We start from the raw sequence: 72,089 nt of genomic DNA on the forward strand, positions 1-72,089 counted from the left end.
TCTTAACGAAATCAAAGACAACCCCACTTCAGGGTGGGGCCTCTCCCTTGAGGTTCTTGGCACTGGAGCTCTCTGCTGCCATTTTTGGCACTTCCAAGCTCTTGCTTCTCAGATCACATCTCTCTACAGAATAAAAGCTATTTCAAGGAGAAACAGAGGCTTTATCCTATAATCAGTGGCTAATTTCCTTTTTTTTTTTTCACATTCTTGTAAGCCAGCCTACCAAGACAAGTCTATTCTGCAGCTTCTTGTGGTCTTAAGTCTATTGTTTTTTTCTATTCTCACATCTCATTTGAACCATGAATCCTGGCCAATTAGTGATTAATATACTCATAACCAGAGTATATTAATCAACTCATGTTGTCATAGTGCCCTAATAAAATGTCAAAGGCTGTATGGCTTTATATAACAGAAATTTGTTTTCTCACAGTTCTGGAGGATGGACAGTTCAATATCAAGGTGCTGGCCACTTTGATTCCTAGTGAGGGCCCTCTTTCTGGCTTGCATATAGCTACTTTTTCACTCTCCTGACATGGGGGAGAGAGAGAGACAGTGGTCTTTGTCTCCTTATAAGACCAAAAATCCTATTGGATTAGATTCACACCCTTATGACCTCATTTAACCTTAATTACCTCCTAAAACCTCTGTCTCCAAATACAGTCACACTGGCTTCAAAACATGAATTTGGGGGGCAGACAATTTAGTCTATAATGCAGGAAATAACTTCTAAACCTCAGTGTCATCATGATGAACATCAGGATAATGGTAACTTTTTCAAATGGTTGTTGTCCAGGACAAATGGAATAGTACATTGAACATCACAACTGCTGCACACAAGTCTGAACTTCCCCCTAATCAAACTGGCTTAGATGTCTCTTCTACCCTTGAACTTGTACTTTGGTCACAGTCTTGCTTCTGTCTTCATGACCTCACATCCTTGACCAGAATGTCCAAGCCCATAACTGCCAGAATCGGACCTCTGAATACCTATCCAAGTCCCTTGTGACTAGAATGTGTTACCTTTTACTGATATTGTAAATATGCCCTCAAAAACCCTAATGTAGATGAAATATGTAGGTATAGATATGAGCTATATAGCTATAATTACATGTATAAAATCACTGATCTTACCTATATAGAGTTTGTATATTCAATGGCCAATTCGAACAAGTCTTGGAGTTAGAAGAGCCAACCAAAAAATATTTTTAAAGAAAGATATAAATATACTTAATATCAGCATTATTTCTATCTACCTGGCCTTATCTTTCTTTTTATTTTCATCCTATTACCTACTACTTTCACCAGACCTCTATATCAGCTATTTTTAATCTGGGTACCTCAGGAATTTTTAAAACATACAATACCTGACTATTTAATCAGGGGCACTGAACTCTTTTCCCTTAGATTCTGAAAAAAAAAAAAAAATGACAACAGCCAACACAATAATAGCTGCTTGTCTGATGTGAATGCCCTGTCTTGAACCATAAATATATATGTCATATGATAAAGTTGCATCTTATTGGTTATCTCAGATAATAAAGTTGCATCTGATTGGTTAATTATTAGTACCAGATATCCTTATATACAAATATCAACACTTGATTTTTTGGAAAAGTCACTTTGGAGCAAAAAGAGTAGGTAATTACTATTATTTTTATAAATCAATAAAAATTATACCTATTTTTAGATCTGCCAAAAATATATTTTAGTTGTGCTGCAGAATATTAGTAAGTAGTTTGTGCAAGCCATAAGATGAAAAAAATGAAAATCACTGCTCTAGATCAACAGTTCTTTCCTGACAACATGAAGAGAAATGGCATTAAGTGTTGTAAGGGTGCTTTTATGCTGTTTCAAATACAACGCTTTATTTGTGAGTGAATTCAACTCCCATTTCCAATAATTGCTATACACTAGGCACTGTTGATCTTTCCACCTTTCCTACCGAGACACTTGTGAAGCCTGACGCAGCAATTGCTTTTCAGTTCATAAGACATACATGGCCTCATCTCAAAAACCTACATAAGCACAAAGCACAGAGAGACAGGTGAGCTGCCTGAGATCATGCAGCTCGACAATGAGAAATCCAGAACTTGGACTCAAGTCATCTGTGTCCAGAAACCACACTTAACCACTGTAGAGTATCACTTGAGTCAGAGTGAAACATGGAGTCATGAAGCCAGTATTTATGGAATTCTCTCTAATCCTTGCTGTCTCTCCCTGGGATGGCATGCTACCTTTCACGTGTCATGTCAGCCCCTGAAGAATGAGTGGCCGATGCTGCTCTTGTATATTCTTGACGGAAAGATTGCATCTGCTAGAAAAGGATGCTAAGATCGTGGCCACCGTCAGTCAGCTGTTTGCTTCATGGATTAAATCTGACCAAAAGCAGCAGATTAGAAAAATCCTCTCCTCAAAGTCTGCACCTTCCTGTCCATTTAAGACATATTTTTTACAGAAATAAGTTTTGTGAAGATGCCTCCAAGCTGACATATTTAGAAAAGAATTTAATGTCTGCATTTGGGCTTTAAACTTACATGATATAAACAAAATGGAGAATTAGCCTGTTGTTTTTCATTCACACAGGAAAACAAAATGTTCTTTTTCTCTTAAGTCTTGGACAGATGGGCCGCTAGAACAATCCTAGATTCGCTAGTGATTAGGCAGATCTGCTTGGAAATTAAGCCCTAGGATGCTCAGAATGAGAGCATGCTTTTTTGCAGAACTGTGGGCAGACTGGGAAAAAGGAAAATAAGAGAAGAGACACACGTGGCATCTTGATTCAGCTTTTTCAGAGTCTATCTTATTCACACAGCATTCCTCAGAGGACTGATATTTGTCTCCTCCTTGAAAGAAATGCACACAATTGCAAAAGGAAAAGACTGCCTTTAAGTATTATTTAGGGGAAAATACAACATAGAGATCTGAAATTGGCTTTAAATATTTAGGTGGCATTTTAAGTCATTACTATAATATAAATGCTTACCATTACATGAAAAATGAAGAAAAGCAGTATAATATGGTAGAAATATATGGGTGCTGAAATATTGCAGTCTTGGTCAGATTTTGAACTCCCAGTGTCTCTTATTTTGGGAATAGGCATTTGTGGAAAAACCTCTGCCAATTGGCATGCTCAAGAAGAGGTAGTGTAGCCCTGGCTGGTGTAGCTCAGTGGATTGAGTGTGGGCCTGCGAACCAAACAAGTGTGGTTCGGTCAGGGCACATGCCTGGGTTGCAGGCCAGTTCCCAGCAGGGGATGCACAAGAGGCAACCATACATTGATATTTCTCTCCCTCTCTCCTTCCATTCCCCTCTTAAGATAAATAAATAAAATATTTTAAAAAATTTTAAAAAGAAGAGGTAGTATAGTATATTGGGAACAGGGACTTGGGATCTAGACCAGGTTCAAATCTCTCCTGGCTCTCAGCTGTACGAGTTCAGGAAAGTTACACCATCACCTCGGACCTATATAATACAGTTGATGAAGACTGCCTGCCATATAGGATTATTAGGAGGATCTAATGAGTACCTAATTGAAACTGGTTGAAACAGTGCCCAGAACAGAGTAAGTTCTATGTAAAATTTTGAAAAGTAAAGAGGATGCTGGCTCTTAACAGCCTGACATTTAGTTCTTTCCTCCTCTTCCAGCAACAGCATTCCATTTTTGCTTTTGGAAATGTCACCACCTGCCTTCGAAGCAGTCAATCCAGGTGCTTCAACCAATTCTGGCTGAGAGGTGGGAATGAGACCCGCGCTAAGCTAATCAGATCTGCTCTCCCCGGAATTTGACGCCTCAAGCAGATACCACAGACGGTATTGAAATTTATTCATCTTGACTAGTGCACACAAAAGATACCCTCCATGAATTCCTCACTTCAAAATTTCCAGGGTTGCCTTAGTCTGCCCACTCTGGGACATATTTCTTCAGCTTATTCCTTAATTCAATGAGCCAAGCTCTATTCTTTCAATAAGTCAGCTCCTATTTCCTTTGTTTTTGTAAATCTCTTTCTGTAACTTTTAATCAAATCCTCCCACATGTGTGCAATAGGTACATAATACATTTTATTCTTTATTAAAATTGGAGTAATTGTCCCAAATTGTTCTTCTATACTGAGATTAATTAATTAGTTTTGTAAATTTAGTTATAAGAGAGTGACCCACCCAAATCATTGCATGTTTGTGATTGCTTCAACTTTGGTAATTATTTTGTTCTAAATCACCTTGATTCCCATCCATGGCAAGCAATAATCTATATAATTATAATCTGATGATGGTTGGAAGTATGTATGAATGGAGAGGGAAGTCTCTTCAGTGACAAGTCCTAGTGATGGGATGTAAGAAATGAGCTTGGCCCATTAAAGACCCTGGGTTGGCTTTTCAGGGGTGCATTAAAATAACTAAAAATTTAAAGATGGAAAAGAGTGAAGTCATTGATATCACATGTGTACTCAGTTTTAACACTATGTCCCTTCTCTCACTGCTGAAAGATAAAAGGAAACACAACAGAGAAAAAAATGCAAGATTTCTGAAAATTTTGATATTGGCAATTGGACTGAAAAATATACATATACAGCAAAATAAATGCCTAATTGTAAAATTCCAGATCCTAATAGAAAGTAAATAACTTCATACTGAGAAGTTAGGGATCATGCAGTGAGCAATCTGGAGAAAAGAGTCTTTTCTGTACTGTTTAAATCATTTATCAAAAATTATAAGCAAATCTATAGAGATAGAAAGTACATTAGCAGTTGCCAAGGGCTGGAAGATGGTGGTGTGGAAAATGATGGCTAATGGATAGAAGGTTGCTCTTGGGTGTGATGAAAATGTTCTAAAATTAGATTATGATAATGGTTAAACAACTCTACAAATATACTAACAATCATTGAATTCTACACTCTAAACAAGTAAACTTTATGATATGTAAATTACTCCTCAATAAGCTGTTTTTAAAAATTGCTGTCTAAATATCCATCTTTTCAGTAATTGGAAATCTTCAGCAAGCTTGAATGAAAGCTAGCAGGCTTGGATTAGGGGCGTCCAGAACAGAGTGTAAGACATAAAGATCAGTAAAAGGCACCCAATTCAAACCCATATTCAGATCCTTTGGGTGAGCACCAGATAGCTAACAGAAATGAGCAGCTGGATTACAAAAGAGAAATGAGGCTGTGTTCTGAAGGAGATTCACATGGGACCAAGGAGGAATGAGCTTAACTTGTTACCCTTATCAACTGGGTGTCACGGTCTAACAAACATGTTTCAGTGAGACATACTCCCCTATACTATCTGCCTCATATAAAGTCTAACAGCATGTTTCAGTCAAAAAGTACCCGGGATTCTTACCAGCATCCTTCAAAGTTTTCCTACTTCCTATGTCTTGGTGAGTGCTCTCAGGCTCTCACCAACAGTGGGCACATTGTCGAAATGTGGCTTCATAGGCCATACAGAATCATATGTTTGGCTATCCAATGGGTATCTGAAGTTAATGATAAGGTTCTTCTTTCCTTTATGTTACAAGGTGTGCATGGCTAGCAGCTATTCTTGTGAAAGACAAAATTTTGCTGATGATTTACAAATTGTGTACTTGTCACATACTAAAAGAAAGCTTGGAGAGAAAACAAATGAGAATTTAAACAAACTGATATTCATAAAGAAAAGAGTTGCAATTAGAATGTGTGATTTTCCTACATGATTTTGTAAGTTCTTGTTCTACTCACTAAATTTTTTTCAGAGCTTATGGAGGATTCAAACACAGTGCACTCCAACATGTTCTTAGCTATTTCTTTTGTGCTGGTGCACTTGTGATTTTTTTCTGCTAGCAGCTTATACAGCTCACAGTTTATGGGACACACACTTCCTATTATAGGCACTTCCTATTTCTTTACCTTTCAAGGAAGTGTGCCAGGTTGTGGAAGAATGAGAGCAATATCATAGAAGTACTCTAAACAAACCTATAATGAGCTACAAATCATTAACAAAAATTAACTCCTATCAATGAAAATGAGTTAAAAATATGTTACGATTGATTCTTACACATACAAATCAATGTGGTGAAAACATAGAGAACTTCCAAAATAGTTCCCTCTCACATAATCATGGAGGAAGGAAAAGGAGATTCAGGGATGTTAGGCTTTTTGCTCAAATATCACCAATCTGAATTAAAGTTGACTGTTCCCTAGATGAAAGATGTCTCCCATCACGCTCTCCCTGCCCAGTGCCTCTCCAAACTGAATGTGCAAATGAATCTTGGGCATCTCATGGAATCCAGAATCTTCATTCCAGTTATACTTGAAAGCACTTCTGTAATTTGAATCATTTTACATAGGGTAATGATATTCTGTTACCCTGACATCTATATAAAAGTAAATTAAAAATGTAACTTTATAAATGGGAATGTAATATAACTTTGTTATACACTAAATGGTAGATCAAGAATTCGGTCTAAGCCCTGGCTGATTGAATTGGTGTAGCTCGGTGGATTGAGCATGGCCCTGTGAAGCAAAGGGTCACTGGTTCGGTTCCCAGTCAGGGCACATGCCTGGGTTGCAGGCCAGGTCCCCAGTAGGGGGACACATGAGAGGCAACCACACATTGATGTTTCTCTCCCACTCTTTCTCCTTCCCTTCCCCTCTCTCTAAAAAATAAATAAATAAAATATTTTTTAAAAAGAATTCAATCTAGGAATCTGTGACTAAATCTTAGGTCCTTTACCCTGGACCATTTTTTTCTTGGTAGAAACACATGTTCTATGAACATTTCCTTCTTGAATCTAAGAGGGTACCACATCCACAACTTTTGGAAATGCCATCTTATTTTGTTTTTTTTTTTTTCATTCTCTCTCTGAAATTTTTCTTGACATATATTTTCACTATGACTCCACTGTAATGTTTGCTACCCATCTCCACCATGAACCCCTTCAAAGTAAAGTTGCCTTATTTTCTTCAGGTTATTTACATAGGTCTTCCACTGGTTTCAAATATCTTCCATAGTCAGTCCTTCAGCCATGGTACATTAAACCCATTACATCCTTACATTTTATTTTACCCTATTAATTTGCCTTTTAATCATAGTTACTGGTTCCCTAGAACTTTCCTGAATTTTCCAGCACCATCTGTGTATCAGAGTAATTGAAAGGCACATGAGTTTTTCAAGTCACATGTTTCTTGCATCAGGATCAATGTAGCAAAATATTTCTTTGCTCTTTTCAAGGACTTTAAAAATAATAGATATTGAAGGGCTCCAAACTAAATGTTTTGGTTACTTTTTAAATTTTGAGATCAAGAAAGAACAGAGGGAAAGAGAGAGGAAACATATTTGGAAGGATGACTTACTAGAGTTACCACAAGGTATTTAGTTACATATTATTTTATTAGGACCTTGGAAAATATAAAAGATACACCACAGCTGATTTTTCCATGTGGCATTCTTAAAATTTTATAGCATCTGTATTAGTTAACAAAGACTTTCCTATGATTTGTAGTAAAAATATTTAGTCACCCTATTAATGATAAAACATGGCATTTTCTTTATTTTAAGAGTGAAAGACCACTGGATGGAAAAAAAATCATTCAAGAAAACCCAGGAATGTAAAACAACATTTCTACATTTGGGAACCATGTTTTCTTTCTAAATTTCCTAAGCTGATATGAAGCATAATTTGCACTATCCATTCTAATCATGCCTTGCTAGCTGATTCAGACCTATACCTTTGAATTTTTCACTTACAGTAGGAGGAAAGAAAACCTGAGACAGAAGAAATGTAAATACTCCAGAGCAATGATCGGTTTTGTAGGTATCCAATAAGATATTTCACCATATATTGTTTTTAAGTATTTGCCATGTCAGAAGCCGGCTCTAACTGAATGACAAACATGCAGGGCTCACAGGCAAGAGGTCAGACAAGTGTGCTGTAGAGATGTTCGAAGCAGTCTTAGAGCAGGTATGTCTTCCTTTCGCATGTCCCTTTTCAGAACCAGGATATGATGGTAAGGTCATTTACTACTGCTGAGGATTTCTCCTGGGACTGGCAGGGCAAGGGGTGTGTTTTAAGAGAATTAACATTCCTTCCAGTTTTTCATAATTCCTTTACTTTTTTGGAGAGGTAAGAAGGACCCCAAATTTTGCAACATGGGAACACATCCCTTCAAGAAGGGAGAATCTAGGTCCCAAGACAGAGATTCTCAACCTAGGCTGCATGTGAAAATAGATGAGCAAATGTTGAAAAACTGCAAATGCCCAGGTCCCCCAGCCCTGACCAGTTCAATAGGGTCCTCTGGGGATGAAGTTCTGAAGCTTCAAATCTTCTCAAACGATTTTAATGTGCACCAGTTTCAGAGGCTACTTTGGAGACCATCTAAGGCTATCGTTAAGAGAAATCCAAATTAAATTTGTAACAGAGTTAGGAAGACTCCTTTCTAATCAGGGGCTCTTTTTGCTGCAAAGAGAATTACTGCAAATAAATTTTAAAGAGGATACACATTAAAGGACTATTTAGCCAACTGCAACTGAGGAAGGCGGTAGTAGAGTTTCCGTAAGGTATGGCAATAGAAATCAAGTTTAAAACCCCAGGGGGAGGAAATCACCAGGGTCAGTGAGAGTTTGTAGCCAGGGGAGATTATGTCACATATTTACATTATTATTTAATTGTATGTTAAACAGGATTTGTAAAATGAACTACAAATCCAAATACCCCCATGGAGGTAGAGTGCTAAAAACTTTCATCTCGGGTTGACACGGATTAGAGATTTGAAAGCCCACTTCTCCCTTTACCATGTCAAATTATAAAAGAAAAAAATAAAATGCTGATCCGGGTCTCTAATGAAAGGTAACTGTGCAGTTATTGGAAACATACTTTCACTGCAATAGCGGATCTGATTACAGCACAGAGCCAGGCTTGCGTCTTTCTACCTTAAGGTTTCGATGGTGAGATTGCTGTTTACTTTCATCTGGTTTTCATTTGAAAAATCCCATCTGTGCTGAGCCTGAAAGAATTGTAAAACTACTAAAGTTACAAGCATTTAAGTAAGGTGAACAGAATTTCCTGGGTTTACTTTGCTCAAATGATGTTTAAAGAAGATTTGGGTGATGTAGGCTGTGAGACCACTATAATATACCTGCTACAACTAATTATGTGTCTGAGATGGGATGCAAAGCAGAACTTCAACCCGAGCGGGGGAGGGGGGAAATATCCTGGCAGCTTTATGCATTTATAGTAAGTATGGACATTTTCAAAAGTGGATATATTCTACTTAAACTAATTATGTAAAACTTTGGATGATAGCATATTTATCTGCCATTTTATATTATATTCCAAACACTTTTTTGCTGCACACATAAAAGATGGAAATATGGAGTGGAAGAGAATGTTTCCATATTTCAAAAGAACTAAAAATCAAGTCAAATCAAATAAACCAGTGAGTTCCCCTTCTATACATTGCTTATAAAGGATCAGGTTTGCTACGAGAAAACAATGTGTGGCTTGGTTACCCTGGCATCAGCAGGCGAAGTGTGTCTCACAGGAAAGAGGACATAACAGAGAAGTAGAAATGTCAGTGCTAGGTGTGCATACTTTAAAAGACATCTTGAGACTAGGCCTTAGAGAAGCAAAGAAGTGTTTGGGTCACACAGGACATCTGGGCAAGGAAACCACGGTATTATCCACCTGCTCCCACCCCAAGTCCACCAATTCCATTAATGGGAAAAAATGCAGTCCAGATATTTGGAAAGATTACTTACCTATTTCTAAAGTGCTTTTTCCAGCGTTCAAAGGAGGCACTAAGCAACCTCCTGGCCTCTCTCCAATTTTGCATGATTACTCATTGAGTGTACAGATGAAGTTCAGATCGGACATTGGTTCAAGAAGCGGTATCTCTGTCTTGGTGATTTTAATAAAGCCATTGTAAGTCCTCTGTAAGCTCTGTGACCATGAGTGGTTGCCTCCACACTCCTTTGTGAGTTCTAGTCCAGTCCAACTAGAACTTCTGAAAAAGACCAAATGCAACCTCTCGTTCTTGCTTTGTTGTACGGCATAAAATTTACGGAAGCACCTCACTTCATTTCTCATTTCTCCCTTAGTCATTCCTTTTGCAAAGAAGCATTCCAGAAGTGGAAACCAAAACACCGAAACTACATGGAGAGCAGGGCCAGATCTGGGGACTCTACCAGCTAACAGTCCTTCCACCTGCAATGAGGTTACCTTTGACATGTTCCTCCTCTGGCTGCTGCTTCTTACATAGCAAAACTCAGCTGTGGCACAGCCTCTAGGTTAAACTTTCTTGACCTTCCAGTCCTGATAGATTCTGATGTGCATTTCCCCTCCATGTTCTCATAATGATATGTGCATTGAAAATAAATCCTGTGATACTCTTTTGTGCTTACTTAATGGTTTGTTTCTCCCCACTCACTGTAAGTTCCTAGAGGACAGACATGATACCTTGATCCATCACAAGTAGGCATCCACAAATGTTTTGTAAATAAATCAAGATGTGAATGAATACTTAAATTATATAGATAATGCAGATGTCTAATTTATTATATCTATATGTTTGCCAAAAAGTTAATTTGGCTTTTAAGTAAAAATAAAGATATATGTTTTCATTTTCACAGCTAATTTTATTGAACAACATATCATGTTTTGTTCCACTACCTTCTGTCATCCTTCAAGCAGCTTGATAATTCCATCTTCCCAAAACATTTTATCTTTTTGAGCAAAGAACTGATCCAGGGACCTTTTGCAGTCTTCCAGGGAATTGAAATTTTTTTCCCATTAAGAGAATTTTGTTAACACCAAAATAAATGAAAATCCCAAGTTACAATGTCTGGTGAATACAGTGAATGAATCAGAACTTCCCAGCCAAGCTGTTAATAGTTTTTGCTTGGTTATCAAAGTAACATGCGGTTCAATGTTATCCTGATGGAAACTTATGTGTTTTCTGTTGACTAATTCCAGATGCTATTCATTGAGGGCTGCTTTCATTTGGTCTAATTGGGAGCAATACATGTTGGAATTAATTGTTTGGCTCTCCGGAAAGAGCTCATAATAGAGGACTCCCTCCCAACCTCACCATATACACATCACCTTCTTTGGATGAAGATTGCGTTTGGTATAGTTGGTGGTGGTTTGTTTCATTTGCCCCTTGATATCTTCAGCTCCACATTATTGAAAAGTATCCACTTTTCATGACCTATTACAATTTGTTTTAAAAATGGAACTTTTTTGTTACATTTAGGTAGAGAATCATGGGTGGAAATATGGTCAAGAAAGTGTTTCTTGTTGTTGTTATTGTGCTTTTGCTTAACTTATTTGGAACCTAGACATCAAAGTGATCGACATAACTAGGCTGGTGAAAATGATTCTCAGTGCTTGATTTGGATATTTTGAACACGTCAGCTGTTTCCCACTTGGTATAATGTTGATTGTTCTCAATTAATGTCTCCATTCAGTCGCTATCAACTTTTACTGGTCTACCTGACTGTGGAGCACCATCCAGCGGGAAATCCCCCGCACCAAATTGTGCAAACCACTGTCATCACATTCAGTCAGTCACAGCACCTTCTCCACACACTGCACAATTTTTCTTTTGCACTTCAGTAGTGTTTTTACCTTCCTTGACATGATAAAGCATAATATATTGAAAATATTGCATATTTTCTTCCATCTTCAATATTAAAATGGCTGCATAAAAATTCACCAATTTCGATAATTCGTTAAACATATGCTGATATGACAATGATCCCAATACAATCTAACAAAATTGTTTTGAACAAAGTTGAGAACTAAACGTTACTAGAGTCATCTTATGGAAAAAAATGGAACAAACCTTTTGCCCAACCCAGTATTTGCAAGAGCTTTAGGAATTTCAAATACCCAGTGGAATGTTTAGAATTACCATTCTTTCTATAGTCTTATATAAGTTATTTTAGACTGAGCCTTAATATTTTTTATAATAGACCATTTTTGAGGAGTTCTAAGTCCTAGAAAAGATTGAGTGGAAGGTACAGAAATTTCCTCTTATATCCTTTTCCCCATACATGGACAGCCTCTTCCATTAAGATTATTTCATACAAAAATATTACACTGTTCCAATTGATGAACCTACAATGACACATCATAATCACCCAAAGTCCAAAGTTTACCTTAGGTTTCATTCTTGGTGATGTACATATTATGGGTTTCAAAAAGTGTGTAACAGCACACATCCATCATTACAGCACCATACAGATGAGTTTCAGTGCCTTAAAAATCCTGCCTGCTCTGCTTATTCATTCCTCCCTCCTCCCCCAGCTCCTGGCAACTGATCTGTTTACTGTCTCCATGGTTCTACCTTTTCCAGATGTCATGTAGTTGGAATCATATTGTATGCTGCCTTTTCTGATTGGATTCTTTCACTAAGTAATATGCATTTAAGAGCCTTCCATGTATTTTTATGGCTTAAGAGCTCACTATTTTTTAGCACTGAGTAGTATTTCATTATCTGGACATGCCACGGTTTATTTCTTCATTCACTTACTGAAGGGCATCTTGGCTGCTGCCAAGTTTTGGCAGTTATGAATAAAACTGACATAAACATCTGTTTATAGCACATTTTTGTGGAGACGTAAGTTTTTGACTCATTTGGTTAAATACAAAGGAACGTGATTGCTGGATTGTATGTTAAGAGTATGTTTATTTAGTTTTATAAGAAATAGGCACACTTTCTTCCGAAGTGGCTACATCAGCTTGCATTGCCACCAGCAATGAATGAGAGTTTTGGGTGCTCCACCTGCTCATGGGCACTTAATGTTGCCAGTATTTTGAATTTTAGCCATTCTAACAGGTGTGTACCTGTATCTCATTGTTGTTTTCATTTGCAATTCCCTAATAACATATGTTATGTACACTTTCATATGCTGATTTGACAACTTGCATTTCTTGTTTATTGCAGTGTCTGATTAGGTCTTGCCCATTTTTTTAATCCAGTTAATCATTTGTTTTATTTTTGAATTAAATTGTTAAATTTGTAAGTTTTATCAGAACAAATTATCTAAATGTTAATCAATAAACTGCCTAACAATAGTTCTCAGACATACTTACCGATCAATGGTTTGTAAGTTTAATTTTCAGTTTAAATATTTACAGTCTGTACCTATAATTTTGTCCGGACCCACATTGTTATTGCCAATCATTTAAATAGAAGTCAAACTGAATACAGATGCTAATGATGGGCATTCTGCAATCTCATATGCTGGGGAAAGCAAGATTTCGTGAAAAATGAATAAATAGACCAATAGAAAGTACTGTAAAGCATTATTTAACTTGCTTTTAAAAATATTAAATGTATACCAGTATAGACTTCATACTAATATTCAGACAAAAATGTGTAATAAAATTGAGTGCCACAAAAGCCTACCTCTTCCAGCTTTACAAGTATTTCCAGCATTATATTCACTCAAGAAATATCCAAAAGAGAAAAAGATGACATTTGATACTTGCATTTAGTTTCACTTTAAGATTCTTAAGTGCTATTTCAGGTCATTTTTAAAAAGTAAAAAAAAAAACAAACCCATAAAAGGGCAACTTTCCTCACAATTGGCCACTTCCCATTCTTAAGTCTAAGACTTTTAGATTCCCCAATAACGTTACCACTGGGTAAGCAAGACCTCCTTGCTGTGATGCATGTTCTGGTACAACAGTGTGCTGCAGAACAAAAATGGGATTGCAGTTAGAAGTATGTGTGTAACGTTTAAGCGATACCCCTCTCTGCAAGTGGAAGGGACAAAGCACCAAATGTATTCCATTTATATGAAACAAACAGTTTTCCCTCTGGACGAGGTATCTATTAAAGTAGGTCTCTACTCAACCATTTTCATGAGCTTCATGGACATTCAAAAAAGCCAAGCATCAGAGATTTATAAAACCCAGTCTTCCTGGCTTCTGTAAAATGGAATTTAATTTTTTAAAGAAGAAAAATTTAAACTCCAGTTCCAATATTTTTAATTTTAATAATATATCTTGTTTAATTTGATATATCAAAGATATTATTTCAACATCTAAACAGCATTTAAAAATACTAATGCAATGTTATATATATATATATATATTTTTTGGCACACAAAGTCTTCAAAATCCATGTGTGTTTTATACCTGCAACAAGTGTCAAATTGGACTAGCCCTATGTCTTTTAATTTCTTTTTATTAAACTTATTGTGGTGGCACTGATTAAGAAAATTACACAAGTTTCAGGTGCACAATTCCATAAAGCATCATCTGTACACTGTATTGTGTGTTCACCACCCAAGTCAAGTCTCCTTCCATCAGCACTTACCACTATAACCTCCACCATCCAGCCTCCCCCTGACAATCACCCCATTGTTGTTCTTTTCCATGAAATTTTTTTAATTTTCCTTTTTCTCAATATTCCATCCCCCTACCTAACTCCCCCCCCCAAACAACTGTCACCCTGCTCTTTATCTATGAGTCTATCACTATTTTGCTTGTTAGATCATTTTGTTCATTGGATTCCACATACAAGTGAAATCATTATGCTATTTGTCTTTCTCTGACCTGCTGACTTCACTTAGCTTAATGCTCTCTGGGTCCATCCATGCTGTCACAAAGGGTAAAGTTTTCTTTTTCATAGCTGAGTAGTATTTCATTGTGTAAATGTACCATAGCTTTTTTTATTTACTTATCTACTGATGTGCACTTGGGCTGCTTCTCTGGGCTATTATAAATAACAATAGCCTTTGCTATTGCAATGACCATACAGGTGCTTACATTCTTTCAAATGAGTGTTTCAGGTTTCTTTGGATAAATTACTACAAGTGGAATCATGTTTTCCTACTACCCAAAGCTTAGAAAGTTTTCTTAAAATATTAAATCAAGCTTTTTAGTTAGTACTAAGAAATTTAAGACTTTTCAAGGTATTGCTCATTCTATCACAATTTTTTATTGTTGCAAATTTATAGACATCATTTTTGTCTTTCCAGATCATCTAGGATACTGTAATATTGATACTGATGAAAGAAAATGATTTCATCATGTGAATAAGCCTGAAACCCAGTAGCTCAACTCCTCCTTGCTGACATTGCTCGGATAAGCTCTGAGCTTCATGAACTATCTATGCATCCAGTTGATTTCTTCTGTAATATTTTTAGAAGCAGATGTTTTGCTTCCAAATCAATGCCTGCCAGCAGATGTCTGCCAATCATACTTATTTTATTAAGTGCTCATTATGTTTGGTGGAATACGTACGACTTGTCCTCAAGGGGCTTATCACACGTGACTGAAAGTCTTAATGCAAACAGTCCCTAAACTAAGTAGCTCCCTCTATATTTCAATGTAGTAGCTGTTTTATTGCCATTTTACAGATGGGGATATAAAGACTCAGAGGTCAAGGTTTCTTAGTTAGTAATGCTGGAATTCAAGCCCAAAATGCCATTCTGCCAAAATCAGAGCAACAAATTCACATACTTCTAAAGTCAGCTGCCTTTAAACTTCCAAAAGAACCTTCCTCTTCACCCTTTATTTTCTTACTGCACAAAACAGCTTTTTTCCTTTAGAATTTTTTACATCGGTGACAGCAATCTCAATATAAGTTTTAGATCACAAGATAGTGAGTAGAAATCAGAAAAAAATAAAGTGAATTATCAAATAGTTAACAATGCTCAGTATGTAGACAAGATAAATTTTTTTGCTGAATATCTTGGGAACCTCAAACTTTTACAAAGGAGATACACTCTAGGGTGAATAAGTAACGTGGACCCTGGCTCATGGGGTCTGCGACATTATAGATCAGACAGATCAAATTTACACAGACTACCGAGTCCTGTGAAGGAAAAGGGACAGCATGGACACTCTCTCAAGGGGAGAGCACCTTGACCCTTGCCTTGACATGCTTTTATTGCTTTTCTAGGCACATTGCATGATGGTCCTCATTTACTATGCACAGGTTCACTTTAGGTGGTTACCTTTTACAGAAAACAAAGGAGAGGAATCCACTAATCACATCACAGAAGAAAGATACTTGCAAATTCAAAGGGAAAAGTGGTTGAACTGGTTACCCTCATCCTTAGAAGGTTTAGCACAGACTTTAGGAAGTTACAGTAAACACTTGCTGCCTCAACTCAGGGTGAGGGAATTTTAACAAAAAGCAAGTCTCAAAGTGGCCTAGGTACAGTGCAGGCCTAGGTACAATAGATTCCCCACGGGAGAACCTATCCGTGGGCGTGGGTCCTGTGCATCTCTGAGTGGGAGCTGTGCCCACACCACGCAGAGTAGTCTCTTATATTTCCCCCCTTGTTTTTAGTTAGGGCCGCTATAGATCCCACAAAGCTTGCTACTTGCTAGCCTCTCACACAACCCTGGGAAAATGATTTGCAAATGCATCAAAGCACACAAGGCATTATTATAATCAGTAAGCAGCCAGTGGTTCCGAAGACCCACATTCTCAGATTAAACCCATCAATCACTGCTAGGCAGTAATGGTCAAATAGGTAACATTCAAATAATTCTGAGGGCCTATTTTGAGTCAGGGTCAGATAGCTAAAGGGCCATAAAACTTTGAGGAACAAACTCATTTCTTGTTTGGACCCTTATCATTTAAATTGAAGGTATTAATTAGCAAGGCAGGTTTCACAGGATTTTATGCATTCTTTCTCAGGCCTGGGCACCCTGGGGAAACGCATCTGTGGGCATGGATCCTGTGCATCTCCAAGTAGGAGCTGGGCCCACACCACGCAGAACAGTCTCCTACATATAAGTGACCATAACAATAACAACAGCAGTACCTGAAGTATTTTTTATTGTTGCCACTTTACTCTACAAACAGTGTATCCAAAGAATGAATGTATTTGGATAATGTTTTGGAGTGAGACAATTAAATACAATTTATCGATTGAATTAACGGTACTGTACTTTGGTGTATTAGGTTTAATCAAATCACTGAGTATATAAAGGACAAGACACTGAGGAGAAACATGTCACAGAAATAAAGGTACTAGGCAAGCACTCCATGGTAGCTGTCCCTGTAGGCTCCAGAAGGACACCCTCCCAGCCAGACACAGCTCGGGGACTAGTGCCTACCCGGCAGTCAGGTCAGCCATGAGAGTGCTGGTAAAATGCACCAGCTACACATTCTACGGAGTGTTCCCACTTTTTCAAAGAGTACTTCTTTAACAAGTTAACAATGTAGCTATTCAATAAATATTTACCAAACACATTAATTAGTGATTTGGCAAGTGTTTCTGTGGCACTCAGTACATGCAAAAAATTATTCTGAGGTTTTTGGTAAACATGAATCATTTCTCTCTTAAGAGCCTATTAGCCCTATTTATTCATTTGCATTTCTTTAGTCCACTTAACACAATACATACAATATTATTTTATTTTACAACTACGGAAACTGAGGTACAACAAAGCTAAGCGACAGACACCCTCAGTTATTGAGCAGCAGACATATGACCCCAGAACTCATGCCATTAACCACCACTATGCTATGTGCCTCTAACTTTCTAAGGAAATTGTATAAATTATTTAGCCCCAAAGAAATCGTGTGGTGGGGTGCCAATTTTTTGTTATGGTACAATAAAAGAAAAAGAAAAAATTTATAGCAACGTTTTTAAAAATTCACAAGAAAAATAACGTATTGGGTCACATACAAAATATGTATGTCCTTAAAAATGCACTGACCTAAGACCGAGAGTCAGACCCAGTTGGTCGGACAAATAAACATGGAAAATTCCGCCCTACTCTTGGCCAAGGAAACGTTAATACCTAGGCGTGTTTGTGGAAACTTTCCCAATATGAAGGACTGCATCGCATTTTATTTTTTAGTGTAAAATTAAAATGAGTGCATTTTGCACGGCTCAGTGTCCACATACCACCCACTTCTATGTGCCATGTATCACTGCAGATTTTAGAAGATGAAAACCTTGGTTGGTTAAACTATCTGCAGATTTGTCTCCATTCTCCATTTTCCTGGTAACAGCGTGGGCTGGAAACTGTAATAAACACTTACAGAAGGCATTCCAGCCGACACTCTGTGCCATTTCCTGTCTGCACTCCTATTTAAAGCAGAGGTGGAAATTGCTTTACAAATCAGGGGAAGGATGCACCGCACCAGGGAACGGACCATCGTTTCTGCCTGTTACACTAGATGGTAACAAATGAGATGAGCCTTGTGAGGAGGTGGGTCGTGCTCTGCTAAAACCCTACGATTATCCTGAGATTCTTGCATGTGAAAAATACATATTCCTTTTGTTATCAAATTAGCCAAAAGTCTTGATTTTCACAGTATCTCTCCAGCTGAATCTGCCTACATAGATCACATAATTTGCACACAATTCAGGTCAGTTATCATGAGCCCGGTCTTCTCTTTGGAACTCCCAAATCTGTGGTTAATTTCCTCAGCCATAAAGAGGAGTCAGTTTCTGAGAATGGCATCTTGCTCTATTTACACAAATAGACATGTTCCTTATAAAAATTTCCATAACATTCAAAAATGGGAAATGACTACTTTCTCACCCAATATTACTGTCAGAAATTATATTCAAAGGGCTAGGTTTCCAGGACGAGGGTTTTAAATAATGTATAGCACATGTGGATACCATAAACAAAAATATATTTGAAGTACATGAATAACATGATAGGTTTTTTATTGTTTTCTTTCTTTTTGAAGAGGGAACAAGTAAAATAAGCCACATTTCAATCTGAGAGAATTAAATGGCTCTTATTTGCAGAAAACAAGCAATTTGGCTGATCGTGTTTAATCAAATTATTCATGTGTGAGGGCTGGCATATTTTCTTTGTCGGAGCAACCAGCTGTGGAGAAATAACTCCATAATCATAAAGACTCTGTGTATGAACGTACTCTGTGTGGTCGTTACATTGTCCTCTGCTTGTTGACTAGAGAAGACAAGCAGACATCTTTAAAGTACTCATTGCCTAATTTCAGACTCTCCTTAGCTATTCTTTGTCCTCCCCTGCTTTCTTCTCCTCGCTCAATAGTGACAGAGGACAGGCCAGATTTTTGACATGAGTGTGAAGCAAAAATGCATTCTTACATATACCCTTTAAAGACATTCCAGTGGTAAGTGTAATCATACTGTGGTAAAAAAAAATAGTTCCTTTCTCAACAGTTTCTAATTTATTTCATAGCAACTGACATTCTCACTTTCTCTTTTCTTGCACCGCCCCCGCCACCTTGCCCCAGAAAAGGAGTCCCGATTCCTTTTCCGTGGATGGCCACAGAGAGAGGGAGAGACAAGTTTGGGACTCAGATACTCCTGAAAAAGATGGTAGAGGGTGCTCAGCTGTAAAACCTCTGAACGTTGAACTAGGAATCAGATGAGCAGGTGACATCACTATGACCCTGTCACTGTCTTGGCAGAAATCTGTTCTCAATTTTCAAGTTGCCTAGAAGCAAAAAGAATATTAAAGCAAAATGGGTTATAAAACCTGTGTGTTCACTGGTATCTCTTGTAAGTCAGTTATTTTATCCCTTTAAATATCTAAAAACACACATGTACATAAAGTTGACATCAGCATTTAGAGCATAGAACAGGACACTTGGATGTCAAAATACATCCCGAAGGGTTAATGTTCTTATTATTCATGTGCTTTGAAGAGGCAAGGCCACAGTTAGCTCCTCACATAGCCACTTAAAGCAAGCCTTGAATACGGCAAGGAAGGGAGCATGAAATGCTTTTCTTCCCTTCAACATTATCTTCAATTAGGCACAAAAGCTCTCTCCTTCGTGGCTTAAAACAACAAAAAATTCCCTTTAACATTTCATATCAGATATCACCAAGCCTTTATTATATGAATGTTAAGGGGACATATTTAAGAAAAGGAAGATCAAAACTATGAACAGTGAGAAGACAACAAACACAACTGTCAACAATGGAATCCAAACAAACAAACAAAAAACCTAAGCAAACAACTAGAGCACGAATAGGATTATAGAAATGGAGATCACATGGAGGGTTATTAGTAGGGAGGGGAAGGAGGAAAATGTGGGTAAAGGTACAGAGAATAAGAAGCATAATTAGCTGGTACAAAACAGACAGGTTTATGTTAAGAATAATATAGGAAATGGAGAAGCCAAATAACTTAATATGCATGAACCATGGATATGAACTAAGGAGGGATTGCTGGAGATAGGGGTACCAGGTGGAGGGGGGCAAAGGAAAAAATTGGGATAACTGTGATAGCACAGTCAATAAAATATACTTTAAAATAAAATAGCAAAAACAGTGATCATTTTTGAGCCAATCTCCTAATTTTCCTCCCTTATTGAGCTCTATACTAGAAGTCTAATAGTCTAGTTGAATTCAATACTCACATCTCCAGCCTGGCTGTTCATGCCTAAAGCCAGTTAAGAATGAGTGTTCTTAAACAAGCTCTTGGGTAAGCCTCCATGTGACGGAGTTCCCCTGACCTCAGCCAGCTTCAGTTCTTGTCCTTCAGTGTGATCACTCACAGCCTTTTGGTGATGCGGGCTGCCCAGCAGACAGCGGTCCTTGTGAGTGTGTTAGCATCCCAGAGCATGGACGCTGAGCTACCTGCTATAGAGCCCACTGGATGCCAAGAAAGACTCAACCATCTTTGTCAAAACAAAATGTGGGAGTGTTGTCGGCTTCACTTTGGCCACTCTTTGTTCTCAGGTATCTCTTTCTAGATCTCTTTTCCCTAGATCAGGTAGGTGCAGAAAGAATAAACAAGTTAGTGCCTAAACTGTTACGCAGTGTGAGAAGAACATAGCACTCCCCTTGCAGAAACCCTCCATGTTTTCAAGTGACATGGCGGTAGTTAGCCTCCCCTTGCCGATGGGCATCAGAGGGAAGACTGAATACTCCTCAACTCAGTGTCTCTTAGACCTGAAGATTCCCTCTATTTTTAATCTTATAAAGTCTGGGAGGGAAAGGCTGCAGCGAGGCATAAGACACAGAACTTGTTCTTACCAAACACTGTGGGAGGTGTCTGGCCCTCATGTGGAGCATCTTCTTCTTTAGTATATGGGCTACTTTGTATCCACTCATTCTGGGCTTTACACTGTAGCCCTCAGTTCCAGAATATGTGGAAAGGCATTTCTAAAAATGATGCTGTGCTAGCTTAGTGCCACCTGCTATGGTTGGCCTACCTGAGGAGTAATTTTCAATAACGGGACCAAGTAAAAGACTGTAACATTGTAAGCAATATGCAAGGACTCTTAATTTTGAGTTGTTTTATAAATAGAAGGTGAACAAATGCCAGTTTCTTTCTTGCTTTATGGTCCTTATCAACCCCACTTAGTTCCTTCTTCTATGTTTTCCAAGTTAAAGAAAAGAATAATTCATTTTATTATGTTTGAAGTATTTCTTATCCACCTTGAGTGATTAGGACAGTTCAAACATGAGCCCATTGTATCTGTGTGACACCTGGAGTTCTGGAAACTCAACAATTATTTGTCAAATGTCCTGCTATAGAAATAATCAGAGGACTGAAGAATGTGGGTTTATCCATTCACTTACATGAATATGATCAATATGACAATAATAAAATAAAGCAACACATAAGAATAAAAATAGAGATGCCATGTCCTACAAAGAGTTAAAAGCTTTGTGAAAGTGATTATGCTTCTTGTGGAATATTTCATTTGAGATAAGCACTATTAATTTCCACATTTTGCGGATTTGAAATTTGACAAACTGATGCCCACTGTGGCTTATTCAGGTGTTCATAATCTCAGCAATTAAGGAAGCTGAATACAGGACTTGGGCTTTGGGAATTTCAGGTGGGGGGAGGCTGGGCTATATCAATTCTGCTCAAAGTGAAGTATCTGGATATCTTTCTGTATCCATTTCTGCTTACCATCAGCATCCTTTATCCTTAGAGAGCACTGGCACATTCAAGAACCTCGACTTGCATGGACCTAATTGAGGATGGCTTATTGTGGTCATTTATATCGAATGCAAACCCTGTGAGGTTGGCAAGCTATGTGAAATATCACTGCTGTGTGCTAGCCACTGAGATTATCTGTGCGAATCGTTAGTTGACTCTGTCACTCTAAACCTCAAATACATGTAATGCTACACTCATTCAAGTCACACGGGTTCAGAGCTCTTCTAACATAACACAGCATTACTGCGAGAGAAGACTACACCTAAATTCCACAGGCAGCCCATCACAACCCGTACCCAGGAATTCTTTACCTAATGAGGCAGATTCCTCTGAAGACAGCATCTCAGGCTGCCCCTGTCTTGTTTGTAAGAACTGATACTGAAAATGAGCTACATCAGAAAACACAGGAGAAGGTTTTGACAGGACACATATTTATCTTCTGCCAGGATTATTTAGAGGGTTTTTAAAACTTGGCTTCTGGAAAAGAGCAGTTGAATGTACATCATGTAATAGAGCTGCACTGCTTTCTGAGCAAGGGGAAAAAAATGCCCTTAAAGGCATGCATCATGTTCATATACACAATCATGTATATTCACACTTTGATGCATCTGTTGATAAATGTGATTTTCCTGTCTTTGTTTCTGGTGCCGGAATGAAGAGAGCTCGGCCAGCAGTCTAAAACCATTATTTTCTTTGCTTTCAAACTTTTTCAAAAAAATTGTAAAATACAAGCAGCGTAGTGATATCTGGTAGGGGTAAATTGAAATCTATTTCTCTGTACCTTGTGCTTCTAAATTCCTCATCTTCCATCTCTGCCTTAGTAAAAATGAATAGGACCTACATTTTTGCAATTACATCAGATGTCACAGTGTGACAAGCAACATTCTGCCACCCGACAAAAAGAACTGGATCGATTTTTTGCTATCAGTTCCGGTTTTCCTGATAACGTAGATCTTGGGGAAACTGCTCTGCACTGGTGAAGCCGGTGCCCTCGCCAGAGTTGAACAAATTGTCTCTCTTGCCGGTGCTGATTCCTTCAACAACCTCTGGAACTTGTCAAGGACGAGCAGGGTCAGGAATAGCTTTCCCATTTTAAGCTACATGACAAAACAGCATGCAGTGTCTCATTTCAGCAAGTATGCATGGAGTTTATTCCTGTCATTGGTGCAATCAAATCAAATCTGTTCACCAGAAGTCAAACGTATTAGACCATTCTCCTTTATAATTCAGGAATTAGAGAGCCATCTACTGGTTTGTCTTCCTTAGTGGTTTTCTGAAGAGATAAGAGACTCTCTTTCAAAATCAAATCACTGGCCAAAACTGTAAGCCAAAGAAAATACATTTGCTTATCTTCCCTATTACATTTGGAGAAAAGAAGTGCATGCTTTTTCCTTCTGAAACTAAAGAATAAAATAGAACTTCTAATGGGAAAATTAGATAAAATGGAAACTGCCATGTAAGTAAAATGAAACGAGATTTTATATTCATTAACTAGTTAATCAGCAAGTACTTGTTAAAAATGTACTCATGTTTAGGATTTTTTTTCCTGGAATAACTATGAGACATGATAACTCTTTTCAGAGAAGTTGTATTCTAATTAAAAATAGGAGAAAACAAAAATAACACACAATGGACGACTGAACATCTTGGCATCAAAGTATACAAGACTTGAAGTTAGAACACCTGACTACAAATGTTGTAGACTGCACTTAGCCTGACAGTTTGGGGCAGCTCACTTAGCCTCCGTTTTTCTGTCTGAAAATTGAGGAAGATAAATAATAACTGCCCCATTAATGTATTATAATAATATGCTCTAAATGATAAAGTGTTATATAATGCAGGGTGTAAGATGCGGAAATCATGAAGTCTATTAAAATGAATAAAATGTTGAAATCTGACCACTGTTCACAGGAGGAACAGTTAAGGCCAGAACACATATTAGGGTGTTGTTATAGCGAAGGCCTGAATAATGGGTAATGTATTCAGAGGTAAAAGTCAGTTGGTTGGGCAACTGTGTAAAACACTTAAATAAACTAAACATAAGACACATTATCTGGGAGGAGAAAAACACATGGACACAAATGATTTTTCCATGGCTGGTGCAGTTTAGTTTATATTGAAGTGCTGGAAGGATAGGAGAGAAGATAGATGAGATTACACTTTAATCTCTGGCTAGGTGAATGTAACTCCTAAAAAATTAGCAAGGGAGATAATAGAAAATCAAGTACAAATAATATGAAAAAAAAGGAAGATGATGGAAGCAAAGGGTTCCAGGAATCATTCACCTGAAAAGGGAGACTTCGTAAAATATGAGTGACAACTTGAAAGAGTCAAATTCAGTGGGAGAGCAGAAAGTAGAAATGATCACTTTAATAATTAAAATTGGGAAGATTGTTACAGGTTTTATGTAGTATTCTAAGGTGTGTGAATTTCTTAGAGACAAGGCAGTCTTTTGTGACTGCTGAGGTACACACTACAACATTGCTCTCCTCATTCAAAGTGTACATCGGAAGTTAGAAACCCCAAGACCAAAGTTCTGCGCTTCCTGGGAAGATTTTTTTTGCACAGGAAAGTCTAAAGACCAACTGCACTTCACATAATAAAGGTATGAATGTTTTGGTGGTTTTTTGCATGTCTTCATTCAAGAAAGTATCACATTTTTTTCAGAACGTAATAATAAAAGGACCAACAATGTCATTTTCTTTTTGAGCATTGCAGAATGAGAGTGAGTGATATAGCTATTGTTAATTTTTAGACCATGCAGAAAAATTAATACTGGGCAAGCTTGTGCATTTTATTAAAAAAAACTTTCACATTTTAGTGTCAATTAAAGAGTGTATTTTTCCCTTCAGTATTTCTATTTTTAAAAACTCATGAAATATGATTTATATTAATATCAATAGAACTGATGAAAATTGCCAAGAATATTATATTCTTGAATTCCATTTCATTGATAAAACATTAATGATTTTGTTATCCATCTACCATTTCTATATTTCTAATTCAGAATTAAATATAAATTCCATTCTCTCTCACACATAGCATCTTTAAAGGTCCGATTCTGAAGCAGTTAATGCCCCATACTATAAAATTTGATGGTAAAATTCACAAGTTCTTAAAGCACACCCTGCTTATTTAAAGGATCATTGCCTACTACAATGAACTAAACTCATGAGTACATGTCTTACTGTGCTTCCATCCCATTCCTTTCTCTATCGCACTGAAAATTATCTCTTTCCCACATGAACATTTATTTTATCTCTCAAGTGAAAATCCCTTCTTCCCTCCAAAGTCCCAGAGGTTCAGTGGATTCCTCACTTATGGCATTGCTTTTCCCTGCATTTTCATGACCATTGTCATTGTTAATGAATTTTAACATAAAGTCTTGTTTAAAGTAGGTGTCCCCCTCTGGGAGGAATTGATTGATGGGAGGATCGCCCTCCCCCAAACAAACCGCACACACCCACACACCTCTGAGCCCCTATCAGGGATGTGGATGTGACAAGAACGAGAACAAAGAACGTTACACACTCAAATCCTGCCGCGTTGATGGGACCATTTATGCAAAGGATGGAGTCATTTTACCTGATTAAAGCCTCTGGGCAGTGATGGGCAAACTAGCAAGGCAGCAGCATTACCAGGAAGCTTGAGGACAGAGCCTACCTAGGCCCTAGCTCAGAAATCTGAATTTTATTCCCCCAAGATTTAGCCATATAAATTGTATTTTTTAATCTTTCAGTGATTCTCATGTACTTATCTTGGGATTAGACTCTGTAAACCACTAGCTAATTCAAAAGCATTTGCCAATTTAACTAAATCTTGAGACGCCCATTTAAATGATTTTGAAGTATTTATACTTCTACTCTCTAACCTAGCAGCTAGAATTCTTTGTAAAGATTGGAGGCTCAACTCCATTTTAATTTTTTGTGCTTTTCTTTGCTTTGTTTTGTATGTTTCTATATCAACAACTACTTGGGGCAGGATAAATTTTTGTGAGCAGGATTCTGGGTACTCAGAATGCAAGACATCCTGGCATTATCTAAATTCCCAAGTCCCACTCCAGTTTGCCCCATACTCCTAACACTTAAAACTTTATGTGGGTTTAATACATTGAATTTAATTAAAAATCAGTTTAGAATTTGAGGAATAGCCATCAAATCCTTAAGGTCCATTTTTTAACAGGGACAAAGTGATTATGAATCCATAAATCAAACCATATTTAGTCATCTTGGCAATATTTGGAAAAGTATGGCTACGCATAGATTTTCATGTCAAATCATGGAGTTCAAAATCTTCCAATTACTTGCTTTCAATTATGCTGAAGTTGTGTATCTTTCTAAGACTAAGTTTCCTCATCTGTCAAATGATAATACACTCTTATAACTGATGGTTGTAATGAAGATCGAATGACCTAATCTATGTATTTGGCACAGTGTCAGGAAAATACGTATCAACTACCTGCTAGTTCATAATATTTTTGCTATGATTATTATTATCATCTTACTGGAAATTTAATAATAGGTACCCACAGCAGTTGGAGAATCAAGCTGGATTCATTAATTTTATTCAACCTTCCCTAATATCCTTATAAAGCTAATCCTCAGTATTGTAAAGTCTGGGATGAAATCCACCAAAAGTGGGTGCATTTACTAAATGGATCATTGCAATGAAATAAGCTCTTGAGCCTGTGTCTCTCAGAGGTGCCTTTCTCTCTTTCTCTCTCTCATGCACTGAAATGTGTCTCTTGCATACAAATTCCAGTGTTACAAAATTACTATGAGAGACCTGGAAGTTTTCATTGCAGTATCAGAAATGTGCCTTGAGATCATGATGGAGTTATTTAATCTCTCTTCTTCTTATCCAGTCTTTAAAATAGATAAAGAAATCTGTCTAGAACTTCAGTATCTCTATCAGGAAAAAATATCTGTGCAGAATCAGGCAATTACAAATACCAAGTAAGATGCCACTTTGAGATAAATTAATGAAAAGCCAAACCTTCAAGGGAAGAAAGAATTAAGTATGTGTGTAATGACCCAGATTTTTACCTCTGTCATTTGACTAGTTTTAATCTCTGACTTCTTCATTGTCATTGATGGACTAAATTGATCTCTGCACTGCGAGAGCTGCATTTTGTGCATCTCAGTGAGGACCTGGTTTCTGTGTGCTTTACGGCCACTGCGCCATGCTATGGCACTTTATCAGTACATATTTATGTCTTTGAAAACGATCTCAGTATGAGCCGTTAAATATTACTGGAGTTGGTCAATATTCTATGGGAGGCGGTAAGTACAGCTCAGCAGAGTCACCTGACAAGTCCCTGTAAGCTAAGAATTTATCACACCTGCCAGAACAAAGGAATAAGCACCATTTATACCCACATTATAGAAAATACCTGTGTATCTCAGTTCCTCCAGAGGCTGTAGCTATTGAGCTGACTGGACAACTCGAGAGAACCTTACATTTTCATAAATGGCGTATTCTGAAAATTCCCTTCCTCATGGTTGTGGATGAGGGAGGTAAGTCTTTTTCTCATCTAACCTGAGCATTGCTTTAAACAGATACTTATGCATTCATCATTGTCATAAAATGTTAATTTTACATGAATCTTTTAGTCTAAAGTATAAAAGCATTTCTTAAACATGAAACAAAACTGGTCTGAAGAGTAAGCATTTTCAGAAATATAACAATTTATGCAAATAAACATTCAATAGTCTGCTCAGAACAATTGGCAGGATAAATTAAAAATTAAAGCAAGGGTTCTGGAAGTTGATATGTTAGTAATTGATGGCTTTTGGATGTGCCTGATATGATCAAAGGCATTTCTGTTGACAGTATGCAATTCAAGACAAGGATCACAGAGAGAGGGTTTCAGGAGCGACCTTCAAACCTGCCGTCTCCCTCTGGGTGATTTAGGGAAGCTCATCTTTAATATGAGTCACAGAGGAAAGATGACCTGAAAAAAACAGTAATAGTGCTATCGATGATTCCAATAACTAGCACTTACTGATTGATAATTATATGCAAGTCATGTTTTATTACTCCATTTTAATGTTATTTACAAACAAGTAAACAAACATGATCTTTGTTATAATAACGAGCATACTAAGGACTTCAGGAAAGAGGCCTGAGGCCTGTAGTAAGGGCTTCAATAACATTACATCAAAGCATCTAAAATAAAGAAGGTCAAAGGTTCATCCTCCTACCTCTCACCAAATAAAGCCATCTCGCTCAGGACGGCATGTAAGACCCTCACTTATCTACCCTTTGTCTCTCTCTCCCTTTAGTATCTTCTAAACTATTCCAATTGTTCTAATCCAGTTTATAGCTCTTTATTTTGTTGACAACATCCACAGAGTTAACAGTGCGCCTATGCACAGTCTGTTCCCTGTGTCTGGTGGATTTTTCATTTTCCTTTTGTCTACCTTCCATGTCCCCTGAGTCATTCCTTCCAATACAGAGCAGGTATTTGTCTTATCTGTGAAAATCCTTTTCTGCAGAACTGGGAGGGAGGTGAGGCCAGTGAGACTTCACACCAAGCAAGCTCAGATTGGTTGGATTCTATCTCCTTGTTATCCCTCTGACATCCTTTTATTATTTTTGTCCTTTTTATTGAGATATAACTTACATATAACATGGTGTAAGTGTGAGATATATAACAGGTTGATGTGATACATGTATATGCTGTATTATGATTACCACTACGATATTAACTAACATCTCCATCACGTCATACAATTATCATTTCTTTTTTGTGATAAAAGTTTTAAGATCTAGTCTCTTAATGACTTTAAAGTTCAAAATACAGTATTGTAAACTATAACCACAATGTTGTGATCTTCTACCTACAAGATTTTACTCTTTAACCAGCATCTCTCCATTTCCCCCACTGCACAGCTTCTGGGAACCACAATTCTACTCTGTTTCTGTGAGTTCTGCCTTTATAGATTCCACATATAAGGGACATTATACAGCATTTGTCTCTCTGTCTGATTAATCTCACTTAGCATAATTCCCTCAAGGTTCATCTGTGTGGCATTGTCACACAAACAAAGAAGGAAAGCAGGATTTCCTTCTTTCCATAGCTGGAAAATATTCTACTGTGTGTATGTACATCAATCACATTTTCTTTACCCGTTCATCTGTTGACAGACACTTAGGTTGTTTCCATATCTTGGTTATTGTGAATGATGCTAAAGTGAACATAAGTGTACAGATGTGTTTTTATGCCCTTATTTCATTCCCTCTGTATACATACCCAGAAGTAGGATTGCTGGACAATGCAGTTCTATTTTTAATAATTTGAGGATCCTTCCTACTGTTTCCCAGAGTGGCTAAACCAATTTGTGTTCCCTCCAACAGTGTGCAAGGGTTCCCTTTTCTTTACAAAATTTTCTGACATGTGCTATCTTTTGCCTTCTTATTGATAACCATTCTAAGAGGTATGAAGTGATATTATGATTTTTGATTTGCATTTCCTTGATAATTAGTAAAGTTGAGTTTTTGCATTTACCTATTGGACATTTGTATGTCCTCTTTGACAAGAATAAATTCTGTTCACTTTGCTCTGATCATTTTTTAATCTGACTGTTTGATTTTTTTGGTACTGTTTGTGTTCTTTATATGTTTAGGATGGTAACTCCGATCAGATATAATTTGCAAATATTTCCCCCACTGCAAAAGTTACCTTTTTATTTGTTTTGAGATGTAGCCCCACTTGTTAATTTCGCTATTGATTTTTTTGTGTTTGGTGTTGTATCCAAAAAATTTTTGCCCAAACCAATGTCAAGCAGCATTTTCCCTATGTTTTCTTCTAGGAGTTATACAATTTCAGGTCTTATGCTTAACTCTTTAGAAAATTTTGAGGGGGGATGGTAGTATTGTAAGATAAGAGTCTGATTTTCTTTTTCTCCATGTGGTTATCCAGTTCTGCAAGACAGCATTTATTAAAGATACTAGTATTCCCCCACTAAATATTCTTGGCTCCGTTGTATGTGCTCAGGTTTATTCCTAAGATCTCTATTTTGTAACATTAGTATATGTGCTTAGTTTTATGTCAGTATCGTATGGTTTTGATTACCATAGCTTTATAGTATACTCTCAAATAAGAAAAAAATGATGGCTCTGAATTTGTTCTTTTTTTGGATTGCTTGGGCTATTTTCAGTCTTGATTCGGTACAAATTTTAAGATTTTGTTTCTATTTTTGTGAAAAACATCATTTGGAATTGTAATAGTGACTGCAATGATTCTGTATGTGGTTTGGGCATTTTAACAGTATCAATTCTTCTGCTTCATGAATGCCATGCCATTTGTTTGTGTTGTCTCTAATTTTTTTTCAGCAAAGTCTTGTAGTTTTCATTATACAAACCTTTCACTACCTTGGTTAACTCTATTCCTAAGTGTTTTATTATTTTTTGATATTATAGTGAATAATTTTTTTTAATTTTTTAAAATAATTTCTCTACTAGAGAACAGTTTTAATTAGTATACAATACTAATTCCTTTGTTAGTGTACAGTTGTCTCTATGTTACTTTTCTATCCTACAACTCTACTGAATTTATTGATTAGTTCTAACAGTCTTTTGGTTTGTCTTTAGGATTTTACAAACATAACATAAAATCATCTGCAGACAAAAACACTTTACCACTTTTTCTCATTTCAACTCCTTCTATTTTTTACTTTTTTTATTTCTTTGATTGAAATTTCCAGTGCTATGTTGAATGAGAGTGCCATTGTCTTTGTCTTGATCTTAAAGTAAAAGCTTTAAATCTTTCAAATCTTTCACTGCTAAGTACAATGTTAGCTGTGCATTTGACATATATGGCCTTTATTATGTTGAGATATGTTATTTCTTGTGCCAGATTTGTTAAGAGTTTTTTCCCTAAAAGATATATTTTGTTAAATGCTTTTCACACCTATCGAGATGAGCATATGATTTTTGTTTTACTACATTAATGTGGAATACTGCATTTCTTAATTTGATTGTGTTGAGCCATCCTCATATCCCATAGAAAAATCTCACTTCATCATTATGTATGATCCTTTGAATTTACTATTCTGTATGTTGCTGATATTCTGTTGAGCATGCTTGCATATGTAGTCATCAGGGATACTGGTCTGCAGGTTTCTTTGCTTGTATTTACCTCATGTGGCTTTAGTATCACAGTGGTGCTGGTCTTGTAAAGTGAGTTTGAAGGTATTTCCATCCTTTTAATTTTTTAAAAAAAGTTTGAGAAGAATTGGCATTAATTTCTCCTTAAGCGCTTAGGAGAATTCACCAGTAAACCCATCTGGTCCTGGGTGTTTCTGTGTTGGAAAATTTTTTATTACCAATTCAATTTTCTCACTCATTGTTAATTTTTTTAGATTTTCTATTTCTTCGTGATTTGGTCTGGGCAATTTGTATGATTCTAAGAATTTATCATTTTCTTCTTAGTTATCCAATTATTGGAATATTAGTGTACATAGTTGTTTGTTATAATTTTATGCATTTATATGGTGTCAGTAGTAATGTCTTCTCTTTCATTTCTCTGTGGAGTTCTCCCTCTCTCTCCCTCCTTAGTTTACCTAAAAATTTGTCATTTTTTATCTTTTTAAAATATTACCTCACTGTTTCATTGCATTTTTTCTATTGCTTTTCTGACATCTATTTTATTTAGTTCCACTCTGGTCTTGCTTATTTTCTTTCTTCCATACACTTGGGCTTCATTTGTCCTTCTTTTACTAGTTCTTTGAGGTGTACAATTGGATTGTTTATTTGAGATCTGCCTTTTTCCTTAACACTAACATATGCATTTATCTCTATGAACTTCCCTCTAATAAATGCTTTTACAACAGCCCATAGGTTTTGGTATATTACATTTTTATTTTTATTTGCTGCATGATATTTTTCATTTTATCTTTAATTTCTTCTCTGAACTACTAGTAGTTCGAGAGTGTATTGGTTTGTTTCCACATTTTTATAAATTTTCTAGTTTCCCTCTCGTTATTTCTTTCCAGCTTTGTGCCACTGTAGCAAAAAAGACACTTGGTATGATCTCATTCTTCTTAAATTTACTAAGACTCATTGTGTGGCATTTTACATGATCTATTCTGGATAATGTTTTGTGTACACTTGTGAGGAATGTTCATTCTACATTTGTTATTTGAATGGTTTATATATGTTTGTTAGGTCTATTTGATCTAAAGTGTGGTTCAAGTCTAATGTTTCATCTTGATTTTCTGCCTGGCTGATCTATCCATTGCTGAAAGTTGTATACCTAAGTCCCCTACTGTCATTGTATTGTGTATTTTTCTCCTTCAGATTTGTAGTTATTTGGTTAAAATATTTGGGTGCTCCAATATTAGGTTAGTATGTATTTAGAACTGTTAAATCTTGTTAATGAGCTTACCCTGAGCTTACCCTGCATAAAGACCTTCTTTGTCTCTTGTTATCATTTTTGGCTTAAAGTATGTTTTGTCTGACACCAGTGTAGCTGTTCTCTCTTTTGGTTTCTATGTGCATGGAAAATCTTTTTTCATCCTTTTACTTTGAGTCCATATTGTCCTCAAGGCTAAAGTGACTCCTTTGAAAGGAACATACAGCAAAGTCTTGTTTTTTTGTTATTGTTCTTGTTCAGACACTCTGTGCTTTTCGATTATTTAGAAAATTCAGTCGTTTACACTTAGAAGATTTATTGTTATGTAAGAACTTACTTTCAATTTTATTTATTGATTTTGCAGAGAGAGAGCACAAGAGAGACAGAGAAAGAAAGAGCCATTGACTTGTTGTCCCACACATTTGTGCATTAATTGACCATGGATCAAACCTGCAATCTTGTCATATCAGGATGACCCTTTAATGAACTGAGCTACCTGGCCAGAGAAATGGCCTGAGCTACCTTTTTTTTTTCCTGGTTGCTCATAGTTCAATTGTTTCTTTGTCTTCCCCTGTTGCCTACCTTTGTTAATTGCCGATTACCTGTAGTAATATGCTCTGATTCCTTCTCTTCTCTTTACCTTCTACTATATTTTCTTGCTTTGTGGTTACTATGAAGCTTACATAAAACAGTCTATTTAAGGATGAAAACAACTTTAGTTCAATGGCATAAAAAAACTCTATTACTTTACTCCCCACTTTTTTGGGTTTTTTTAAATACATTTTATTGATTACATTATTACAGTTGTCCCATTTCCCCCCTTCATTCCCCTCCACCCTGCACACCCTCTCCCACCCACATTCCCCCCACTTTAGTTCATGTTCATGTGTCTTAAGTTCTTTAGCTTCTACATTTCCCACACTATTCTTGCCCTCCCCCTGTCTATTTTCTGTCTGCCATCTACACTACTTATTCTCTGTACCTTTCTTTTGTGTTTTTAATGTCACAATGTCTTCTTTAGCATCTAGTTTTATATTATTTATCATTAAAAATTATAATAATTATAGTTATTTTACTACTCTTTTTAAAATTTTTGCATTACAGTCAGTAGGTAACACATCATCATATTGTGGAAGTGGTGTTTTCTGACTCAAGACTGTATATTTGCCTTTACCAATATTTTGTGTATTTTAGTATGGCTTTATATTGCTAATTCACATCTTCTGGTTTCAGCTTGAAGAACTCTTTCCAGCATTTTTTGTGAGGCAGGTCTAGTGGTGAATTTCTTTTGCTTTTATTTGGGAAAATCTGTCCTTTATTTCTGAAGAGGAACTTTGCCAAAAAAATTTTCTCAGTTGGCCTTTTTTTCTCTTTCAATAATTTGAATACATTATCCCAATTTTCTATACCTTACGAGGTTTCTGCTGAAAAATTTACTGAGAGCTCAGTGAGGATTTCTTTGTAGGTTTCCTGTTTTTTTCTCTTGCTCCTTTTAGTATTCTTTCTTTGTCTTTGATCTGTGACAGTTTCATTAAAATGTGTCTTGGAGAAGATTGCTTTGAATTGAAATAATAGAATGACCTATTAGATTCATGGACTTGGATGTACAAGTCTGTCCTCAGGTTTGGGAAGATCTCAGCCATTATTTTTTGAAATAAGCTTTCTCCCCTTTTCCCCTTTTTGCCATCTGGAATTTCAATGATTCTGATATTAGTTCTTTTGATGCTATCTCATAGATTATACTGGCTTTCTTTGCTCTTTTCATTCTTTTTTCCTTGTTCTTCTTTGATGGAGTTGTTACAAGTTCTTGTCTAACTCACTGATTCTGTTTTCTGCTTGTCTATTCTGATATTTATATTCTATATTACATTTTTCACTTTATTTATTAAAATATTTAGTTCCATAGTTTATATTTGATTATTTTTTACAGTTTTATATCTTTATTAAATTTCTTATTTTGTTCACATATAGTTTTACTGATTGTCTAATTGTCTTTCATATTTTCCTGTAGTTCATTACATTTCTTCAAAACAGCTATTTTTAATTTTTTTATCGGATAAACCACAGATCTCCCTGTCTTTGGTTTTGATTATTGGGGGATTATCATGTTCTTTTGGTAAGGTCATGTTCTCTTGATTCTTTATGTTCCTTGAAGTTTTGCATTGCTTTTTTTTTACATTTGACCTAGTAATCACATCCTTTAATCTTTACTAGCTGTCTTCAGGTCTGAGGTAATTTCTTGGTCCTACTCATATTTTAGGACATTTTTCAACCTTGTATAAATACATATGCTCCTAACTTCTCACTTTCTTTATGACAACATTCTTAAGCTTGTATATCTCTTCTCAATCTTCCAATGCACCAAGCTGGCTATTGGTGACCTTTTTTTCTCCCAAAAGTTACTCCATAGCTGAAAGTATAGTTTCTCCCTTGCCCACAGACTCTGTCTACATACATTCCCTGTCTATTTGAACTTGCACTCACTGAGACTCTCAGGGTCATGCACAAGGAGCTCACCACAGAGTGGGAGAAGTGTGTTTGGCCCTCAGGGTATTAAGGTGCTTACTAACCAGATGGAGAGACCCTCATATGATCTTGTCCCAATGGTAAGCTTCTTGCTGGAGTCTAAAATGAATTAGACAAGAACCTTGTCCCTTTAGTGCCCTCTGATATTCTTACCTGCTTTTTTCCTCATCTCCTCCTCCCCCCCCATCATGGAACTCTTGTTGTAATAATCTGGGTGCTGCAGGAGAAAGAAGAATTTTTCTACAATGTCTGGCACAGCTAGGAGAGCTGAGTGCACGTTCACTACTCTCCTTTTTCTCCTGCAGGAGGGGTACCCAGCCTCAGCTTTCTTTAAGCTGTGCTGCCTTAGGGGAGAGGTAATGCTGGCAAAGCTTCTCTTACCTACTCCAATGTGTCCAACCTCATGTAGGTATATATATATTTTATATAATGGAATGCTGGAACTTTCCCTCTTGAAACCTGGAGTTCTACAAAGCCTTTTTCGCCCCTGTGCATCTGTCCAAGCCAGTATTTTCCAGGTGCTCCCAGCTTTTGGCTGAGAGCATCTGGAGCTGTTTCATAGGCTCCTGCCAAATCTACAGCCTCTACCGCAGTATGCAGGTCTGTTACCCAATGCTCCCGGTCCCTTGACGTATGGTGATGGATCCCAAAACACCCACAGAGACACTTTAGTGCCTCTGGTAGATGCCAAACTTTAGATATTAAAAGAAGGAAAATATGAGGTATCTATTATCCCACCATGATGTGGATGCCACTCTGGACTATATCTTCACTAAATATATTTTTATATTTTGCTCATCATGAATACTTCCATTATTTTTTATTTTTAAATATTGCAAAACCCTATTGAAATCCCTATTTCAATAGGGTTTTTTTCTGGCTTACTGAGTTTTTTTTAATCTCCCCTTTAAATTTTGTCCACTATTCTCTTTATGCTTTTATTCTCCTCACCCTAGTCCTGGCCCTGATCAATCATCATGCAAGAGAAAAATAGTCACCTTCTCACTATTATTTTGTACAAAATTATATCATTACACATATTACATGATGATATTTATATATCATTAAGCATTGTATATTCCCATTTAATCCTCAAAATATTGAAGAATATGCTATATAAACAAATGTAAAGTAGATAATACTGTTTTCCCAATTTCACAGACATGAACACCAATATTTGGAGATGACATGTACAATAATTATCCAATGCTCAATGCTACACACTAGTGAGCAGCAGACCAATGTTGAGGGACCCAATGTATCCAATGGCAACCCCTTCACTTTCAAACAGAAGACTATGTTGAACACGTTCTTAGCCTCTGGCACCTCTTACAGGAAGTAGATGATCTAGACCGGCTATTTCTGTTGCTGCTGGGAAAGTTAACTGCAATGGATGGACACCTTCCTCCAGGATAAGGAAAATACGCTCTTTACTATAAAAAGTTACAAAATCCATTCTTACAGAGACATGTAAAGGTCAATTTGGCAAAGGTTGTGCCCATAATTTTAAACTCTCACACGCCATATCCCCTAGAATTACTACCTGCTGTGAGCTACTTAAGAAACACATAATAAAATTATGCATTTTAACTGTCACTGACAAGCGAAAGTGGATTCTTATTTCCTGATATTTTACAGTAACTTGCGCATGCAAAATTAATAGGTTTGTGTGACATGTTGGCCAACCTGAATTCAGATAAAGTTATTTCAATAGATAATGAAAGTTCTCTAAGCCACAACACAAGAAAGATCTTAACCAATTCAATGAAGAAAAAGTATGTAAAAGCAATCAAGTACTGAAGTTGACCCCTTTAAATTTGTGGGTGTGAAAGTGTTCATGTGAAATGACTGAATCACTGGGATGATATGCTTTGGCTGCTTTGAAATAAATTTTGTTGTACTACAAATAGTCTTTCACATATTATATAGTGCATAATCCCAAAAAGCATTATAGAAACAGTAAAAATCCAAAGAAAAAACAAAGCATTTGAAGAGTTATATAGATGGAGGAGTCATTTATCCTCTGAAATACATTTTTTAAGTTGAAATATTTTATGGGCTGTTTGTTCCCAAATAAAAGCTAGCTGGAGCCTTTTCACTGAAAATAAATGGAAGTTTTAATAGAAATTTTATCAAATGAAGGGTCTATGCTTTGGTCTCAGACTTTTTTCTAAAATTCAGTGTTTATTAAAGTAAATATATCATGGGAAATGATAGAATCATTGTATTACTTCTTCATAAACTGTTATATAAAGTAAACAAAGTCGTGAATGATACCGAGAATAGTAGTGCTGTCACTCATTTTAAAGGGATCTGTTTATCCAGCATTGTTAAATTTCCCTTGGGAAACACTTCCTTTTCCTTTTTTTATGTTTTTTGTGGGGAAGGGTAACTGATTCCCATTTCCACGGGGTGTAGGTAATTCAGGTACCAAGTAGTTTACGAAGATCAGGGGTAACTATGTAGTTCAATTTAATCCAAAAATTAACACCAAAACAAAAATTAAGCTTAAGGTTTTATGTTTAAATGGTTGGAGATATATGACATGTTTGCTTCTTTATGGATGGACTTGGACCAAGAGAATGTAAGCCTGAGCCTGCTAGGGTCCCCATGTGAAGAAAGATAAATGTAGAGAAGTCTGAACATGTTTCTATCATTTGGAATCTTGAATCAAGCCCATTCTGAAACCTTCACCTGAGCTTTCTTAGGATTGTTACTCCTTCTGCATAACACAGTTTGAATTTTGTATTCTCTTGTCTGTAAAGAATGAAATAAATATTCTCTCGCCTGGCTTTCAATCAGGTGAGATTGTACTAAACAAAAATGAAGGTTTGGCTGACTGTCACCACAAAAAAAAACCTCATGAGGCAGATGCTGGTGCAAAAGAAAATAGGTTTTATTTGGATGCTGTGGACCCAGGAGAATAGTGGACGGCCATCTCAGAGACACTGTCTTTTTTCTACCATGGAAAAAGTCCAATCATCCTCAGCAAGACCAAGACAAAAGCCAATGTCTAGAGTCCCTGCTCCATTTTAAAGTATTGCCCTTCAGATCCTGCAGAGGGCTGCTAAGTGGTATTGGTTTCCATCCAGGTAGCTTAGCTTGTACCCAGCCACTGTCCATTTCAGGTTCCCTCCCTAGGATCTGCGTGTGAAGTCTGCAAGGCCATTGGCCATGTGGTTGCTGGGGCCACATGATCACATGCACCTGAACAAGAGCAAATGCAAATGCCCAGGCAAGAGCATTGCCATGTGGGCAAAGGAGACAGAGAGGTTCCCTTCTGGACGCCATATGCCACGGGGCTGCCAAGGCCATGTGGTCCAGAGAGAACAGGTGAACATCCTGTGTGAGTACAGTATACAAGCAAGAGCAAGCCCATTTGTTCCCCTAGGATTATATTACCTTGGGGGTGGGATGGACCAGGTGCTCTCTCAAAATGACCAATGAACTTTCCCAACTTTCATGTGGTTCAGGAGGGTTCACCTCACTGCCAGTACCTTTTTTCTCCAGGATAGACTGACAGGTCTTTTTGGTCTAGCACCTCCCTCCATGCCATTTTGGCTTCTATCCCATGTGTGCCTGCCTTTCTCCTATCGGTTACCAGAGGGTAGGAGGGCAGATCTTTTTACAATTAAATTATTTTGCTAGTTTTTCATGTGCTCAGTGTAAGAACCTTCCCTGCTGCCATCTTGGCCAAGAGGGAGACTCCTCAGTACTCCAACTGGCTGTTTTACAGTAGCAATACCACTTCATGAATACCACTACACCTCTATGCAGGTTACAGTGATTTCAAGCAATTAATGTTCATTCTTTGAGAAAGTTTTCCTTGTGAGCAGTACCCTTTCAATTCCTTCAAGAAAATTCTGGATCTCTTTGGAGAGCTAATTTACCTTAAATTTGTATATATATCACCCCTCAGGAGGTCCTTAAAAAAATAGGCTTTTAAATTTCATGAGGCTCTCTCTTTTCTGAAAGTATAACTTGAGCAAATAGGGCATCATAAAACAAGATAATCTGATATTTTATCATTTATTATATAGAACTGATCTTACGATGGTCCATTGGTAGTAGTTATAGGAAGACAAAAAACAAATTGAGAAAGCTACAGTTCTAAAGTGAATTCAAGGTAGTAATGATTTACTGTGGATGAAAATCATTACACTGAAACAAAGTAAATTTAAATACTTTTAAATATTATTTAAACCAATATGACATAATTTTCTTAATTTCTTAAATCTGCACACTGTTGTCAAGTAGGTTATTACTGTCCTGCAATTAAAATGGATTGTTTCTGGTAATTAAATACCTCCCAAAAATGTTTATTTAGGGATAAGAAAAGAGACAACCAACCTGGTGATACCCAGTTTTGTGAATTTTCACTTCTCTGAATGAGCCAGTCCTGAGTGGACACAATCTTTAAAAAATCCATGCCAAGACATTCTAGCTAATCATAAACTTGCTCTGCAATTAATTCCCTTTGGCTTTACTTTTTCCATCTGCAGTGGGTGACAAATCCCCCATGAGCTACTCTTAACTTTAAATTTTGAAACGATGCCAAAACTATTTGTTAAAAAAAAGTGTTCCCTATGTGATTCATAATCAAAATAATAATGTTAACCTCTACAGAATATCCTAAAAATAATTATGCTTTGTAGACTTCAAATCAGTACAGCTGGCTTGAGTTCATTTTAAAACCCACTTTAAGTTAGAAGCATTTGATCAAGCAAACCAGTCTTAAAAATAATGGACAAGTCAGAGAGGAGAAGGAGCATCTAGTTAAGGGACCACAGAGAGAGTCAGAATGTGGTTTTTGATAATTCGTATACATAAATACAGGTCTATTCCAAAAAGTGGGGAAATAAATCCTTAATAAGAAAATAGGGGAGGGGGACAGAGTGCCAACTGATAAAGTCAGAATGAATTTATATTCTTTGAAAGAACAATGGTAATAATTTCCATTTGTTGAAGGTATGGTCTACAAGAGAAACTAGCTAAGCTATGCACATGTATTTTCTCAGTTATTCCATAAGACAAATTTTTTCAGTTTTTTTAAGATTTTATTTATTTATCTTTAGAGAGGAAGGGAAGGAGAGAAGGAGAGAAATATCAATGTATGATTGCCTTTCATGAGTCCCCTGCTTGGAACTGGCCTGCAACCCAGGCATGTGCCCTGACTGGGAATCGAACCACAATACTCTGGTTCGCAAGCCCGCGCTCGATCCACTGAGCTACACCCCATAAGACAACTTTAGGAGGTGTGTATTATTAAATTCTATATTTTACAGAAAAGGAAACTAATGTTTCCAAAGGTTGACTAACTTTACCAGAATTACAACTTGGCGACAAAATAGTTATTTATGCCAATCTCGGCTACTTACCAGAAACTACAATGTGTAATGAGAAGCTCCATACTTCCCACTTACTAGGTCATGTATACCTAAAAAATAACCATTTTTCTCGCATTCAAGATGAGCAACATAATCTAAAGCCTTATTATTAAAGCATGTTGACAGTCTAAATCATTTTAGTCTATCATCTACAGTTGATAGACTAAAGTTGTCTTTCTTTTTTCATCCCACTAATAAATCTCAACAATCAGGGAACACAAAAGATTTTTTTAATCCTTCTAACAACACCAAAAGGTGGCTGAAGATTGCGTTAAGGCTCCAAGGAAATCCAGACATGTTTAATGGGTACTGATTATACTAGTCAGAACTGTGAACTGTTAGTTACTAGGAAAACCCAGGGTAATGCACTTAAGTAATGAATACAATTGGGTAGATTTATTAGATGATATAACTGGTGATTCCAAGGGTAGATTGAGCTTCAGTTTAGAACTAAGAATTAGAAGGATTGTAAAGCCTTTAACATTCTTTCCACCACACCTGTCTGTATTTTAGTTTGGTGTCACTGGGCATAGGTCTCATTCATTTTATGGGACCGTGACTACTAACAGATTCAGGATTCCAGACTCAGCAAGTATAGCAGAATGAAGCTCCTATTTTTTCCTAGTAGTTGGGGATTAATTTTTAGAGAAGGAGTATAAAAAACTGGCTTGGATCACGTGGCTAAACTATAAACCAATCGATGCTGCCAACAGGTGGGAACTGGAGAGGTACAGGCCCATAAAAATCTGTTCCCTATTCTAACCTTACTGGGAGGAAAAGATACTGTAAAAGAAAAATAAAAAATATTTATTACAGAGGCTGCTATTTTCCTGTGTGCCACATATCATACATTATTTAGCCCTCACAAACATCTAATGGGATATTATTATTGTTATTATTTTAGAAAAATGGGGTTAAGAGGTCTTAAGTATTCATCCATTATAACACAGCAAACACTATCTTCAGTACATACGTACACCTGCTCTCAGCCACAAGGCTGCAATGCCTCCAGAAAAGACATATTCCTTACTGGTCAAAGAAGTGTTTTTTTTTTCTTCCTCTATGCCAAAGCCACAGAGATGCAATATATCATGCAGAAAACCTAGAAAGTTGGAAACAGTTCATTTATTTTCAGTTTGATCTAGGATTTCCAACACCTCCTGCACAGATAGACTTCTCTACAAGGATATGAAAAATGTGGTCATGACTAGAGGTTCATAAAGTGTAATGGAAACCTGCTATTTGATTGTCACACAGGGTAAGTTTATACTCTTCAGTGTTCTGATTCCAACTTTCTTTACCAACCTGATTGAGTGTGATTAAATTAGGCATTCTGACATTCAGGCTTTTAGAAGGAGGAGCTCATATACAGGAAAGCAGAGTTTAAAATAAAAGAATGTAGGGTTTTCTCCAACTCATTCTTACCCCCTCTTGGACCCAGAGATAAAGACTTATCTGATCTAAACTTGCAAGTACAGGGAACCTTCTGAAGTAACAATAGTGAATGTTTTGAGTGCCCTGGCTCTGAACAGTTCTTCTACTATTTATCCTAGAAAGCAGAGAATTAAAGAGACAGGTTCCATTCCTTCTGAAGACTCCATTTTAATAGCCCTCGACTACTTGACTCAGAGTAAGACTGGGTGATGTTTTTCTTAATCTCCCTTCTGGGCATGGAAGACAGTGGTATTACAGGCCAGTTCTAAATTTTCTAATGTTTCATTCTGCTATAAACACTCTTTTAAAAATGTTTTTGTTCTAAGTTTTCTTTCACATTTTTTCTTTAGACTCTAATCTTTACCCTCTTTGGCCGATATGTAAAGGTTGGACATAATTGTTAGTACAAGAAATTGTAGGACATATATTAGTCTGGTTTCAAAAACAACTTCCTAAGAGAAACTTATATGTAAGTTATCTTTTGACTTTGCGTAAGCAAAGACAACTGCAGTAAACAGATAATACTATTGTGAGGTTATACCAGCATTGTGGGTAACAGATAATGTTCCTGATTTCCAGAATTACTTTATCTCAAAAGATTGCATCAGTACATCATAACCAAGATCTATTAAACACTGACGATAACCTAGGCAATGTTTGCAGAAGCCTAGGGCCATAGGGACAACATATAAATGCATAAGTGGTTGCCCAACTGCAGGGGAGTCATCAAGAATTCCGTGCCAACTACAGGCAGTGGCAGGGCTGGGAGCGCTGCAAATAGTAACATTCTTTTTTTTTTCAATTGTGATTTTTTTAATTTATTTTTTATTGATTATGCCATTACAGTTGTTCTATTCCCCCCTTCATTCCCCTCCATCCTACCCCCCCGTCCCCACCATTACCCCCCTTTAGTTTATGACCATGTTTCTCAAGTTCTTAGATTCTATATTTCCCATACTATTCTTACCCCCCCATCTATTTTCTATCTACTGTCTATGCTACTTATTTTCTGTACCTTCTCCCCCCTTCTCCTCCTCCCACTCCCCTGTTGCTAACCCTCCTTGAGATCTTCATTTCTATGTTTCCACTCCTGATCTAGCTGTCCTTTTAGTTTGCTTTTGTTTTAGGTGTGGTTGTTAATAACTGTGAGTTTGTTGTCCTTTCACTGTTCATGTTTTTTTTAACTTCTTTTTGAAATCCAAAGACCTACAACCAAGACTGCTCTATCCAGGAAAACTTTCGTTTAGAATGGAAGGGCAGATAAAGTGCTTCTCAGATAAGATCAAATTCAAGGAGTTCATCATCACCAAGCCTTTATTATATGAAATGTTAAAGGGACTTATCTAAGAAAAAGAAGTTAATGGTAACATTCTTAACTGGGAGTCTATAACGTGAAATCCCCAAGGGCACGTCTAAGCTCATGAACTTCCAAATTGATCTATCTTCATTTTGCAAAAGTATTATTTTGCAGGGAAACTCAGAGTACAGTAATTCTAGGAGATAAGATAAGATATAATAACATAAGATGATTGTCTACAAGTATCAATGTAGAACAATGTGGTAGGTGGTAACACCCAAATATTATGTGAAATCCTAGTTATACCATTAAATGACTGAGTATCTCATTGCTCAATGTTAACTTGGCTTTCCATCCCCTTCAAGGATTATGAACCATTACAGTGTTATCATCAGTGAACACTGATACTCCTTCAGATGGGACCAATGTCTACTCTCTGAACAATGAAGATGCTGAGAAATCTTTCTCAATAGCCCCCAGATAGTAGCAGTTAATTATAAGGAAATATCATCTTATTCTTTATACTTTCATAGTTAATTTGAGAATTAAGGACACTGTGTAAAAAAGATTGAATTGCCTACAGGAACATTACTCAAGTATTAGATGGGCATTAACATTCTCATCTCCTTTTCTCGCCAACATCTAAGTATGACCTCTTAATATTCACTTTTGAAGAATTCCTTGTACTCAGATAAATTGCTGATTTTGACAAGCGTGATGGCCTAGTCGAAAAGTTATTAACACACAGTAACTTTATGCCAACAGAACAATAAAATCTCCAGATTTAATGGCATATAAAAATAAGAAACCAGAATCTGCTCAAGAGGTCGACACACTTTCTCTTTGGAACAATTTAGAAGAATATGACTCAGAATACAAACTCTATTTGAAAAATAGTTTCTCATTATTTTTCTTGTAAGATGTTATTTTTGAGCTCATGTTTTCATTTTATTATTTCCCATTTTAGTTTTAAGCCTGCTATGTTGAAGATTGAAGTACGATTAAGATATTGAATCAAGTGTAATATGAGTTGGTCTCCAACTGAGAAAAAATAAAGATGGTATTTAGGAAATTTTAAATTTTTATTGTAATTATCTGCAGAATTAACTTGCAAAATCTTTATAAAAACCTAGAGTGATATAGATGACTATCTATTTATCTTCTATTTATATCCTAGAAACATCTAAGTTTACTCTAGTTCTCATTTACCAATATAGAAAAACATCAACTGTCTTTTCTGAAAAATGTTATAGATAGTGAGATGGGAGGCAAAAAGGAAAATGCAGCGGAAATTAACTGATGATTTGTTAGCATCATAAAACCACCCATTAAAGTCCTGCCTGGAGATAGTTCCAGTCCCAGCCACCATACTTCAGAAAGTATATAGTTGCTGTCAAAGAACTTTAGCTATTTCATCCAAAACAATGTCAGTCTTCAATGCCTTGTTATGGAAACAGGATTCAGAGAGGTCAGCTTATTCTCACTGGATAAGAAAAAATCCACAGTCCTCTAACCTCAGCTTATAAAGTTGCATCTGAGTTAATGAACATTCAAACATATTGCACATCAAGTAATAGATCCACACAGAAGAGAACACAAGCTTAAAATTAGGAGTTTACTCAGTTAAAACAAGCAAAATTAGTAATTGCTCTGCTCCAATCCCCTCTGAATAAACATATTGACAGATGCTGAGATAAAAGCTGTTAAGATTTATAGAGCAAAAGTGAGATTAAGGGGAAAATGTTTTGCAGCTGTGGCTGTATTGGGGATTGTAAATTTTGAAGTTCAGATTACAAGAGTGATACGCTTGAATGCTAATTAAAAGATGACCAGTAAATTGAGGAAAAGATAATTGATTCAGTGGATTGGTGTTTTCTATACAGAGTGATTTAGTAGATAGCATCTAGTTGAAAGAAATAGTGTTAATGTTAGTAGCAGTCAAAATTTACAAAGCAAGATAATGATACCCCCAAATTTAAAAAAAGTTAAAAATTTCATGTGTGTGGGAATGGGTAAACACTTTTGTTGTCCCAACTGCAGTAAACTATCTTTGTTGTCCAGTTATAATTTTGGATTATCAGCCAGATTCTCCAGAAGGTTTTAATTCTGATGGAGCTATTATTAAAATGTGCAGCTTCAGCATTGGTAAGAGAGCAAGTCACAGGGAAGACAAGACTTTGCCAGTCCCTGATGAACTTGACAATTTCTCTCTTGATGTGGTTCGTGTTAGCCTGGAAAGAAGTAGTTTCTCGGAGTGCTTTACAACACTCTGGCATGCCGTCTTCAGCTATGGAAAAGGGCAATTTCAATTTACAGAAGTAATTCAGACTGTATACTACCTCTCCAGGCATGAACATAGGAGCTCCCCTACATCAATCTGAACTTTTTTGCACTTGATCACTTTCTGAACTATGCAAAAAGACAAAGGACTCCAAACAAGTCCACCGCACTGTTCTTTAATTAAATCTGGCTGCTTGCTAGATACTGTCTTTCCATGAAAGATCTATCAACAATAAAACTATTCTCAATCTCCCAATTTATTCTTCCTAACCAAGAATACATTCACTCATCCATCCATCCATCCATCCATCCATCGATTCAACAAATTACACAGTGAACATCTAATAAGCACGAATGACTCTATTGGATACTAGAGGTACTTCCTGGGCAGTGGTCACCATTCCTGTTCTCATGAAGATCTTCCAGGATGTTCTAGCTCTCTTGAGAGTCTAGGGTTTCATCCTTACTTTTCCATCCAGACTTTTACTATATAATAAAGTACAAAACTTTGAAGACATGATGAATGAACAAGGGTCAGTGTTGTTATTTGCTTCCCTCTATCAAAACGGGCTGTTGTATAAAAAAGTTTGTTATGCATTAGGCCAATGACCAATCATTGCCTTACATGATTGTACTCCCCCCACTGTCTTTTTATCCTCATCCCAAAACTCAATAGTTCTTGCAAGAGTCAAGTAGTCACTCTCCCTATCCCAGTCTATCTTTCACTGGATTCTGGTGCAGAACTTCATGACATGTTACTTCATAATTGTATTCCTCTAAAGAAGCTATGGTTGCCACCTTCCCACTGTTGCTCAACTTAAATTGAAGACCTTTTCCCCTGTCCTTCCCCAGCCTCTTCTACTCAGGCATGTTGTCACTTGGCAATGTTATGACTTTGCTCCAGGCAGACAAAACTCTCCCCATGCTCTCTGCATCATGCCATCAACATTTTACTCTCTACCAGCTCATTCCAGTTCCACCAGAATGATCATTTCCTTCTCTGACCAAATACATCCCACAAAACACACAGAGCAAAGTCTCACTTTATGATCTTGGGGAAACGCAGGCCTGTTTTTTAAGACTGGTCTTTCCTTCAGGTTGAAACTCTTTCCATAAAAGAAGATTCCATCTTCAAAATGTACTTGAGCCAGTTTAGCTCGTCTCAGTTGGAAACTGTGATTTATTTAGGGGTTATGTATAAATAGTAGACCCTAGTAAAAAGGTAAACGTTTTTGTAAGCACTGCATAAATAGAAAAATGCATTTATGAAGGTTTGGATTTGTTTTCAGAAGCTGAGAAGGGTGCAGGCCCTGATTTATGAGTAGGATTAAGGGAGAGCTATTGGCAGTAGGAAAGAAAATATTAGGCACTCTTTTCTAGATGAGTCATCTCTAAAACCGAAGTAAGTGGAAGCCTGTCATCAGATAACAATCAAAGAGTTGCACTTTAGTAAAAAGATTGAAGTTATCTCATACATACCCTCCTTGATTATATCACAAAATATTTTGATATTTAATAGAAGAGTAGAGCCATAGATAATGTGAATTATAGTGCTCTAAAGTGATATATAAACTACAATTAGTTTCATTAAAATCAAAAGGAGCTCCTGTGTGATATAAGAGAGGATTTTGTAAATAAAGATATCAATACCAAAGCCTTAAAAAATCAATTAATGAAAACTGTTCCTTGATGAAGGGGATATAATATTTAATAATAATAGAAATTTCTGCTTTTAAGAATTTCTAATGTCTTAACATGCATAGCTAAAGCAATTATCATATCAAAAAAGCCCTCCATTAAATCAATTAACTGTAAGCTTATTTTGCCTTTTGGCATGCATTTGTTGTGAAAATATTAAGAATATGTATATATATACATATATATATTCATATATATGTATGTATGTATATGTATAAAAACAGCAAAGCCAATTATAATTCATTACTTTTTATGTTTCTAAATACAAATAGAAAAAAAGGGTTCTCAGGATTTCAGGATCTGATTATGCCAGGAATAAGATAGAATTAAGGAAAATTTTTCCAAATTCTGTATTCTGGCAATAACTTCATTGGCCTAGACAAGATTTCCCATTAGGTGAAGGAAAAGCAAATAAAACTCATTTCAAAGTGCATTTCTCTAGTCTACTTTTATAGGAACTTTTATTAACCAAGCCATCTAATCAGTTGAAGCACATCAACACTGAATAATTAATATTTATGTTGCCCTAGCTGGGCATCTCAGTAGGTTGGAGCATCTTCCCACACACCAAGAGGCTACGGTTTAACTTTCGGTCAGGGCACATACCTAGGTTGTGGGTTCCATCCCTGGTCAAGGCACACATGGAAAACCATCGATTGATGCTTCTCTCTCACATCAGTGTCTCTCCCTCTCTCTCTTCTCTACTCCTTTCTCTTTTTCTAAGCTCAGTGAATATACCCATGTTTGAGTAAGGATATATATATATATATATATATATATATATATAGTGAAACTAAGTGATATAGTTTTGGGCAATAACCATTCATCTGTTTTGGCCTAGTTCTTAACAAAGCTACCATGTGACCCTCCAACTATTTACACCTGGCCTTTGCTATGTAATATGAAGTTGACCATCAAGGTGATGTACTGCTGGTGCACGTCTTCACAAAGCATGTAATGTTCAGAGAAGAGAGATGTTTTTCTCACATTACAGGAGAGTGTATGAGTATACTCTCTCAGTACCAAGGCTGTTAATATTTTTTTTCTGATTATGGCATCTAGAGGAAAGTGACAAAATTTTTTTACATTGAGGACACTGTGATTAAACATGATCCATCGAAGAGGGAAAAGGACACAACTGGGGCATCAGAACACTAGCAGGCAAGTTGATATAAAAGGCAGAAAGAATGCAGGATTTTGTGGGTTTGGCTCTGGCTTGTATTGGCTAGGGCATCTCCAAAAATAGTCCCTTCTTAGCTCTCAGTTTGCTCATCTTTCCAATGAGAAAATTGGAGTCACCATCCTTTTAATTACTGGACGTCCCTGTAACAATGTAGAATACAATCTGCAGACACATCATCAATTTACATGTAGTTTCTTTTTATTTATCACAGTTTTACAAAAGGGAAATATTTTTCTGCATATTTTAATTTTTTCCAGATTACCTCCAAGCAAACAGTGAATTGCATTCATGATGGCTACCACTCTTCTCTCCAAACCTTGCTGTTTGCTTTTATGGTCTCTTTCACAGGGCTGCTTTTCTTTCTCTGCTTCTTCTACTCATTCCAATATCCTGGCTCTCCTTTCTGGTCCCTATGTGTTTGATTTCATCTGATTTTGTTTGTTTTATTTTTAACCCAATTTTCCTATAAAACACATCAACATGCATGGCCTGTCCAGAAAACGCCCAGCCATTGTTACTATAACAAGAGAACTTCGTGTCACATCAATGTAACCTGGCAGCTAAGGAGAGTGAACTGGAATGTGCATGTGTGAACAATGATGACTTCACTGTACTAGTGAGTGGGGGGCAGTAGACACTGGTGAGTGAGCATGTGTACTCTGTAGCCACGGCTTTCAAAATGAATGCAATGAATGCAATGAATCATCAAATTGTGCATTAAATTCAAACATCTCTCCATGGAAATTATTTGGACTATTCTGAAGGCTGCAACTATGGGCAACTGGTGATTGGCAGCTTCATCACAACAACATGCCCACTCATACATCACTTCTCATGCAGCACTTTTTGATGAAATGTCAAGTCACCCAGGTAACTCAGCCGCCCTACAGCCCAGATTTGGTGCCCTGAAACTTCTGGCTTTTTCTAAAACTAAACTTATCTTTGAAAAGGAGGAAATTTCAGACCACCAGTGGGATTCAAGAAAATGTGATGAGACAGCAGATGGAAACTGGAGGAATGGTATGAGTTCCCAAAGTGATGACTTTGAAGGAGACTGGGGCTTCATTGTCCTATGTACAATGTTTAATGTATCTTCTTCAGTAAATGTCTCTATTTTTCATATTACATGGATGGATACTTTCTAGACAGACCTTGTAATTTAAACACTTAAAAGATAAAGACAATATAATGACCTCACATGGAATTGTTTATTCTAGTTCAAAAGTCAGAGTCATCATTCCTCCTCCTTGGTCTTTGGAGCCCCTTCCTTTGCAAATTGCATCCCCCACACACTCAGAAAATGCATTGTTGCCTGGTGCTCAGTGGTTGAATTATAAATCTGTAATGTTTCTCCAACCTTGTGTTCTTTTTTAAAAATTAAGTGTCATCTGTTTGGTGTCTCCTTCAATCTGTTTAATTTGAAAAGACTCTTCTTTGTTTATATTTAAATAAAGGAAAGATGAGTCTGAAACAAACTAAACACTGTAAAAGTACTTAATTCTGTGTCCTCACTGATTGCCTGCATGTAGTGTCAGTCTCTTTGCATCAAAGAACGTCTGCATTACCAACGCGATCTACCTCATACAGATATAAAGACCTATTCAAAAGTCAAGTTCCTTTACTGAATAGCTCTTCTGTGTGTCTGAACTGCCAAGATCTCAATTCAAATCATTAACTCTAAGTGATGTCCCTCTCTTATTAAAAGTGTACACTAGAGTCAGTTAAACCTTATTACTTATGATGTGATCTTTGAACTCCCACAGTCATGGAAAAAATACTCCAGGCATTCCAAGGTCAATATTGATGTGTCAAATGGTGAGTGTCACTTTTCCAAAATAAATAAGATGTGGGACTTTGGGGTTATCATAGGGCTGTGTTAAAACTATAAAGTATGTAGATATAACCTAGGAACAACATCGGATTCTGGAAACTTAACATGAAACCCAACTTGACAATTAAATAAATGTACCAAGTATTATATTACACTGAATATTGAAAATTATTCTTGTAATGTACTATTGGTTTCAAGGTTTATTTTTCTTGAAGTGAGTACTTCAGATCATAGTTACACAGGCAATGGCAACACTCTAACTGTCTCATGCCAGCCCCTGGATTGTGTTAATCAGTCTTTAAAAATCAGTACTGAAGCATATACATGCATAAATCACATTTGATTAAGTGTAATGATTAGCACTAAACCCTGTGGCTGAAGACTTAAAAGAAAAGCTATGAATTATAAAATATGGGCAGGTAGGTCAAAAGGAGCTGAACACTCTTACATGTATCAATCTTTTCTTTTTCATTTATTATTTATTACTCATAGTGAAACCTACTTCAGAGCACAATTAAAACTCAGAACATGATAATATCTCTTAGTCTTCATATAATATTTTTATATATCCATTTAGTGACATTCAAAAATAGTTCTAAGAGCAGAATCTTGCTCTAAATAAAATATAACACAGAAGACCACTCTATTTTAGAGCAGATACAAGTTAGAGGTGTTATGGCAGGCATAAGCCAGTTGAAACAAAGACACAGCAGACAATAAAACACACCCTCCAGAGATGTGAAGAAGTCTCAGGACCCCCTCCTTCTAGAGAATCATTAGGACTCTGTCCAGAGTAATTTTCAGACCACTGAATTTGAATTTTTGGATCTCAAAATCTACCCCAAGAGCAAGTGCAATTATCTCAGAGAAAGCTGAGCCTGAATGACATGGAGGTTTGCTCAACTTCCTGTGCCAGTGATACTGACTTTTCCAGATCCAAACTGGATGTATTTCTTGACATCACATTTGACTACCAGAGAAAATAGTAGGTACATGGTAGTAAAAAAGAGATCATGGTAAAAAAAGACATTAATGTAGATGATTGTTGAACAGTCAAATATAATTAATTCAGTGTAGCAACTGCACACACACCTATGAATGCTTTTGGACTTGCAAAATACTGACAACTGAGGGGAAGCAGAGTTCGCCATCCCAAGGCATTCCTTTGGGTGTATTAATTATTTTAAGCCATTTACTTTTGAGAAACAAAGGCTGAAAAAGAAACTTTGACCTCCTTTTAACTGCTTCAAAGAATTTAGGCAGAGGACCTGCATCAGAAAGTAGCTATCATCATAGATAACTACAGTTTAATATGAATTTGTGTGACAAGATGGAACTGAGCAAACTCCCTTCCGCCGAAGTCCTCTCTTTGTTAAAGAAGATCTAGCAAACATTTATTTACTAAACATTTGCTTTTCTGTCTCCATGTATATTGCCTTCCGGCCCTTTAAGGGCCCAAACCACACCACCCCCTTCTTAGCTGAAGAAGGCATACAAGCCTCAACTGCCCAACCTGTCAAGTTCAATAATCTTGTGGCACCCCTGCCTGTTCATATATAATAAATTTGTTTTTTTCCCCAGTGCATCTGTCTCATGCTAATTGATTATTAGTCCAATCAGAAAAAAACTTAGAAAGGAAAAAGGAAAAGATATTTTTCCTCCCCTACACAATCAAGATTCTATGAGCAATCCAATGAAAAAATGTCTTCTCGGAATCACAGTGGAGAAAGGTACTTTTTCTGAGTTGGAAGATGTTAGAGTAAGAATAAATATAAAAATGTTCTAACTTAAGAGTCTGAAGTCAAGTGCATGTTCCGTTCAATTCCATTGGCTTTCTGCTAACTGTGAGCTTTTCTGTTTGTCACTGGCAGGTCTGCCCTTCATTGACCAGCCACACACCCATATACTTTCCAGTTAATGAGCATTTTAAGGCCATCAATTTGTGGGAAGGAAAAATCAGTACCTTTAATCGTTTATACTTATGTAGAAAATTCAATATAAGGGGAGGGTTTCAAAACTTTATTTTCTTGCCCTTAATGTTTTTTTTAACTGGTGTAGTAGTATTTTTGTTTAAAAAGTTAAAAAATATCAATATTCCTCAGAGCTAGATGACCTAAAATCTTCATTATATGCATGATTTAGAAACTCGAACATCTGTTTGGAAGAAAATAAAAAGTGGATCTCAAAATGTTGATACTTCAGCGTTTATCTCACAAATGCTTTATAACAACACTCATCTGATGTTGTGATGAGACTTTCCAACATATTTAAGATTATTTCAACTCTGGTTGTAAAATACTTGTTAATCACCAAATAATTCTATTTATGTTTCATCTTTTGGCAAAATTAGACAAGTAAGAATGCCATTAGTGGGTTAGAATGACTTAAATCATTCAACACATTCAAAAAAACCCAATTGTGTACCAGGCACTATGCCACTAGTTTGGAGAACAAAAAAGAAGAACTTCTTCCCCTAAAGCCTTTAGCTGATAGTGAATGGGACAGACATGCTGAAACAGTACAAATTAAAAAAATTATAACCAAACTAAAAACAAACTAATTGTGTATCTTTCCCTGTGTTTTTCTTTCTGACTTATTTCAAGCGGAAGAGGCAGGTGATGGCTGGAGTCTTGGAAGAAGACCACACTCTCAGGAAGGGCCCAGGTGGTGAGAGGACCAGATGGGAGAATGGCTGTGGGGCCCATCTGGAAAGGTTGGACCCTAATTTCCTCACATGTCCTCACGTGGTGCTGAGCAAGCAGCAGGGACAAACGAGGCTGGGGAGAGAACAAGAGAGGTAGGGCTGTGAGAGAAAGTGAGTTTTGAAGTGAGGCTCAAAGAAGTCAGGAAACCTGTGCAAGGCCACAGAATGGCAGCCGGCATTTAACCAGAGGCGCGTCTATTACCTTAACACTCTGCAGGCCTTTTCTCATCTTTCAGCCTTTTAAATTCCTCCTTTCCCAGCCCTCTCGACTTTGAGTTGGCAAACTGCTCCAAACTGGAATAATGCTAATTTGCCAGAGGTACATCCACAGTCAGGAATGAAGCCCAAACAGTTTACTAACCAGATCAAGAAGGGTAGGAGGAATTGCCAGAAAAGACTGTTTTGGCATCTCTGCCCATAGCCACTGACCAGACAGTGAGTCATAACCTGATAATAATCTGATCGTGTCCTAGGCAACCCTGCACTCATGAGGCTTTACCTGAGTGCCATAGTGCTCTCCATCCAGGATGAAGTTGAATTGCTTCCCCACTGCAGTGCTCAAAAAGGGGGAAAGGGTGTTGTTTTCTCTAGACTGAGCATTTGCCTGACTATGAATATACTTGGAAATCATACTTGGGACATACAAGTGTGTAGAAGCACAAAGTGCTCTAAAGTACATAACCTGAGCCTCATTTTTATGTACCTTTTGACAAAAGAGAGTGCATGCATTTGATTGATAGTATTACACAATTCATTTATCTTGAAAATGACCTGAAACACTACCACTTTGATATGCCCCGCAGCCCTGGTGGCATTCATCAGAGCAGAATGACAGAGGGAGCCGAGTGCATGAAACCTGCGAGCTCCTAGCTGCTTTTCTTTTTCAAGTTTTCTTAACTCTGTGTGTGCTTCTAAATCAAGTCTGAAACGATGACTTCAGGCAGGTGTCAGGGAAAGGCCTTGCACTTTCGCGTGCGGGAAGGTTGGGACTCTGAGGTAAGTGGACTCCTGGTGCCCTCATGAGTCAGGAAAATTAGCCAAGAAAACAAATGGGTTTCCTCTGCTAACCCCAGCTGAAACCACGGAGAATGAGGATTTTTATTCTGGCCCTTCAGAGGGGCACATCTGCAAAAGCAGAACCCAGATGTCCACTCCTCAGTTTCCAGTACTTTCCTCAAACATTTCCGAGAGGAGCTCAAAGAAGAGAGAACCTTCCCATGGGGCGAGTGAAATGGGACTCAATGCTAAAATATCAACACATTGATCTTTCTCTGAGAAAAACATGATTTCGGGAGGTCTCTCCTGAGCCGAGAGACAGAGACAAAAACAGGCCTGTCGGGACGCTCCCGAAATCCAGAGCCTTGCTCTCTCTTCCTCCACGGGGACTTATAAAGCATCTCCATGTATTTTAAATGAGAACAAAATACGAATACTCTGTTGGCAAATCCTTTCTCAATTCTTGTCAATATCCACCCCTCCCATCATCCTGTGTTGACAGGGCCGATTTGCAGTAGGAGGGTTTAACATTACAGACACCCTTTCATCAGCTTAAACATTGAGGCGAGTCAATATTTACATCACGCTGCTGATCTTTAAAGTACATACCCTGTTTTCTGTTCTAATAAATGGCTGTCACTCTTGCCTCCATCAGAGTGTAGCCGAGAGAGGGTTCGCAGGCTCCGTGGTCCCGGCATTACCAGAACCAATGATGTTGCAGGTCTCTCGTGTGGCAGCAGGTCGATTTCTTTCTCTCATCCCTTCATATTGGTTTCTGATGACAGGTCTTATAAAACTATTTATGTCTGCTTAAAGAAAAAAATCTATAAGCATACCAGGTTTATCTTTCTCCAGAAATGCGTGAAATCTAATACTTAATGAGAAGATAAGGACATTTGTTATTCATTTTACTATGTGGTTTTCAGGACACATTTTTTAGCCTAAAGCACTGAATGAACTTACCCAGTTGTTAGTGCTTACCAGTGACGGAGAATAATACCAACTAGAACCATGGAAAGCCTTCATTCTTTAGCCAGAGTGCACTTACCTATACTCATTTGTGTCGGATCCTCCTTCAATCTGTGAGTGCTATCATTTGCTCCTCGATAAGTTTAATTGGGGTTTACTCAGGATGCAGTTATTCCAATGGAATCTCAAGATGTCCTCATTTGTTTAATTTTTCCTTTTGGTTGTTACAGTTGTTTTTTCTTGACTTTCAAAATTGCTGATATGACTTAAGAACACAGAGGCGTCTAGACCAGAAACAAGTACTCTTTTCTTTTGGACAATTTACCTCTCAGACTACAGAAAATTGACTGCAGAAGATCTTGATAAGTACATTCTAAAAATAAATTAAGCAAAGAGGAAATAGGGACATTCTGAGAACATAAGATGTCTTGTAATAATTGAAAGAATGTTTACTTTACCAATGTGGACAAAGAACTCTGTGATAATTAATTAAGAATAAAAGAGTGTAGGAACTCTGTCCCCCAAATGTACACAGCATTTCTAGAGTCAAACTGAGATAGTGTGGCTCCAAAGCAGATGTTCTTTCCTGTGTTCCCCTGCCTCCCTTGGGCTATGCAATAAAGATGTGAGCTGTGAGCACTCGGTGGACTCCATCCAGCAGAGGCTAGAAGGAAATCTGGCCGCAGTGCTGTAAATATAGATATAACCCACTGCTCCAACTCTGTGAGTTTAAGCCTGTGTGTGTTTATGGGTGGGGAGGGCAGGCAGACTGAATTCCAGCTGACTTCTTCTATTTCAAAAATGCAGTGATGTCCTCCTGTTCTCAGACATCACCCTAATTCACTGACAGATCACAGTGATATTATTTGTCTGGGCTATTTGGCCAAAGAGGCTTAAATCTCAATTTGTGACTATTAAGACCAGATTAAGGGCAAGGGTTTCAGATACTGCAAGTTCAAATAAAACAGTGCTAAAGACAGTATGAGTAAGAGCCCTTGATGTCCTCTGAAATCCGCCTCTGAGTTCAGTAATCCAAGCTGAAGTACATCCAGGGAACATTTCCATGTGGTTGATGACTCAGCTCTTGCTATGGATTTGATGTCAGCAGGTATTTTTGAGTTACAAATGACACCTAAAGTCAGGCTTCTGCCTTATCAATAGCAGTGCTTAAACAACCAAGCTGAAAAGAGAAATCCTACAGGTAGACTCGCAGAAGTTTAAAAATCCCCAAATGAAGTGGAAAATTGTCTATATCATCAATTATAAAAGACATATTGGTAATTATGTAGATACATAGTCAATAATTAATTAGGCAATGGATTGATCAACAATCAGGTTAATTTCAGTCCTTGACCCTGTATTTTTCTAAGTAATTTCTTATGTTAAATAGAACAATTTTTTTTGTTTGCTTCATTTTTTTTCTACATGACCCCAGGAAGCTGGGGACAATTTTTTAAAAGCTATTTCCACTGTTAATGACTGCCTTGTTTTCTTTTTAGCTTGGCACAATATATTAGCCATTATAAGATGAGTTTTTATTATTATAGTTTCTAAAGTGTGAGAGGAAATGAGGTAAATGATTAATGATAGAGAAACTTAAAGCAAGATGGAATTATATGAGCTATTGAAAAATAGATGGGAAATACTGCCTCCCGAATGGAATCTGGTCCAGCTCCAAAGCTAACAGTCTTATCAAAGGTACCACAGGGTTTTTATTCATGATCCTAAGTAGAGAGTCTCTCAGTATTCAATCTTAGCAACTGCACAATGCTTTGCAGCAACGGGAAGCTCCTGGCCCTGGCGTGTGATCCATCCTATCTCAGAGGGAAGCCCTCTTTGCTCCAAGCTTGGCATCATTTTTATACAACAACTCCTTTTTCTTTGGACTTTCTAAAGCTGAAGTTTGGTTCACTTGTACTTTTGAGATCTTCTTAAAGACCAGCAGTACACACTTCAAATGATGGTTTTATTCTGCTTTCAACACCACGATATGAAGAGTTGGTACTGGTCACAGGACCATGAGGTCTAAATTCTCCTTCTGTTCTGGGTTAGACTCACGGCATAGACAGAGGTTATTTCTCCATCTAATATGCAACCCACTCCATCCTTACAAGGTCATTGTGCTGTTTTAAACGGCTGTTGGCAAAAGTGCATGAGTGATTCTAAACAAAAAAGGGTCACACAATCAACCCAATAAATAGAGCTCATAATGCCCCATATTCTTAAATAGCTGAAATGCCAGAATACCAAACACCTGTAAGATTTCAATTGTGAGAACTCAGTGAATGTTGTCTCTTATGACATGTGGTAGCCACGCCCACACCAGCTCACACACAGAGCCAATATATAAATATTTTATTTTTTCTCTGTTGCTTACTGGTCCTATTCTCATCCCATAGCAACAATGAATATGATCATCTTAAACTATCAGCACTCCTAATAATAAGGGAAAGACTGATCAATGTTCTATATGCACACATTTCCTGAAATCGTCACAAGCGCAATATAAGATAGATTTTATAATCACCATCATTTTCGCAAATGTTAGACTGAAATCCCACTTTATTGCTTTGTCCAAGTGGGTCGTCTGGGACTTGCATCCCACATTTTGTTTGACGCTATATCATTTTTAGGAAAAGCATTTGGGGGTTCTTGAAAGAAATATCTTTTCAAAAGCCTAAACAGTTTCTTTAGCTAAGAATTCCCAAAGCAGCTCAAAGAATTTTATAAGAACTGAGCTGTTGATTCTCTCACCTTAGCTTGTCACCGAAAGAATCCTTTCAGAGGAAAAGCTAAAGATGGAATTGAATTTTCTACCTCACTTTTCCGCCCAGTCTTCACCCCACCCCATTCCATCCGTGCTGATCCTTAGGCAGCAAAACAAATGAGATCAAACTAAATGTTCTGTCTTAAGGGGAATTTTTCAGGTCAGATAGAAAGATAACACAGATCAATCATGTGCTGTGGAGGTGAATTTAGTCATGAGAGAGATTAAGGAAAAACAGAACAAGGAAATAAACACTCTGTTTGCCAAGGAGTACATTCAGATAAGCAAGGAAACACAAAAAGAACCAAGTGATAGACTAGCAACTTCTGCATGACACCAGAAAGTTCTAATCATCTCTGTGGTACAAAATTGCACTTTCTATTAACTGCTCTCATTCTAACATGTTTAAGGAAATAACTTTGCAGCTCTGTTCTCATTGCACAAAAAGTCAATACATATTCTCTTTGGAGTCTAAACTCAACTCATAGGCAGTTTACCCAATATCACCTTTTAGTCTCCCTTCACTGTAGGTTGCCTCTAACTTCTCATAAGGCACAAACTCCAGCTCAAAATCAAATGTCTTCTAGAGAAAGGCCAACTAGACTTTGTGGTGCACATGCACCAGATGACATTTTTCAATGAAACCCCCCTGTAGCTTGATAACTGTACATTACCTTCTCTCCAAAGAGCCCACAGGGCCACAGAGATCATTTTCCAAGACCCTTTGAGTGTCACAGTTCTGTGCATAAAGACACGAATCTTGAATAGTAGAAAAGAAGACTTACAAGAGACCAAGGGAGAAGGAAGGACCAGCAGAGAATTGTCACTCCTAAGTCCCTTAAGGATCCACCATCTGGCCATGAACATGACTACTAGACAAAGAGGAAATTCAATGCTGTAGGGAGGACCCAAAACTGTTGTAACTCACTGCTCCCTGCCGGTTTGTAGAACTCTGTTGTGGTGCAGGTTGTTGAAATAATGCATTGATTACGTGCATTGTGTCCAAGTTGTGGCTAGCATGAGAGGCACAGTGCTGGTCTTTTTGACATGCTCTCAACCAGTGCATTTTGCTAGCCTAGACTTAAATACAATTTTGATGTTATAAAGAGAATATGCAATGCAAAGACTTACTTCACCAGTAAATAGGTGCAACTTTGTTTTGTAAAAAGGGTGAATTGTGATCAGATGTCACATTCTGAAGGAACTATATATTTAAAAAAAATCCTACCCTCTCTCCTTTCCTTCCCCTCTAAAGGTAAATAAATAAAATATTTTTAAAAAATTTAAATGGATTCTTGGCTAATTTAATAACTAGCTTATATTTATAGTCAGTATAGCAGATAGATTAAATTAGGACTTCTGAAAATTTATTAAAATATAAGCTTTGGGATATATGTTTATATATTCTATCAAATAAGGTGTTGGTCTTTGGGGTATATATATACATATATATTCTACAAAATTGGTAAGGTGTTGTTTTTTTGAGGTAAACAGTTCTCTTACTGTTTCCTACCAAATAATTATAATAACTGTTTTCCTTTGTGTTAAACCTCAACTGATTTATTCCACCATTTTATTCCCTACACCGTCTTCCTGTCATAAGTCTCCTCTGTCTGTATTGCAATTTTCAAGCCACTGTTCTTAAACAAGCATGCACACAAGACACCCTGCAGCTCAGGTGGGTTTGAAATAAAATAAACTCGATATTCTGATAAATTGCTTTAAAGTTTTAAAAATAAGTACAATCACTTGCGGTGCATATTGATGTTGGTTTACACTTCCAAAATTATCGTATAATTATATGGAAGCAAGAGCTTAAATGTGGAGGTCTAGAAGGAGATAAACTGCTTTTAGTGAAAAAATATATTTGGGATACTCTCATTAAGATCTAAATATATATATCCAAAATATTTTTTACATAAACAAGTTTCTGTATCTCCTATCGGAACTAAAAACATAACAAGGTGTTCTTTACCTGAGTTTTGAAGCTCTTAAAATAAATAAATATATATTTTTTTGAAAAATAAACCAGGAAATTAAATCGGTAAGGAATAAATCAGGAAATTAAACTAAGTGAACAGAACTGTGGGGGGAAAGAAACTTTTATATTTTTTGTATTCCTTGTCATACCTATAAATTTTTAAACATGTGAATTAATTATCTAGCTATAAACTTAGCATTTTAAGTTGTTATTGGCAACATTTATAATATTTTTAAAACTATTTCTTGGTAGGATAAGATTTAATAAAATTGAAGTTATTCACTATGTTCTAAAACATTTGTTTTTGTTTCTATCTTAGCTGAGATATATGAGGAATATTTCTTATTTGAAAAAGAAATCAAACCCTCAGTTGTGGAAAGGATAAACATAATGTCCAATATGGTGACCACCAATGCTGTGGGTGAGCATTTGAAATGTGGCTAGTCAGAATTGACAGGCACTGAGAGCTTCAGATAATCACTGGATTCCAAAGACCCACTTCAAAATAAAGAATGCAAAATATCACATCAATGGTGTGCATGTTGAGTCGTTACTGAAATGCTGACATTTTAATATGTTGAATTAAATAATATATATCACTAAAATTAATTTCACATTTCCTTTCTTTTAATGTAGCTCCTAGAAAATTAAAAATTACATATGTAGTTTCTATTTTTGATTCACTTTATTTTTCTACAATGTTGTTCCAGACAAAGAGTTAGCAAATGATGGTCTGTGTGAGCCAACTACGAGCCCTGCCTATTTGTATAAATAACGTTACATTGGAACACAGCTGCACATACTCATTTACATAATGTATATGGCTGTGTTTGCACTTCAAAGGCAGAGTTGAGGGGTTGAGACATATGGCCTGCGATGTCTAAAATATTTCCTATCTTGTCCTTTCTAGAAAATATTTGTGGACCCTCCAGGCTATAGGTTTCTAAATGTAACATTATTTTCAAATAGTCTAATGGACATGCTTATTCTAAAAAAAGAAGCCTTGAAAAATGCAAAATATAGAGAGAAACTGAAGTTTGGGTAAGATTGTGTTACACAATAACAGTCCTCTTATGAAATTACTTTCAGTTTCTAATATCAAAGTAAGAATCTGATATAAATGAACCAAAAGATAGTGGCTGGGTGGGTAAATATTCAATAACTTTTATTTCAACATTCTTTAGAGAATCAAGGGTAATGAAACTTATATCTTGAGTAGTCTAAAACCATCATCTCTGCGACATTCCCTGTCTTTCTAGCAGAGCATTCTATAGAATGTCATTTCCAAAAATTGTTAATAAGTTTTACTCAAAAGTGTTGTATAATTTAAAACTTTTCGTTTCAAGTCTGTGTAACACAATTTCATGGGTTTAGTGTAGATTTTTTTCAAAGCAATTAATATGTATTATATCTATCGAAGAAAACAAACTTCTATAGAATACATTCCAAAAATTTTTGGCAAGAGAATCTTTTTTTTTAATTTGCAGTGACTGTCATGAGGCATGAGTACACACTCACAATGGTATTGTGATGGTTACTTTCATTCGTAAACTTGGCTCAGCCACAGGCCAAGATGTTTGGTCAAACAGTATTCCGAATGTTTTTATGAGGGTGTTTTTTTAGGTGATATAAACATTGTATCAGCAGTTTTTGAGTAAAGTGGACTGTATTCCATATATTGTGAGGGATTCATCCAACAGTTGAAGACCTTAAGAGAACAATGACTGACTTCCCCTAGGCAAGAGAGAATTCTACCAGAAAATGGCCTTCAGACATGAATTACTTGCTTGGGTCTTCAGACAGTCAGCCTCACCTGCACATGATGGATTGCCAGCCTCCATAATCTCATAAGCCAATTTCTATTTTAAAAAATCAGTTTTTCTCAAAATGATGCCATGCTGGTGACTCAACATTGTTAATGAGCTGAACATTCAGAATCTGCAAGGGCTGCAGAAGACTTTGTAGGTTGGCACTCTGTGTTGTTGGGCTTCCATATCCAGTACCATGGCATCTTGTTCACACATTTGTTGTTTTAGATGTTTTAGTGGATCTCCCATGGTGGATGCCTCCTGGTAAGCACCAACATGTAATAGAAAGTCCTGCACACTTTTTGCCACTCCCATATGTCTATCCACATGCCTGAAATCCAGACCTTCTTGCTCCCAACCTTCCAAAATTTGCCTGTACATGCCAGCTTTTTTTTCCACTAATGTCTATCCCTGCACCATCAGGTCGGCCAGATCATATGGACTAGGTGGCAGGGTTGCTTGGATGGTCACCTAGACCTGCAGTTGCTATATCCTATTTGGGGACCCTTGCAAAGGCTTACATAGTATATGAGCTAAACCGCTACCTTTTGGTGTGAGCTATGCTTCCTCCAGACCACCAGAAGTTCCCCTAAAATATGTTGCTTCTGTCTTCACTAGATGTGCCAAATTAAAAGTAAGTTTTCTACTTTGGATGAGCTGTCCTAGCATGCCTCTAACTACTGAGCCCTTAAAATTTTTGATAATGTGAGCCCAGATTTTCCCCTCCAAGGAGTCTAGAAAGTTTGGAGTTTATCCATGAAGATGTTTTCAAGTGTCCGAGAACCAGGTTTTTTGTTTTCCATTTTCAAAGAGGACCCTAAATTTGTCATGACATACATGTCTTATTTGGACACTATGCTTTCTTTGAAATGTAGCCGCTTTGATTAATAAACACTAGGTGTGGTCCTTGACTTCTGCACCTTCCTGCTAAAGAAAATTGGGGCTTTTTTATGCTTTCTTTGAAATGTAGCCACTTTGATTAATAAACATTAGGTGTGGTCCTTGACTTCTGCATCTTCCTGCCAAAGAAAATTGGGGCTTTTTTGTAAGTATGCAAAGATGCCCTCTGCTTTGCACATTACTTTAAATTCTATGTTATTCTCTTAGCTCATTTATCTTTATGTAGCGTGGCAAAGGTCTTAACAATACCAAATAATGTGTGACCCTTATAGCTACTTTTTTCTCCATGCATTTCAATCACTTGATACTTCATGTCCAGTGGCCAATTTCTCTCTCTCTCTCTCAATTCACCACAGGCAAACTTTACCAATTGGAAGGCCACCTTATGCCAGAGGGTGTCTATGAACCACCTGCCACCAATAATGAGTGTCTCACTGTCAGCTGAGCTGTGTGTGATATAGGTCAAAATCCCATTTTGTCTCTTGCTAAGTTGGACCACCCTCAGCACCCTATGATGCAGCTCACCTTCTGAGGGAACAGATGATGAAAGGAACTCTAAGGTATCAGATTAAAAATCAACACATGTGAAAGGAACAAAGTTGAAGAAAGATGGGGCAGAAGAAAAAGGTGGGCCAGAGAAAACTCAGCCAGTGCAGCAGACAGCTCTAGAATAGGACTTTATAACCCAGTGCCTCCCTAAGCTGTCTGTGTCCAGGAAAGATATGAGCTTAAGTAAAGCAGCCTTGAGACCCTGAAGTTGCTGACCACATCTGCTGACCACACTCTCTACCACTAGGGAGCAGGCTCTTTCTGGAAGGGGCACTAAGAGGACATCTCCATGCCTGCCACAGCAAGCACTCACCTAAACACACACACACACACACACACACACACATTTACACTCACACTCACAGATAGAAAGAAACTTCAAGGACCAACAGCACTTTAGTGAGCCTAAAGTGCTCGAATTGGCCCCACTGTCTCTCTCTAACCTCTAATATATTGACTTTCAAACTTCGAGGTTTTTAAATGACTATCATTTACTACTTGCTCAGCTGAGGAGGAATCAGAAAAGTGATTAAGTTTTTGGCTGGAGACATGAATAAAGTTGTCCGTGTGGATCGATGTCACCCTGCCACTGTTCGCCAACATGACAGTTTGCCAGCTGCCTCCTGGCTGTCTGCTCAGTTCCGGCTGTTACCATAGGAACAAACCACCCAGAACAGTTCTTGTGCCCTCCTCCAGTAGGCACAAAATGCCACCTGATTTTTGCTGTAATAAACAGAGCGCTTCTAATACATCAGTCTAGCCAGCTTGTTAATTGCTATAAATTTGCAAATGTGCTGAAGGTGTATTTCATGGTTCTTCAAAATTCAGACTCACATACACTGATGTCTCTGAGATCCAGGAAACAATTTCAAGCACTATACAGAAAATGAAGTCAAGTAAAAAAGTCATTTTACTGACTCCGCACTGCATGTAGGTAAGAGGTGAAGACTGATATAACTAGAGATTTTGTGACTCCACAGTTTTACTAAAAATAACTATAATAGCTACAAGTTATTAAATGTACAATGTGCCAGACACTTTAAGTATTTTATTTTGATTTAAAAAATAAGTCTATGAAGTCTATGTGAACACTGTGGCTTAGATCCTGTAGAGACTTTGCCCAGGGTCCCAGGAGGCACAAGTGCTGTTAGAACTCTCCACCATGCCAGCCAGCCAGACAGATGGAATCTTTGCATGTGGAGCAGAAAGGAAAGCATATTAAAATTAAATGGTATGTTCGCATCCATTTTAAAATGTTAATCCTCGCAATAATTTTTAAACTTTCAGTGGGGAAGCACCCTGTCTCCTTCTCATACATGAGAAATTTAAGTTTCATAGACTCAAAATGACTCAGAAGATAACACGGTTAGTCACCCTAAAATATGGAAATTGAAGCCAAATGTGTGTTGCTTTTGCTTTTTTTCCTTCCCCCAAAAGATGGTCACAAATGATGCATAAAAATATTACATGTAAGCTTTTAATAAAAACAGTAAGTGCAAATTGCATATTGCCAAACTATCCAAATAGTCATCCATGAATAATGGATTTTGTTTGAGGAAATTAAAACGTGGTTTATTGGAAGGGCATAAAGCTGAGCACTGATGCCTGAATTCTGGGCACGCTTTCTCTCCCAAACTGTACCGCATTTGAACGCTTGCTGCTTCTTCTTCACCTACTGCTTCAACAATCGGGAATGACTCCCGGAGCTCTCCCCCCGCCCCACGTCCCTGGTGCTCATCTCTGCATTTTATACACAAGTGATAATCTCCTCACTAATGCATGGGAGTTGGGCATTATCATTCCTGTTTTCTAGATAACTAAATGCAATCCTAGAGAAGTTCATTTCTCAAAGCCAAAGAATGTAGCTAGTCATTAAAACACACGTACTTTAAAATCACAGCATACTAGCTCAGCCACTTAGCAGGTTCATGAATTTGAAAATGTTACTTAAGCCTCCTGATCTCAGTTTTAAAAGGTAGAATTTGGTCCAGATGGTCCCTAAGGATTCATCCAATTTTAAGAGTCTCCATTGTGTGTGTGTGTGTGTGTGTGTGTGTGTGTGTGTGTGTGTGTGTGTGTTTGTTTGTTTTTTTTTAATTTAGGTGGGTCTTTCGTCCTGCTGGACTCCCATGGAACCTCTAGCAATTTAACTGCAACTCACAGTGTCAGGGTGTTACCTTAGAAATTTCATCCCAATGTCAGCGAATTTCATGCTTCATGAGTAGAAGAACCCTTACTCTTAGAGTCACACATAATAGGCATAAGGGCAATTGGTATTAGCCAAACTGCTCTGGGGTAAAGGGTAAAGTGTGGTAGTGTGGGGTAGTTAGTTCCTTAGGGTAAGGGCAGAGCAGAGGTGGAGTATGATTTACTCTAAGGAATACTTGGTCATTATCTCCCAAGCTCCACTTGCCACCTGCTTCCATTCTTATGTCTTCATGAGCCCAACACTTTCCCCCTTTTTTCCTGGCTTTGTTTCACTTTTTGTTCAATGGACTGAAGGAAGCCCTGAAAGGTGGCCAGGAAGTAAAAGAAAAGAGAAAAAAATGTCATTTGAGATCAGTGATTACTGTGTGAATTACTTTCTTTCTGCTTTTGATCAGACTCATAAATTCACTTTGAAATTACAAGGCTTAAATACTCATTCAACTTTGATTATTAATATGCAGCATCTTGAATTTGGTGGACTTGGTTGAAATGGATTTTGAGCCTTGTAGTCTCTTATCATAAGAAGGAATTACCTGCATATTTTAGAAATAAACTAAGCAATATGAACATCTTTGAAAAATATACTACACTTCAAAATTCTAAAACAATCTCCAAAGAAAATTCCTGGTACCCTGAAGAGGGTTTGGGACCTTATGTCAGAGTTGGGTTTGCATCTCAGTTCTAACACTCATCGATGTGTGACCTTGGGTAAGTTCCACCACCTCTCTGAGCCTCCGTAGTGACCTAAGAATAATAATATTTACATGAACAGTTTTTCATGATGATTAAATGGGATAACATTTATAAATTGTCTTATATAGCCTATGACAAGACAAGGCCCCTAATAATTGTTGACTTCCTTCATTAAAGAGACAGGTAAAATCTAATGTTTCGTACCTCATTTCCTAGTGAATGAGAACTGAAGGGTAATATTTATGTTGGAGAAACTAATACTCGCAGGTAACCTTGAGAAAAGAGGGAACTTTTCTTCCCTCCCATTTCAAATTGTCGTGCCAAAAATTACTGGACAGATTCATTTGAAATAAGAACCTTCATACCTGAGCCACTGCCCAGAAAGTATGGCACCATTTCTGGGAAGTTTCGAAAACGCTTTGAACTTACTTTCCCAAGTTGCTTTGCATTCCGTACTACAGGCCCCTCTGTACATCCAAGACTTGGCTGGAGCAGCTGCTGGCTGTGCCAGCATATTTCAATCTGATCAAGGCATGGAGGCCTCAAAATTTCATGAGATTCTGTTTTTGTGAGATTTCCAGATTTATACCAAGCTTTACAGATCCCAAAGGGATGCATAATTCAGAAAAAATAGAGAGAGAGAGTCAACCAACTCTAAGATATAGCAGTTGACATGCTTAATTTGGGTTGAATTAGGGGCTTGCTGGGAGTTTGGCTTCTTATTTCACCTTTAGTGAGAAAACTTGTTGTCCTATAGGGTTGTTTTTCTAATTTAACAACAGTAGAAAGTTTCTTGAAAATGGAACACAATAATGCCGGGCAACACTAATAAAGATTTAGATTTAAGCTCTGGACTGAATCAGACTAGGTATTTGTTCTCCCAGATTAACTATAAATGTACTTGCTTTCATGCCTTTTTAATAGAGTGACTATTCAAAGTGTATTAACTCAGTAGCTTCTTAGCACTTGTCAGATATCTGTTTAATGAAACACTATTCCTTATTGTTAATTTATTGTTTTAATGCAGTTGTGTATTCAACTACCCATAATACTATATCAATCACCTCTGGAAAAATATTGTCTATTAAACTGCATTGATTATATAGCAGCTAACCCATTTCTTCCTTTTACAACAGATGTATAAGTAGCAATCAGTTTTGCACCATGTGAGGCCTCCAACACGGCACATTGATCTTATCCAATTCCAGGCAAAAGGAAAGAAGCATGGTGGTTTAGTTAACCTAGAGCTGCAGTGTTGTGGGGAAAATATTCATTTTCTGTCAGATTTCTAAAAATATTGAAAACAAAAACCCACTTGACTCTCTATGCTGGTTTATACTGAAAGTTTCCAAGCTGATAAAAACTGTTTTCATGCATTCATCCATTCATTCATTCCCTCATAGCAAAATATTTGAGCATGAATTATGTGCTATGTGCCAGAGATTCAATATATTCTTTATTTCACGTCTTTGTCAAGATAGATTCAGACAACATTGTTAAAGTGTGGCTCTTTTTTTGGCAATTTTATTCCTTAGGCTTTTTTTTATTGTTGTTTTATTACAGTTGTCCCACTTTCCCCTCATTGCTTTCACCTGCCCCTCTCACCACCCTCCCACAGTCAATCCTCACCCTGTTGTGCATGTCCATGGATCATTTATACTTGTTCTTTAACTAGGCCTTTCCCTTTCTTTCCTCCCATGTCTCCCCTCAACCCTCCCATCAGGTCTCCATCAGTTTGTTTCTTGTATCCATGCCTCTGGTTCTATTCTATGTACAGCTCTATTTATAATAGCCAAGTTCTGTTAACAGCCTAAATGCCCATCAGTAAATAAATAGATCCAAAAACTATGGAACATTTACACAATGGAATACTATGCAGCAGAGAGAAAGAAGGAACTCCTACTTTTTGTGACAACGTGGATGGAACTGGAAAGCATTATGCTAAGTGAAGTAAGCAGACAGTGACAGACAAATACCATATGATCTCACCTTTAACAGGAACCTAATCAACAAAACAAACTAATGAACAAAATAGAATCAAAGTGTGGATCTTAATAGAAATGAGTTTAATTCTCACAAAGGACAGTACTCTTCTTTCATTCATTGTGTATGTGTGTGTTGCTAATTTTGGCAGTGATTTTTCCAACTCTCACATTCTTATTCCATGTAAAAAGAAAAGAAAAATTTGTTTGCCAGTATCTTTTCAAAACTGAACTTTGAAACTATCTGAAAATGGATAGGACTGGTGTGGGTCAGATTAATCTCACATAAAACTGAAATGGGCAGACAACATGACATGAAAGAGACACCTCTTCTGCTGCACCTGAACTTGCCACGATCACTTTATTCAGTTCTTGTGGTCAACATGTTTTCTTCTAAAATACTTCTCATTAGATTCAACAACAAAGGGGATGCAGAATGGGCCATGTGTGTAGCACATTAAAATGCAAAGTAGTTCTTTTTCCGGTGGCTGATGGAAGATGGCAACTCTCTTCCATTGGCATTAATTAGTTGGCCACATCCATCCCTGAGGTCTGAGATACAAGATGTACATAATAGAGCTTCTACAATTCATAGAATGATCTAGAGGCAGAAGGCCACAATGTAAAGTTAACAGACCTGGACTAAGGTTTCAACTTCATCGATTTTTAGCTTCATAGCTTTGAGGAAATCATGTCATCTCTTTAAGCTTCAGATCCCTTGTGTGTGACATGGGGATGACACAAATATCTGTCCCATCACGACCCCAGACAGAACATTACAAATATTTTCATGTGGATATTCCTAATGTGAGTCAAAAGTTGCTTTAAAAAAAATGAGTTCCTCTTCGCAACCCTGAGGAAGGCAGAATGAGTGCAGAGACGACTGAAGCTTTATTAACCAAGATGTGTGACACCAGATGCAACACTGGCAAATTCCGAAGGCTCAGGAGCTTGACACAATATAATCGTGTGGCAGAATCCTAACACACCCAAAGCCGTCTACAGGTTGCTGGGAAAGAAGGTTTTCTTTTCGGTGTTATTGTTGTCCCTTACAAAGTTCTGTGACGAATTGGCTGCCTTTGGGTAGCCAGAGAGTGCAAATAGAGAATGAGTAAAAAAGTCTAATGGGGGACTTTGGGGCCAGACCAAAAAGTGATATATAATCACTTTATCCGCTTTCTATAACCTAGAGCTAATCATGCATGTCTACCAAGATGTGTCCCTTTGAAATGCAGTCTTTCATTCCGCTAGTGGAAAAATAGAAAAAAGTATTTGTAGGTACATAGAATCAAATGAACTATAACCTTCTTAAAGAATGAGACTTACCAAAGGTATCCAGAAATAATTCTGAGTACAAGAGAGTTATATAGAGAGTTTAATATCTCAATTATAGATCGCAAGTTATTCTCATTATATGGCCTTCAAATTATTACCTAAGGAAAGCATGTGCTTATTAAAAAGAACAACCACCACAAAACATAGAATAGTTAAATATCAAGTATCGTTGATCCTTGAGCAACACCAATGTTGCTCAAGGGCCAACTATACCTAATTAAACAAGAAAATTTAATATAATTGAAAAATTATTGTCTTTTATTGTATACTCAGTTATATCTGTGTTGGGGACTGCTCTGCTTGGTTTCAGGAGTTGTAACTGCCTCCCACGGCTAAGACTGAGTGAACAACCTCCATAATGCGAGCCACTAGGGAGACAAAGCTTGTTTCTGGTAGCAAATGCTGCCTCAGCTTATTCCCATGCTCCCAAAGCATGGTCAATGTCCATGATGGGTATGACCCCTCAGAGGAGGGGCAACCTAAGCCAGACACAATCACTTGGGAGGCCATCATGGAAGGACTCAGGGGGCTGCAACGAAGAGGAAGCAATGGACCCTCGCTCCCACCCCCAGCTATTGTGACATAACCCGAGAGTCCCCAAGTCCTCTGGGAGAAGTGCTTCCCGGCTCTAATCCACTTAAGCCTAAAAGCCTATGATGGGAAAGGCAGTGCAGCCCTGCACTGGAAAGGGTGGGTTCCCCAGGAGATCAGGCCTAAAAAAGAATATGTAAAAATCCTGTGAAACCTGCTCTGGTTAGAATGCTCTCATTTAAATGATAAGGGTCCAGTGATAATGCTCTCATTTAAATGATAAGAAATTTGTTCCTTAAAGTTTTATAGCTCTTTAGCTATCTGACCCTGACTGAGAATAAGCCCTCACAGTTCTTTGAATGTTATCTATTGTTTGATCCTTACCTGTATTCTTGTGCAAACAAACCCAATAAAAGCCCCTTGAGGAAGGGGCTCTTGGCCCTTCTCCTTTGAGGGATCAGTCACCTTTCCTCCCCAAGCAGATCATGTCTTAGTAGTTTCACTTTCATCCGTGGCAGACGGGGGGGACCTTGCTGGCAAAGTTGCCCCCACATATCTGTACTTGATTAATGCAAAATTAGAAGGTTTCTTATATTATTTTACATGCATTTGGTTGAAAATCCTTCAAATGCATAATGCCTTGAAGAAAGTATTTGAAAAACATGTAAAGCCACATGCTAATGGCCAGGCTGACAGTGTTTTAGCTTCTTCTTGGTGAGCATATTTCTCTCATAGCCTTTCATTGCTTCTTCACACTGAAAACATTACCTGCATCGCACACCTGTTACTGCCAGGAGACAGGTGGCTTAAAAAGGCCAGTAGGCCTAGTTCCTGTGACATTTTCTTAAACAATGAATAATGCAGAACAGAATCCTTTGTGGCTCATGAAGTCTTGCTAATAAGGCAGATGCCCTCTGTGAAGTTCCTTGGGGCCAAAATGCAAATATTGACACGCTGATAATCACTGGACCCTGCTTTCTGTAATTGTTTCTATCTTCATTATCTCTTAGTATTCCCCAGAAGAAATCCATTCTTAGCTAAGAAATCTGATGCCCAGAATATAACTGATATAGGTTTAATGGCCTTACCATTAATAAATTGAATTAAATCTCTCTTTAGCAGTGATGATTCTCCTACAGGGCAACAGATAGTAGGACCATGGCCATGGAAGACTCGGTGATGATTCTTACATGCTGAAACTTAACCTCATGGCTAATTGGTCATTGCGACCTGCTCTTTCAGGCATACTGGCTATGCCTCCTCGTAAATATTTCAGTTCTAGCTCACTCACTTCAAGAGAAAGGCTTTACTGGCAGTGTGACACATCATTAAACTATATAATAGGGCACCATCTTTCAGCTTTGACAATCCTAAAGAACACATCGTGTGTGCCAAATGGCCTAATAAAAAAAAAAGTAGCCAAGTCCCCACTCAGTGGCACACTACAGAAAACAGGTTTTGACTATCAAAATACCAATTTTCTTATCTTTTGCCAACCTTAAAAAGCAAACATTTTTCATTTTGTTCTTGTTTTCCCTTAATATGCCAATGGTTTCTTAAATTATGTCCTAGTAAAGCTATGACTTTCTCTTCATTATATTATTTAATAATAATAAATCACTTGTTTGTATTTTTTTTAAAAAGCAGGAAAGAGTAGCTGGAAGCAGGAATTGAAAGGCTAGACTGGCGATGATGTGTACGTTTGCTGCCACCTATGGGCTGGCAGTGACCTTCATGGCCAAAATGAACCCTGAAGACCGGGTTCACCCACACACATTGTTTATGTGGAAAATTAGGTGTCTCCTAACAATGAAGAATTTTGAGGTTTTCAAAGTCTGTCTGGTCAATATCACTTTGCTTAACTTCTCCCTGTGTATAGTTGAGATTTTTTACTTGGTATAAAGATATATGAGTAGAAAGTAAAAAATGTAGGAGTCAAAATTAGGTTTAAAGTAATATTAGGTTAGACAATTTTTTCAATACAATGTGTATATGGTTTTTTGTTAGTTGACCATTAGTAAAAATATTTTTTAAAAAGAATGAAAATTAAATATTAAAATAGATTAATTTCTGTCACTTTAGCTAAATGTAGGAGTCATACCTAATTTATCCTTTTCCATTCTATTTAGTAATAGCCTCTAGCCAGTAATAAAATTCCCTTCTTTAACATTAAATACCATTTTCCCTAAATATCTGAATTATACTTAGTATTTATAACCACTAAATAAGTCATGAATTTCAAAACCCTCCCTTGAAAGAGCGTGCGTGTACTTATTCACAGGTTTTTCTCTTTGCCATAAATATCCAAGCCTCTGTGAATTCAGATTTTGGCAAGAGTTCTGAACCTAGATGAGTTTTTGCAAAATACTCTTTTCTCACTTCTCTGCCTCCATAGTTAAGAGCCAGTGTGGGACCCTGAGCAGAGCCCTCCAGGGGCAATGCCTGGAGGAAGGAAGGCCAGCCTGGTCATGGCCCAGAAAGCCTTTCTTCAAATATGCAAAGTTCAAGGCACTTGGATCAGGCAGCGCTGCAGGCTCTGCTAGGGGCTTGCTGAGGGGACCGGTAGCAGTTGTCAACACGGGCGGCTTCCACAGACCTCCCAGAGCAAAACACAAATCAGTTGCTAATCATTTCATTTTACTCCTGTTGTTAACACATGTTGTGCGGAAGTGTCTACCGGCAGTGTCTTACTTTATTTTATCCAGGCATTTAGAACTAGCCTTAAACCTGTGGAAAGAAAATAACAAAAATACCAATGTTAACTGAGTGTTTATTACAGTCTCAGGACTGTGACTAGTTCTAGAAACACTAGAGCGGATG

Source organism: Artibeus jamaicensis, unplaced genomic scaffold (assembly GCF_021234435.1).
Source record: "Artibeus jamaicensis isolate MK-2021 breed Jamaican fruit bat unplaced genomic scaffold, CSHL_Jam_final contig_851, whole genome shotgun sequence".
Taxonomy (NCBI): Eukaryota; Metazoa; Chordata; class Mammalia; order Chiroptera; family Phyllostomidae; genus Artibeus; species Artibeus jamaicensis.